Source organism: Sipha flava, unplaced genomic scaffold, assembly GCF_003268045.1.
Source record: "Sipha flava isolate LNK unplaced genomic scaffold, YSA_version1 41_pilon_pilon, whole genome shotgun sequence".
NCBI classification, from domain to species: Eukaryota; Metazoa; Arthropoda; class Insecta; order Hemiptera; family Aphididae; genus Sipha; species Sipha flava.
This window is the reverse complement of record NW_020273144.1, coordinates 966848-1036256: the sequence shown is the minus strand read 5'-3', so window position 1 is coordinate 1036256 and position 69409 is coordinate 966848. Positions and strand designations below refer to the sequence as shown.

Here is a 69409-nt window from a genome sequence, read left to right as displayed (position 1 = left end):
TCTTGTTTACAGTTTACTATTTTATAAGAAGTTAAAACTATTTCAAATTTATATTTCCCTTACAGTATGTTAGAATTCGTATATACAAATGGTGGTTGTATTTTCATATTAATCCGATAACTATAATTGAGTTTTAGGGTTATAATTATACTTGATAAATATACTTGATTGATAGATAATTCTATAACTTGTATTGGCCGTATAAACTATTATTCGACTTTTTTTTATTTGTTTTGTTCATCACTCACGGATAAACTCGGCACCAATAATAATGTGATACGAGCACTATATAATTAAAAAATGTTTATTAGTTAAGATCTCAGTTTTTTCGTACAAATAATTTAATAATATTAGTTGTAACATACAAACATCCGTCCCAACCAGCAACGCATATAGTTTAAAATCGAAGTCATAACCAACGTTATGTTATTATGGAAAACTGAAAACACAATCACCATTTTTCTACTTTTGATGAAGACTAGAACATTTGTTCTAAGACACAAACAAATAATTATGTACATTTGATCAAACTAATAATATTTTTAATATTTACTATAAAGATTAGAGGTTGTGCTAACTAAATTAACATAAAATATTAAATCAATATAATATTGTCAATTTTCACTACGATTGTAATTAAAATTAAAAAATTAATTGTGTACCTAAATGATAAATTAAAATAAAAAAATTTCTAATTTATTCTAACATAGTACTATAGTACGTAGGAATAGTGTTTTATTTCCTAATTATTTTTAATATAACAAACAATTACTGTTCAACAACATAATCTTTATAGTATTATAATATTTTTTTAATTGTGTCTATAGATAATATTCCATAGCGAGTTTTTGTTTGTTACTCTTAACTGGTTTTAAAATATATCAATAATTTTATGATAATCAGATCTTATTATGAATAAACATAAATTTGTAAGATAAGAAGTTCTGTGCCTAATTTACAATTATTATGACATGATTAAAATACCATGAATATTAGTTTTATAAATGAAAATAAGTCTTAAACATAAATAGCTTAAATTTAGGTAAAATTTTTAGAATATTTGAATAAACATAAATTTCACTATAACTGGAAGATATAAATGTATGGTTAATTTATGTTAATACATATTAATTCCGCATAATATACATAACTCCTCCGAATTAGAAAATTTTAATTTTAACATTGTACTAAAATCAGCATATTTTTATATACTTGTATATTTTTGTTAACAGGTAAACAAGTAACTATTAATTATTAGTTTATCAAAATAAAATCTGAGAAGTTCCAGTAAGATCATTTTTAAAATTGAAATTTTGATTCTATAAGCAATTTGAACATTGTTCGAAATTAGTATTGGTCTTAAAATGTACTGATATGAAATAATGGTTGATATTTGTCATTTAATTTAATACAATATAATATATATTGGTATATTACACCAATGATTTATTATCACTTTGGAGTCGTCAATACTAATATATAAAATAACTAGTTAGGTGTTTTTGTAAATACCATCATAAAATCATTTTTGAGAATTACAATTGATGAAAGTTTAGGAATGCCAATAATAATTTTATCTTAATCATTTTAATTGTATTAATGTATTATTACTTTTTAATGTTAACATAATAAAAGGGTCGCTCAAAATCTTGGTGAAATTATAAGGTCGTGGTCTGAAAAATACTGAGAACCGCTGAAATATATACAATGTATTCATAAAAAACATATTGTATTAGTGCAAATACAAATTATTGAAAAATATAAAAATGTAATAAACAATAATACATACAAAATTTATAATATTTAAAAATGTACACAGGTAGTAACAGGTATTTTGTATATCTGTTACTAATTTTATATAATTAGTATACATTTAAATTAACTACCTATTGTTCGAAAATGTATTTCATTAGTTCATTGTTAAGTTAAAAATAATATTTTACCTTACACTAGCAATGTTTATAATATACATAGGTATTTACATTTTTTTGTTTTTGAGTAAGTAAAATGATTGATCTACCTATTTATTATTCCAAATAAATCTATATTTAATACAAACATACATACATTAATATCTTTTAATTGGGATGTTATTTTGATAAATAATAAATATAAAATTATTAATATTTACTTTTAAAAACTAGAGTTTTTCAAATCACATATTACTTAGAAAGAAAAAATAACTTATCAAATTAAAATAATTATTTCTGTGATTGCCTTGAAACATATAAACATTCGATTTTTACTTTCAAATTGTGTCAATGATATATAAAAAAAAGAATAATAATAATAATATATGTATCACACGAACAACAACTTGGAGTTGGCTTATTAATACATTATATTTAGCTACTATATCCATTATTTACTATGAACCATAATGGTTTCGTGGAACACACCATTTACCAAAAAATCTGCATTGCCCGTACAACTATTGATTGTTCCTGCATGTTCACTTTTATAATACAATGTGCATATTAAACATGAACTGAATTTTTATACGTTAAGTAATCGTTATCCGTATATATCTGGTAAAATTTTTAAGTTTTTTTGTCAGAATTGAAGGAATTATATTCAACGACTATTCAGAAATAGGATAACTATCACAATTCTTAAAAAACTGCTTACGACGTTCTTCTAGACGGAGAATAGACTGATGTATCTAAACAATAATTTAATCTTTCAAAATCAAAACTTAAAATGGAAATAATCAACTTACAGAAAGTTGATTCTTTGTGAATGTACAGAAGAGCGTTAACTGAAGAAATCTGAGCTTAGGATGTCATTGACAAGTATCCAAACTGTAAGCAACTGGTAATCAACTTGGCTACGATTTTTGGTTTGGCACAAGCATTTGTGAGGTATCATTTTCAAAAATTAATTTTTTTAAAAACAAATATCGGACTAAATTAACAGACTTTCACCTTGTGGACACATAGTACATGAACTATTATCCACGACTTAAGATTTAAAAAGATTTAAAAAACTGGCAAAGGAAAAGATATGCAATTTGTCGCATTAAATTACTTGGTAAATTATTATTATTATACAAAATTATTATTTTTCCTAATATTGTAATTTTTTAATTTAAATTAGTTGTAAATCTAGTTTTATACTACTAATATTGTAATTTTTAATATAAATTAATTATAATAACTAGATAATTATTTATTTTTTATTTGTATACTACTATTTCTCAAATATAAAAAATTTGAAAAATATTTTTTCACTGGACCTCATTAATTTATTATTTTAATCTTTAAGACTAAAACATAAAAACGAATCCGGGGTATTTGTTTAAAATTTTTAATTTCTAATTCGAGGTACAAGATATTTCGTCAAATAAGTATAAAGATAAGCCCGAATGAGGGTCATCTCCATTATTCGACATCACAATATACCAATCATTTGCTAACCGATTCTCTCTGTTATCCTAGTACTCGATTATCGTTCATATGACTAACGGTTGTAGTTTTACATAACTAACAAAACGGATCACAACGACATACATAGGTGTCCTCGAGACGCTATGATTCCTGTGCTAATATTATATCTAATGCATTTATTTATAGTATACATTTAGCCAAATTAGCATTTCAAACGCTTAAGTTCACTTCGTGAATTATGAACTAAATTATTGAAATTGTTTACAGAAAATTGCATATTATGTAATGTAACAGATTTTATTAATAGGATATTGGCAAAAAAAAAAAAAATATAATTTTTACTTTTAAATAACATTTAAATACTAAAAACTTTTAAACACACCGTGCACGTACAACAGAAAAAATACGATGTTGTTATACGTATTGAATATGAATAGACAATAGCTACCGTTGAATACAAGTATATGAGTGTACGGATAGACAAAAATACTTATAGAGTATGTTTGGAAGTAAAATATATTAACATATCGTATATTACGAATTATTGATTCTTAATGGTTATAGAATTATTTTAAACATAAAATTAGCTTACTTTAAATATTTATAAACAGCTGTCAATAGTAAATATGTATTTTTAAAACATGAATAATAATTATAAGTATCCTATGCCATTGAAAAATTAACAAAAACTGAGAAATGAACAATGTAAAAGGAAAAAGATTCTGTACCGAGAATACGAGGTATCCAATTTATAGATTCAATAAAAAAAAATAAATATTAATAGGCACCACTCTTTGCGCTAAAATTTTTTATTTTTAAATCGTAGTATAAAATATTTCGTGGTATTTAATATATACTACAAAAGTAGTAGATAACTTTTTTTTATATATCCGTCAATTAAATTACTAAAATGTTGAACGCTTTGATTTTTCTAAGATTACGTCCGTCGATTATTGTTATGCCAATTTGAAATTTGGATCTGGGGAAGGACGCTGATTTTTTCAACTTTATCGTACAAACTGGTGCAAAAACCTTAAATACATCACTGCTGCACTGTGTTAGACAAATTACTAAAATATAGTCAGACCGCACTCATAAAAAAGATTTATAAAATCTTTCATTTGGCACCGAACGGCCGTTATGAAACGATGTAGAATTTTTTGTCTCTATATAAACGTATACCACGGTCGCTTGTCGAATTCCGCTAAATGGACTTATTCTTTTTAATATGCTGCGGACCTCATTCATACATACAAAATAATAATTATAATAAAATAGTACACAGTACTACAGTTGGAACACGATCATTTGTAAAAATTGAATAATGACGTAATAAACGATGTTGTACGGCCTTGTACAATTATATAATTACAGTGGTCGCCACTTAATGTAATCACTTTGGTACAGGACATAATTGATAAAAATATTATTATTTAATTTATTATTTATTAATAATATAATATTATTTGTTTAAAGTATGTATGTGGGATGGTCAGGGACGGCGCGAGGGGATGGACAATAGCGGTAGTTGCCCAGGGCCCCGCGCCTTAAATTATAATTAAGGCCCCGCGGTTTTGATTTAACTGAACTTAAAATATTTTATTAATATAAATTATAAGCCCCAACATTAATTTTACCCAGGACCTCGCAAATTCTAGCACCGTCACTGAGGACGGTACGTGTTTTCACGCTAAGTGACTGGTGGCAATCCTCGTGTTTCGCGCAGTACTGTCTTGTGCCATTGATAGTGTGCGGATTTGGGACCCGGTGACATGTTATTTTGTGTCACTTCCGTCCCTGTGACTTCACGGTACTGTGTATTTTCGTCGTCATAATTCGGTTCACGCGCGGTTTTCTGTGTTGTGTGGAACTCAATCATCTTTTTTGGAGAGCAGTATTGTCATTTGGTTATGAGGTTAACTTATATCTCGATCCACGTATTGATGTCGATACGATAAAGGTGTCATCGATCATACACGTACGTGGATCAAATTGATTTAATTATTTCTATCAATTATTATTTTATATATGTATAATTTTTCAATATTGTAATTGTATATTTACTCGATGTGATATAAATTATTAATTTCAATTTATTTTACTCCTTTTATATATATATATTGGGCGCTGTTGTCATTTATTGTAAACCTAATATTATCATTGTTTTCTAGAATTATAATTTTGTCCTTGGACTTTGTCACTAGCGTCTATTATATTGGTGCAGATATTATTTCATTTATATTATTATAATTAATATAAGTTGGTCACCTTTATCTAATACCTGCGAAAATTGCGGCAAATAATTGCATTTTCGTAAGATTTGCTGCAAAGCCATCAGTAGGTATTTTAGTTAATATTTTTTTCATCGATTTACAACCAATTTTCAAAAATCTGTCTATTTACTCCTTTTGGGTAGGTACCTTCTGCAACCTTCCATGTTTAAAAAAATTTCTTGTTGTATCATTTACTTGGTCCCAAGTCATTTTCATAAGATTTAACGCATCTAAGAGATTGGTTTGTTTTGATTTTTTTGATAGCGGACAATTTTTGATGATAATTTATATTTTCTATATTGTCTATTATTCTTGTCCGCATTTGTTTGTGATAATATGATTTAAAGTTTTCATTATTCCTTGATTACATGGTTGTATTAGCGATGAGGTATTTGGTGGTAAAATTTTAATTTTAATGTGTTTAAAAGATACTTTAACCACGTAGGACAGTTGTCAATAAGTAAAACGATTTTATTATTTAATTGTTGATCCCATTTTATTAACCATTCATTAAAAATAATTGATGTCACCCAAGAATTTGTGTTAACGTAATAATCAACTGATAAACATTTTATAGATTTAAAATAAAGGGGGCTCTTATTCTTCTCAAAAAAGTAAAAACCTAAAAAGTTAAGTGCCCAAAAGTTTTTATTTTTGCCTGCCATACTCGCACAACGTATGATAGTGATGCGCTCTTTTGATATTTTATAGCCTTTTGTGTTTTCATTTTTGAATAAATAAGTATGCTCGAATAAGGCTCGATAAAATTGTATAACCTCAAAATGATGACATTATGTTGCGTATTAGTTCAAATAACCGACCTAATTTACACTTATAAGTTTACCTCTGGACGGTACTTACACTTTAGCGGCAAACACTGTATACATAATTTTTAACGTCTGCTTGAATAATAATCTTTAATCTTGAAAAAGTTTGAATACTTTCAATTAAACCAGTGTTTATCAAGAACGACCAGCAATTGAAAAGTAAAATTGTAATTAATTTACGTTTAGACCCAGTGTCGGCCTGGCTCTAAAGAGCCCAGGCAGGATTAACCTAATCCAACCCCCATACTACAACATTTATTTATTACTTGTATATTGAAATTAAATATATCTTAAATATGTAAAATGGTCATTAAAATGTAATACATATAGATTCTATAGTTGTTATTTTAAATAAAAAAGAATAAATTTAAAAATTCTCTTAATCTAAATTTACTGTTAAGTATTCAACTTTTATAAAAAAAAAAAAAACTTTGCATGTATAAAATAAATACATTTAATAATATATATTATATCATATGAAAAGTCTTGTCGTTTCTTTTGACGATTTTTCTATGTCATATATTAGTTTTATTTTATTTAAATTTAAAGTAATATATTTTTCTATAGTCATAAGCATTAGTGGTTCTAAATGTTGCTGATCGAGTGACGATCTTAATTTTGTTTTTATTACTTTAAGCTTAGAAAATACTCTTTCACAACTGACTTGAGTTGATGGCAATAGCATTATGTATTTCAAAACCTGATTTAAATTGTTGTACATACCAGAATGACAAGATAGTTGGGTAATAATTTTAAAAGCACATGCTATACATTTCCAACAGGTATTACAATTTATCGAATCAAGTTCATCTTCTGAATCAGATGTCACTACTTCATCTATAATATAACCTTCACCATCATTATTGTTCATTATGCCATGTTTTTTTGGAATAATATTAAAATAATAAGAGGCAAATTGTTTCTATTTAAATAATACAGTATCTCTATTAACATCAGATCACTTTGTTACAGTTATTAAGATATCCATAGCATATTCTTCAAACTTTTTGATGTACCTATTCGTATATATTTGGATCTAACCATTTACATCCTTTAATATATTTTCATTTGGAATTAATCGTTCTTCAATACCATTTAATATCAAGATCATTCATCCATAATAATTATAATTTATATTTATCGAACTACAGCATAATTATAAAACCTGACTAAGATAATAAGAAGTACGATTTACTTATTCTAACTATATATTTAAAAATTAAAAGTTAAAATACCTTACGACCACGTGTTCCTTGTAATTATTATATCCAAACGTTTAATTACATTTAAATATACATATAAAAAAAATAAAAATAAAATACTTGGGCCCAGGCAGCGATTGCTGCCTATCTGTTTTGGTCAGGCCGACACTGTTTAGACCAGATAAGTATATAGATGATGATGATATATAGATACACAATGAGATATAGGTAGACTAAACGATTGTACGAAATTTATACCTGTACCAATTTCACCGATGTACACATTGCAGAAGTTGTAATAATAGATCTATATTAAAGCTAATATCCATTACAATTTTCAATAAGTTTATCTCTTTGAGATATTATCTATAGTAAAAATTATAAAATTGTTATTTAAAAACAGAAAGTTATTCCATTATTTTTGAAGGATTAAAAAAAAATATTGTAATCACAATTAAGAACGTAAACCAACAAGTATTTCTGTGTGTAAGGTCAGTTAACCAAGAAAATAAATATTGTGAAATTGCATTTCTTTAAGAACAATAAATGAATGAATGAACAATAATGAACATTGTACATATTTTTAAATAATTTAAAGTACAATTATTGAGCATGTGCTTATTTCTATTTTTTTTGTGCAATATAATCAATCTTTATATTTCGAATAATTATTGTTAATACTTTTAAATGTTGTTTCAATCATCAAAGCTGATTATGTTAGTAATTTTATTATTACTATTTTTATTTTTATTTTTATTTTTATTAACAATTATTAACTGTAAATATTTTTGATAAAAAATATTAAAATATAATAAAATAATTGAAAAAGCCAATTACGAGTATGTAGAGACATTAAAAATCATTTAAGCTTCTTACTTAAATATCAAGAAATGTCAAGTTTCAAAACCATTATAAATATTTTTCGCAATATTTAAAATATTAATAATAATAATATTTAAATCCTTAAATATCTAATAAAATAAACATTATTAACAAAAAAAAAAAACAAAATTGAACTAATAATTAAGAGACAAAAAGCTAGGTTATAAACAAAATATATTAACCTTGCTTCAGATAATGAAAGTTTTTTTCGATTCTAATAAAAGTTATGATAGAAATATACTTAAGTTATCTATTGTTTTTTAAGTATTATACAAGAATAACGTTTACACATATGTATTGGAATGAGAAAATAGCTTACAATTATGTTTTGCATAATCAAATGGTATTACAATATCATTGAGTTCATTTATATTGTTGAAAACCTAATTTTATGCAAAGCACTACAGTGACGTCTAGTGGTTGTATCCACATTGATGCATACAATTTTAACAATTAGATGTCATATGAATGAAATATGAAATAGAAACGCGGAATGAAGTTGTATATCTTTGACTCGCAGCATTGCGAGTTCTGTGACTTAAATTTGTTCGTTTAATTGCTGGCATTTTCAAAAACGAAAATTCAACTGTAAATTAAAGAAAAATATTGTATTCTTCTTAAAAAGAAAGTACATCACTTGTTATGTTAGTCTATCCAAACTTACAAAAACTCCATATTAAATTGAACAATTAATATTAGGCGTGATGGCTCTGAACTAATCGTGATGTACACTGAGAAATTCAATTATCTTACATAGATATATTAATAAGATATATTAATATATAATTAATTAATATATATTATATATTATTATATTATATTAGATTTATTATAATTATTAGTGTATATTAGATATATTTAGATATATTAATTATTTTACATGTATATTTTATCAATAAAATAACTCTGATTGAAATATTTGTTTAAACGATATTCAGTTTTTTTACATCCTATTTGATGATATTTGCAGCACGCATTCTGTCAATTCTATGTCAAATGTCAAGAGATTACATTAAAAAAGTTTATATTGTCTAAAGCGCTAAGGTTAGATTAGAAATAATTTTATATAGTGGTTAAATATTCTTAAATTTTCTAATTTTCCATGCAATTTTCTTAATTTTTCTTTCATAATAACGTTGTCCTGATATTAAATAACACACACACAAAAAAAAAAAAAAAATTAGCGAAATCGGTTCAGCTATTCACGCGTGATGGCGTGACTAAGGGAAATAGGGATTCATTTATATATATGTTACGCCGAATTTATGAAATTGCCGATTTCATGAAATCAGCAATGTTGTCACCGAATCGTAAAATCGGCAATTCAAAATACATAATACTGCCAATTGCGTGAAATCGGCAAGGCCCTTCTTAAAAAATTATAAAGCATAATTTAATTTAAATAAATATGTTAAACACTGGAAATATAATAAAATAATTTTTTGCTTTAATGTGTAAAAAAAGTAAACAAAAAAAAATGTTATTATATTTAAATATTTTGGCAATTATGGTCTGGGTTACACGCCGAATTACACATCATATTATTTTTTTTACATGTGCAATTTTTAGATGTACAATTCGTACGACAAGTACGTCAATGTATAGCCAATCAATAGCCTTGTCCGGTCTCAACTGACCCCAATCTAACAAGTTCCTGTAATGAATATTTATTTTGTTGAACGTCTGCAGTCGTCAGGAAACAGTACTTTGTAGTTGTCAAACTGTTCGGCTTCAGCCATGTGCTTAAAATTCCTTCTTTATTCCCAATACGAAATTTGCCATCTTTTTTTTCTATAGTAACTGCAAGGATTGGCTGCATCTCCTCGTCCTCGATCCACAGACGGGATTGACACCAGTACATCTTCACCAACTTTTAAAGGAGGGAGGACATTTTCAATTACTTCCATAAGCCACTATTTGTAATTATATCATAATAATGTGTTACCGAATTCGTGCAATCGGCAGAAAAAGGCTGCATAATTCATGAAATCGTAGCCAAATTACCGATTACACGTATTCGGCGACAACGTTGCTGCTTTCATGAAATCGGCAATTTCATAAATTCGGCGTAACATATATATATATATTATCATATCCAAGGTGGATTTATATTAATTTTTTTACTTTTGACAAATATTGTTCCGCTGTAGCGTAAGATTCACTATATGGTATTCGTCAATTGCACCGAATTTGGGACGCTACCTGTATAGTATACATCTTTGGCACCGATATAAAAAGGGTATATTTAAAAGGTATACATATATTGCGCCAGTATAACAATTATACAGTACAAGTAAAAATCATAATGGCTAAAAACAAATGTTAAAATTAAAATCAAACTTATCATCCTACATACTCTTGGTATTAACACTAATAGTATATTATATATATATTTACACAAATCCTACAAATTTTGAAAAGTTCTTAGATCTAATTAGTTATGTCTATTTTATTATTTATTTTTTTGTCATCAATTTAGAGTTTTGTCTATTTATGATAACTAAGATAACATATATTATGATTGTTGCGTTACATTATTTTTAAAACTTCATAAAAAACAAAAATATTTGGATGTTGTGAATAAAAATATTTCCCAAACAATGAGTGAAATGCCTCATAGGTATTGTTGTTCTTTCGCCTGATATGTTACACGATGACCAAATATACGGAGGAAAAGTTACATTTTCATCAATAAATGTATCAATGAGGTAATCGCAAAATGTATTAACTCGAATATCGATTGGTACAATAGATGTATACCTTTTTTCCATACCATAATTTTTCTTTATTTACTTGCGATTTTCGGCGCAATTAGTATAAAGTATCATTATATATAGCTATATTTAGACATGATCAGTGGCGTATATTCGATCTTGCTCTGGGGGAGGGGGGTTAACAAAAATAATTGTTATTTTTTTTTTTTCGTTGCACTGATAAATAAGATAAATTACTGCTATAAACAGATATTATTTTATACAAATTTTTTACCAATTTATAGTTTACTTTTACATTACAGTAAATTAATAGCTATTGGAATATAAAAACAATATAGTTAACAAAACTTTTCAAACACCTATCAATATAATTATTTAATTATCATAATATTTGTATAGTTGTATATTTTAAGTTCAAAGCGTAATAATGAAACTACGAATATATTACACGTCATCAATAATAAAACAATTTTCTTTTTTTTGGCCCTGGGGTGGGGGGTTGAATTCGGATATAATTATTATAATAACTATTTTAAGTATATTTTATGAGAAACTACACTTCACCCTGCTTAATAAATTAAAAATAAAACATAATTAAAGGATTTTAAATACTTAAAAATTTTCTAAAATGCAATCACATAAAATAATGATTGCAAATTTTCAAAATACAATAACATTTCTTAATAAGTCGTAGTGTTACTAATAATAGGATTGGAGGTGCTTAATATTCCTAACAAAGGCACCAAATACTCCATTTTGTTAGCACGTAAAGCAGTGTCAGCTGAAACTGGTTTCGATAGCTTATTCCTAAATACAGTTATATAATAAATTACGTCTTCACAATTCCTAATTTTACATATTAATACAAAATATACTGTAAAATGTATAGTGTACATATATTGTGTAAATAAAATAAAAGTATTGTGTTTCTAAAGGTATAATAGTTATGATAATACATTACAATAATATTTTATAGTAAATATCAGAGTGCATTTAAATTATACAATTCATTATCAATACAGACTGATTAATGAGTCATTAGTCAATTAGCTGACTGTTTGTAGCCTTATTGAATTATACTTGACTAAATATCCATTCGAATACAGAAAACGTTCATAAAAATGGCCTGTAATATGAATATTAATAAATAAAAAAATCAAATAATATTTTAGCTATTAGAGAGCTTTCTAAGTTGGAAATAAAATAACAGGATTTTATGTACTTCAAAATACAAATAAATGTTTTTTAAATTTTTATTCTCATCTCTATATTAATCATTATCAACAGTGTCATCATCAATCATGATTATAAACGTTAAACTGTAGGTGTACATCGTATAAACGTGTATGTGAGTGTGTATCCGCGCATATGTGTGTCTGTGTGTGTGTGTGTGTGTGTGTGTGTGTGTGTGTGTGTGGGTGTGTGTGTGTGTGTGTGTGTGTGTGTGTGTGGGTGTGTGAGTGTTCATGACTTTATGTAATACCACGTATCGTGATTTTTACTCTTGTTTACATTGACGAATATGTGTTTTAAATGTGTATTACTTATCATATATTATATATATATATATATTTAATATTTACATATATAGTATATCTTATGTTGTTGCTGTGTTTTAAATCCATACATGATCAACATATAATATTAAATTTCTATTTTAAATAAATAAATATTAAATAATTAATACGACTCGGTTTTTATAGGAACAATATGGGCTTATTATTTTCAGTGCTCGAAATAAAAATGATTCTGTACTGAAACGCTTTATATTCCTACTTCACAAAAATCGATTCGAATCGACATAATAGAGGAGTTGAAAGGGTTTTGTTTTTAAATTAGTTTCATTAATTTAACAAATTGTTTAAAGGAATAGCGTTTTAATTACAATTTTATTAAAAATAATTACAAAAGACAAACAATAATTGTAAATACTTTTTAAAATAGCTAAAAAGTAAATATTTGATTAAACATTTTATAATATATATTATAGGTACATTTCATTTGACATTAAATTAAATCTAATATTTTTGGGTTTTATGCATTATATCTTTACCTTATATATGTATATAATGTATAGAAAAAAATTAAAGGAAACACGATGTACTCATTTTTTTTTTAAATTTAAACTTTTTAATATTAAAACGATTTGAAACAATCGGAAAGATTAATGTGACAAACCGGAACAGCGTTCCAGAACGGATAAGTCCATCTCGAGCACTGATTATTCTGTCTTACTTAAAATATCAGTATCATCATATATGATCTATAAATATTTTTTAATTACAACACATTTGAACGAGACAGATAGAAAGAAAAAGAGCAAATCCGTGTCGTAACGCGTAACAATAAAACAATAGTATAACTAATTTAACAATTCAAAATTAATCTATAATATTAATAGTTATATATATATATAATAGGTATCATATGCGTACATACAAATTAAATATATTTATATTTATAATAATTATTATCATCATTTAATATTTTTATTGTCTGCTGCCAATTAAATTTATACAAGAAAAGAGCATTCGTCAGAGTGTGGCGGTGTTGGTATATATACGAGTATATGGATATATTATAATAATTAATTTTAATATTAAATTATAATATTATATTATAAAATAATATACATGTATACTATATATTCGAATATAATAATTTATATTTTGTACGCGTCTATATTTTATATTTGTTGACCAGCAGTCTTGTATTTTAGTTATAAAAAAATAACAATGAACATAATTAATTGTTTCTAATAATAATTTTTTAATTTTAATACCAACAAAGCCCCAACACATGAATAACTTGTAAGGTTATATAGATTTATAATAATTATTATACCGTATTATTATATTATTATCGTTTGTTGAATACACCCTGCACAGCTGATTATCTAATTTATTAGTAATTCAATCAAAAAAAAAAAAAAAAAAAGGAAAAAAAAAAGTAAATAAATAAATAAAATAAATAAATAATAATAATAAAACTTATCTAATAATATTATAATAGTACAGTTTAAAAATTACAAAATATAACAAATTTACAGCGGAAAGGAGAGGGACGATAAAGGCTGTGTGTACATAAATAATGTATACATGTTACACTAATAGCATTAAAATTATTTGTATTACATATTATCACAGCGGAAATAGTAAACAGCGATGGCAACGATTTCGAACGAGTATATTGAAATTAAAACCAAAAAAATATGAATAGGTACAACGCGACTACTTTATTGCGTTCAAGTACATTTGATTTGATTATTATTATTACTATCGTCACCAGCTTCATCATCATTATCAACATCGATATAATTTTAATAATTATAATACCGTGTCGTAGACTATTCAAATGTCATATAATATTATGTATATTCATGTTGCCGCTGGTGCCGTTTACAGTTTTTATTTTCTCTCGACCCGTCTGACACGTTCAACGCTCAAACATCAAACGCAATAAATAAAATCTACTTTTAAATTACAACAGTCTTTACAGCAGTTCTATCGCGGTGGTTATCGTTACAATTATTATCATTATTATTATTAATATTATTGTCTTCATTTTTACCATAAACGTCGTAATTATTACCGATAAAATTATCATTAGTTACTGTCGAAAGTTTTTCCGCTACTAGTAATGCCATTGGTTCGATGCCGATTGCTACCCGTATTCTGAGGCCTTCTCCTTTTCCGTCGTCTCGTCTTCCTCCACCACCAGTCTTTTTTGTTAAGATTATTATTATTATTATAATCGCGGTGTTCAACAACAGTAACATCGAAAGTGTCCCCGCCGTCGGCGACCACTTCAGCCTGTCTCCGATGCCGAACGCTCCGCTCATCAGCGTCTTCCCGTAGTGTCGTATCCTCGGCAGGCTCGCCTCCGCCACCGTCGCCGCCGCCGCCACCGCCGCCGCTGCTGATGGTGTCTTCGTTTGAAACACGACGAGGCTGATAAGTAGACACATCGTAGCCGACGTCTTCGTTCGTTGCATTATTGCTTGTTGCTCGGGCAATAGCACTTTTATTGCAGTGGTGCACGTTAAAAGAACAACATAGTACTCCGTCCTAAAAATAAACGTTATTTATTATACATAAACGACAAAGTGCAAGTCGGACGACGCCGCCGACAGACGCTCGTTATTTTGTCGTCGTCGTCGTAAAAATAAAAATATTATGTCGGCGGCAATTAAATGTAAATTATATATATAAAACTATATATATATATATATATATATATATATATGTGTGTATGTGTGTGTGTCCATGTGCACTTATACACACACACATATATGTATATTTTTAAAATACAAAAAAAAAATCTTGTGCTGTCTAGTAGAGTGCGCAAAAAGAGCATTAATTTAATTATATAATTATCAAACGCACTACAGTTTCTAATATATGTATGTCACCGGCAATATGGATAATTCAGGTATTTTGCAAAATGCCTAGGCATTATGCAAATTGCCAACCCATTTTAGGCAATGTAAATAAAGCATATGATTTTCAATATTATTTTACATATAACCTAGGTATTTTATAAAATGTGCCTAGGTATTACGCAAAATGCAAATTTTTTTTTTAGGCAAAGTACAAAACATTTTATCATATGTTATATTACATTAAGATTCTTATAATTATTATATATTATTACTCATATTACAGATAAAATTAAATTTTTATCTATTATTATATTATTACTATTGTATAAATATTTTAATGAAACTACTATATACCTATTTTTAAGGCAAATACCCTTATTATTGTGACACTGGACTTACAAGCACATTATAAAAATCCTTGGCCAATTCTTGTGGATTGAATTTTTATCAATTCGTTGTACTATTCATCAAATAAATAACTAGTATTGGTGGTCAAATTTTTAAAACAATTTTGCAGTTTGCTATAAAAATTTAACTTCGTATAAATCGTATCTATAGTTGTAACACCGTAACGAGACACGAAAATTATGAGAAAAATGACGATATTGTAATAAAATTATCAGTACGTTCAATATTATACCTCGGAATTATTATTATCAGTGGCGGATTAGGAGGCAGGCTAAAAGGCTTATAGCCTAGGGCGGGTTTTTTTTTATAGAATTAAGTGTTATTATTGATTTATTAGATATATTTATTTTAATATATTTTTTTTATACTTGTCATATAAACACGAATATATGTACATTGTATGATGCGTACTTATAGGCTATATTAAGAATATTACAATTATTATTACAATTTGAAAATATTTTATTTTAAATAAAATAATTACAGTTAGTTACTAGTTATTATTAATAACTTATTAGTACCTATGTGCTTATTGGGAACATCCGACTATCCGAGTATAGGTATTTTCATATCTGGCTATTTATATTTCCGTTTTAGACCAAATATTGTTGGTTCCTTAGTAGAGTGATAGGTGGATTGGACAGGGTGATTAAGCCTAGGGACGCCAAAACGCTAAATCCGCCACTTATTATTATAGTAGTAAAAGAATCTTTATTGCGTTAAATCACGCACGCACATTTATGATAAAGTCGTTGGTAATAGGCGATGCCCAATTTTGTTTGTTTTCATCATATTGCCTACTCCACGTTTAGCATTATATATAACACCTAGGCAAAGCTCGTATTATGTATATTGCCGAGTGATTTTTTGCATTTCGCAAAATACCAGATTATCCATATTGCCGGTAACGTATTTATGTTTATAATAATCGCAAAAGATATTATTCGTGACCTGCATTTTAATACAATCATGAAAGATCAATGATCAATACTTAATCATACATATACATATATATATATATTTTTTCAAATAAGATTCGACGAAAATACGGGAGCGAGCGAATGTGAGTGCATGCGCGTGCGTGGTTCTAATAGTGATATACGAGTGCAAGAGTTCAAACGAATCGTTTGAGTGTAAGAGTAAAACATACAACACAGAATCAACCGGGTAAAATCGTGCAAGTGTTAACATAAATATAAATTGGATGTGCATGCGTGGTGGTAACTGTGATGGTGGTGATGGCGATGGTGTATGCGCTGAAACGCCGAACATCGCGAACGGTACAGGTAGGTATACACTGACATCGAAAGAAATGATCGACGATGAACGACGGGCCGCGGGAGGAGTAAAAAAAAAAAAAAATCTATAAAAGCTGATAAACCGTATAAAAATATAATGTACAAATAGGATAAATGATAAATAAAATCGATGTAGTATACAGTATAGTAGCAGCACAGAAAGCCGAATTATATAAAGGTTATATTGGTTAAAAAAAAAGATGTGAGAGTTTACCGATGCACACAACACGCGATATTGCTCACCGATTGGGCGCAGTATGGCGGCACCTGAATGGAAACACACAAAACTTTTATTAACAACACACACACACAAACTGGTTATAATAAACAAAAAAAAAAATTTAAAAAAAATTAAAAAAGAGAGAGAGAGAGAGAGAGAGAGAGAGAGAGAGAGAGAGAAATGGATGATTAATTTTCTTGTAAATATTTCAACGGATTTGCATTGTTACGCGATGCAAGATACTATTATTACGTATTTTATCAATCCCCCCCTCCGGTAATACGTAATAATGATAATAATTCAAATTAGGTAAATCGTCCAGCCAGCGTTATTAACACACGCATACATTCGTATACATTATACGTAGGTAAACACACTATATATTATGCATGCACGACAAAGATACTGATTATGGTAGTTAAAAAATATTTAAATATTTATACGTATATACACATGTGTTATATACATATATATATATATATATATATATATAACAATTTTTAACAAATTTTTAAACGGCATCGGCCAACATGTATAATTACAATGTATATAAATCAATTGGGAATGAACTCTGTTCTTGTTTATAAAATAACTACATCATATTGTATAAAATAGCACATGGTCAGGAGCGGATTCAGACATTTTTCACGGGGGGGGGCATAGCCGTCTATAGCCATATATGTATAGTAAGTTATAGCTTTAGGAACAAAGTTAAATCTTATTAAGGGAATAAAATAACATAATATTATGGTATTACAAATTAATAGTATGCTTTATATTTATAATTCGAAATTAAGTTTTCGTTGTTTTTTTTCAGAAAATCTGTTAAATATATTTATTTTTGTTATTTTCTCTGTCAATTTTTTTACACTTATGAGTGTACATAAGAACCAACCCAGTCAATGTTTCTTTTCCCGTTCTCGTCCTTAACCAAGTCTTGAGCATCCTTAAAGAGGAATAGCATTTTTCTACTATTGCTATAGAAATTGGTAATGTAACTAAAATTTTAAGAAATTATGTATGTATTGGATAGCAATTTTGATCTAAATGATTTTATGTCTCAATAACTGAATTTCATATTTTTATACTCAGGATTTACTAATAAAGAATTATTGTTTCTTTTTCCCGGAAATAACTGGGACAACGTGTGACGCTCGACGGTTAATGATTTCCTGCAGTAACGAATATAACGTTTTAATCATTTTTACTATAATTGAGTGTATAATATTATCGAATGATAAAAGGTAGAACACGAATATTGATGTATGACTTGTATGTGCAAAAAATGATAACCGATTTTGTAAGATGTACATTCATTTTTGATGACCTCAACTATTTTTTGATGAGGACTGATTTATCTTAAATCAGTGAGAACGTATTATTGAGTATTCTTTAGTCTGCCCGGAGGATTTCATTTGGGATTAAACATACTATTAAAATTATATTATCCGCACAATGCGTATTATAATATACCAATGATCAAAAAATGACAATGATGTGTTCTATTTGATTTGATTTTTATTATTACATTACATATACGGTGTATGCATCGTAGGCAAGAATAGCATTCACAATTTGTGGAAGCTTAAGTAGTTGGTAGGTCTATACTAATAACGTAGCAAATAATCATCGTTTAGTTAAGAAAAAATATATAATTAAAATATCATTAGCAGGCTATGATAATAAGAATAATTAAATGTTTTATTTTATATTTTTTTATGTCTTAACATTCAAATTATTTTATAATTGAACAATTTTTGATAGGGATTATTTGCTATTCTGGAAGGACTAAGCCCTCAAAGCTCTCATCATTATTCGAGCCTAAAATACCACGTATTACGTTTTACACTTCTACGTCGCGGGGTTAAACTGTTGTTCTGTACAAATAGTGTACCCGCAGACGTTCATATATTTACGGTTATGACTATAGCGTTTGTTTTATTCATTATCTTTACCTTGCAATCGCACGAAGTGCACATGTCTCCTGGATCATCCCAACGAGCTCCCGACTGATAAGTACTTCCTTCATATAAACATGGTCTACCGCCTGCTGTCTGCGGCAAAGATTTGTTGCCGTTTTTGTCGTCGTCGCCGTCACCACTAACGCCGCCGCCGCTTCCATCGTGGTACTCGTCGAGTTCGGTACACGGATCGGTTGCCGTGGCCGCGGTCGAGGTGAGCGTGGCAGACGAAGACAACAACGAGACTTTTGAATCGCACCTCGGCGCGCAACAATCGGCCACCGGATTGTTGTAGTCTGCAAACGTTGACGCTGTGGAGTCCGCTGCGCATCCACCCACTCCCGAGGGCAGAACCGGTGGGCACTGCATAGGCCAGCAATCAACTTGGCCTAACTGTATAACAAAACCGATGATTGTAAGAAAGAGGTATAGTGAACACGAGGTGTCTGTTAGCATAATCATGCAATTAGCATGTGTTGAAATATTCACTGAAAGTGTAATAAGTCTTGGAAATACTTTGGAGATTTCAGATTTTGTTAAAAGTATCATTTTAATCCACCTAAACATTAAAAGGATTGAATTGTAATCGACGAGGAAAAAATTAATTTTTAATTGAAAATTTCACATTATTAATCTTTTTGCGTATCTATACAAATCTCTTTTATTGATATATTTGAATGTGAATGAAATCTATGCTGAGAACAAAATAAATGTATGACAGACATTTTGAACGTATCCATTTTGAAATTAAAAAGAACAAATGTACTACGAGGAATTTGACTGGTTAAAATATGAATCTTGGATTCATTTTCGAATTATTCAAGTGTTAGAAATCTGTTAGTATTTTTCGTACAATTTATAATGATTCGGATATTTTTAAATTTAACATATCGGTAATTTGATTAATGAACAAATCATGGAGTAATGATTTAGACAATATTTATTTTATTAACGTTCGAATACAAACCGGACTCTGAATAACAAATGATATGTAATTACGAGTGTACTGATAAAAATGAACTACACTTTTGTGACCAAGTATTCATTCCCCTATAGCTACTTGATATCAATAAAATATACGATTAGTATTAATTTAGATTACTAATGTCGGTGTCCATGTTGCAAGCAACGACCCTTTACAAACGATCCGTGCGAACCAGTTGTACGTAAAGACCGCGAAACCGATCGTGGTCAAGTACGAAATGAAAATCTAATGAGTATGATATTATTATGATTATCTGATGATTAATCTGATATTTAATGTTGTCAGATTTCGTCGATTCGTTCGTTTCCCCGACCACATTTCACTCGGTGCGACCGAGCGTTTAACGTTTGCAACGTGGTATAATAATTATACAATTTGGTTATCGATTATGGTGTACTCACCAAACATTCGCACGTCTGACACTGATAAATCCATTGTTGGCCACTGCGAAACCTCACGTTCGGCAGCTCTTGGTGAGCACACGACGCTTGTGCGTTGCAATGGGCGCAACAGACCGACTGCACGTGATCGTCGACCGCGCAATCACACTCGATGCGCGTGCACAACAAACGTCCACTGGTGCACGTGCAGTTAGTACACTCCTTGGGTACGAACCATCCACCGTCGTCCACTTCGGTGCTGACGTTTTTGCTATCCTTGTGCACGCAACCTTGAATGTGTCGGGGGAGCGGGGAAGGACGAAAAACATACATTAACAATAACAATTACGGAAACGACGACGAAAGCATATTCGAACCATCGTCATCGTCTTTGCGGAACGGTGATACTCACTCGATTTGCATTCTGACGAGGCGTTACCAGTGTTGGAAGACGAAATTTGCGTCGTGCATTTGCATTCATACGAGCCCACGGTGTTCACGCACGTAGCCGATGGGTGACAAGTGTGATTGTTTGTCGCGCATTCGTCGACATCTGAATAAAAAACGAACAAAAAACCGATGTGTGAAAGATCATTGGCCTGCGAACGGCGGGTGCCGGTTGTGCCTCCCCCAAATGTTGTAAATGGAGCCCTACAATTTAAGTCTAAGATTAAGGGGCCCATATTTTAAACAATGTTGCTCAGATTAACGTAATTTATTCTAAAAAATGTTATAATTGATAAAAACTAAATTTTATAAATTTTGCACAAAAACTTTTTCTAACGGCAATAAAAGTACAAATCATGAACAATTGAAGTTATCTAAGAAAAATATATGAAATTCAAGGGAAACATATTACGCATCGGGGCTAATTTACCACAGTATTAAATAAAAAATTAAAGTTATGTTTATCTAATTATTTATACATTATAATTTTTAAATAAACCTACACGTTTTGTTAAGAAAGGACTCAAAAGCATTGCACGCCTATGGTAACGATTATAATATTATACTTGTTGTCCGTATCGTTAAATAGTAGACGCACGTGGTGCTTTCCCCCTCCCCTGCGTACAATCAACATAGAGAAAAACGGTTGAAATACCACCTTGTTACAATACAACTCACCTTGGCACGTCGTGCCCAGCGAAGGCGACCACGTGGGTACCAGGACGTTCAAGTCGTTGGCGGGCGCGGCCGTGGTGGCCACGGCGGCCGACGAAGCTGGATACGTCATGATGACGCTCTGGTAGCCGGGGCTGCACGCGCAATAGTACCATCCGGCCATGTTGACACAGCGGGACGACGGGCCGAGACACCCGTGCGCGCCGGTCGCGCATTCGTCCACGTCCAGCTCGCAGGCCGGTCCCTCGAACGCGTTCGGGCACGAACACTCGCCGGGGCGCGCGCACACGCCGCCGTTCAGACATTTCTGTTGGCACACGGCTGCACGCGTCGGCATAAAAAAATAAAAAAAAATAAAACGCACTTTGTTATTTCAGAACATTAGGTCAACATTGCCGGTGCTCGAGTCGGACGTTTTACTCGACTGTTTTGACTACGTTTTACAACAGTATCATACGTACAATTGTACAATTTCCGTATCTGTTCCGTATGAAATGAAAATGATTTTTTTTTTTTTAACAAAACTCTACGCATTCAACTGACAATTCTAATCGTACGTTACAATTAAAACTTGTAACCGATCGTTATTTACACGTGCCGCGTGGTTTCTATACGATGATTATGGCCAGGCGGCGGACGCGTATTCGGAGGGTGCGACGTTACGGCGAGATAAAATAAAAGTTGGTCCACGCGTAGTGAAAATCGATCGAGTTGAAATTTGAAAATGGTTTAATTGAGATTTTCCGATTTTGAGCACTGGCGTTTAAAGCCTAACATCGCTGTTGCTTAGGTACTCACGTCTGCAGGTATATCCGTCACCTTCGTAACCGTCCAAGCACTTGCAACTGTAACTTCCGGGCGAATTCGTGCACGTGGCGTGCACGTGGCACGGCGGCTCCTCGTCGCTGCTGCACTCGTCGATGTCAGCGCATTCGAACCGATTCAGTCGCGCGTATCCGGCGTTACACCTGCACGTGTACGAGCCGGGCGTGTTCACGCAGATCGTCGTGTTCGCGTCGCAATGATGACCGTTTTGACCGCCGATGCTCAAGCATTCATCGACGTCTGCGGAGGGAATTGTACGATTCTCGTTAAACATGATTTCGTGAATACGTTTGTGACGGTTATCGATAAGCTAACGACAATACACGAACACTTGTCTACGGCGAAAAAAGTTTTTTCAGGGAAAACATTTTTATGAATTCCAACTAAGGGAGTACAACTCCATCGTAAACCCTTTGGCCTCACGTTTCTTTGAAAACTTTTGGTCTGATGTTGAGTCGTCTCACTCTAGTTAAGTTGACCGATATTAAACTCGCTGTTCACTTGACTAAACGCCCGTTCACTCATCTTTCATTCTCAGAATCTGCAAACGCAAATTCTCCCTTTGTTCGTTACTTAAAAACTACCAATGACGATCCCTCAATCGATACTTCATGTGTATTGAATAAGTAATTTCACAAAATATTGATAGATATCGTATTAGTTTCGTTCTTCGTCTACCTATCTGCAAGCGCAAACTCTCTCTTTGTACATTACTTAAAAATTACCAATAACGATCCCTCTATCGATACTAAATGTGTATTGAATAAATAATTTCACGAAATATTGATAGATATCGTTTTATTTTTGAGCTCCACCTACCCATTGTAAATGTAAAATTAAAAAAATTAATAAATTAACTGACTAAAAAAATATTTGTGAAAGGAAAGCGTCGTATGATATATGGTAAACATTAAAGTTTTGAATACAATCGCAACGAATTTTATGGTATTTTGATATTATTAAAACTTTATTTTTGGTAAAATATTCAAAAACATGGTATTGTCGTTAGTGTGTCGGTTATATAAATTGTGTTTTTTAAATTAATTATAATGCATTCAATAGATTAATAAGCAAAAACGTATTAATACGGTTAGTAGTTACCATCACACTGTAAACCGGAGCCAGCATAGCCAACAGCGCAAGCACACTTGTGTGTGGTTTTTAGATTGATACAAGTAGCATTCGGATGACACGAGTCACGTCCACCTCGAGCGCAATAATCGACGCCTGCATAAGCGTTATCAAACACGCGCACACACAGAAATACAAAATTACAATATTATATTAACAAAATATTAGGTTAAAATTATACGCGGGACTTTGAAAGTATCTTATTCGATTTGGGTCATTTTCCTCCCCACCGTCCAATTATTAGCTATTTTATTACTCGTTTTCGAGCAAAAAACGATTTTCCTAAACCCAATTTTTTTTTAATATGTTAATTACGATGACGTTAACAACGTCGGACCTTCTGGATTAAATCCAAAGCCACTGTGTCATCATTAATAATAATTTAAATTAAATTGACTTAAAAAAAGATTTAATAAAAAAATATTTTTTTTAAATATTAACGACGTGGCAGTTATTCACATTTGCTAATAACATGCTAATTTTTGTGCTTATAACATTGCTAATAAATTGTAAGAAAATGTATTTTCAACCTAAAATTAGACGAAAATTGTAATAAACACTATATTCGTGGTAAAATCTATAAATATATAATTTATAATCCAGTTATAGCGTGTGTTTTTCTATTTTCACACATGATTAACGTTAATCATTCAGAATTTGGAGCAACAATATTTTATATAATAGCAAGAATATCAAATATCATAGGATCAATGAAATAATAACACCTAGTATAAACCTTTTGACCTTTGCTATTTATCTTATCAAACAGATTACAGGGAATTGAAACAAACACAGTTGGAGTGAAAAAATGTCAAAACTTGGGGTGATCAATAGGATTGATTTTTAAGGTAGCGATGTTATGTGAGTGTAAGTTTAAAAACAACCAAATTTATCTTAGCATATTTAAGATGAATATTTGGTGTAAATTGATTATATAAAATGTTTAATTCATTTTTCATTAATACTTAAAATTTTTTAAAATACTATTACAACTGAAAGATATAGGTAAAAACGCATACGTTAATATATTTCTCTCTCCATTGAAAATATCATATTTAAAACAAAAATTAATTTTTATCGATTAAAATATGGTTGGGATAAATGTAGTGAATATTAACATAAATATATCCATTTATTAAATAATGAATCTATGTCACCAAATATTTTTTAAAGAAATAGAAGATTAATTTCTAAATTATTAATCGATATTCATGAAATCGCACTTAAATAATAAATATATGCAGTGGTGTAACTAAAAGGGGTTAATGGGTCCTGTTAACCTCCCCCAAAAATATTGTTCTAGGTACGCTTTTCAATACATGTAATCATTTTTTTCTTTTTTTTTTATATTTTTAAGTTTTATGATATATATATATATATATTTAATATCATAAATATTATTTAATTTAAAAATCTGAAATGGAATACTATACGAAAATGATTTTATATGAATACCAAATAAATTATTTATTATTATTTAGAGTAACTAGTTTCAACGAGTGATTTAATATGGGTATGTTACGTTATTTATTTCCTAACCACTAATAATTTAGCAATAGAATGGATAACACATGTTCAAGATTAACTGTTTTTGAAACACATGTGACTAAGAAGGCAATATGTAACCCATATGATGTATCTTATTTCGTTGTCAACTGACTTTCGTATGTTGATAGTAATATAGCCTTCTGTCGGAACGATAAATTTAATTTTCACCAATATATAAATAAATTAAACTTATGTTCATACTTTAAATCCCATTGAGTTTCTATTTTAAAACATAAAAAACTTCATTTCTCAAGTATTAAACTTTTAATTTTTTTAAAAAAATTGTAGATATAATTATAAAATAAAATAAAAAAAAATCGAATTATGTGGTGTGCTTAGGAGAGTATTGTTTTAGAAATTGCCCCCAACACTTCGGAATTAATTATTCATATAGGTATTTATTATTTTATTTCATAGTTTTTAAATTAGATTAGCGTTTCAAATTTATTTAATATTTTATGTCTTACGAGAACGTATAATTAATTTTAACAAGTATTTGTTAAATCAATTAATGAATGTTATAGATCAAGTTCAATTAAGGTGAGTTGCAACGTATTCTTCTAGCAAAAATAATGAAAAAAAATTATAGCTGATTAAGTTACAATCAGTTTATAAGAAATATTATTTTAAAATAACACTTAAACTTGTATACAATGACAGTATTTTTTTGTAAATCATTTGTAATGATAGTTTAACAATTAACTTTTTGTTTTTCTTTGCTCAGTTACAATAACATATTCTTTATATTACCTAATATATAGTGTAAGTTTTTTAATTATACTAATTGTACTATTGCATTTCTTGTTTTTTATTTGTCTTAAAGAATATTCATAGCAATATTAGTTGGAGGAAGTAAAGTTTAAGGTTCGGGTGTAAGAAAAAAAACTATGTTAATTTACGGTTTAACGATAATCAATGTGGTTCGAATCTAGTTAAATTTTTAATTACCTGGGCAAAATTTACAACACTGATCGGGAACAGAGAACTGTTCAGACACGTCACACTCCAAGACTGGACACTGAGTTTTCGCATCGACTTTATCACATTTCAGTACACCATTGAGACAGTTACAACTCAAACACGGCTCGTAATTAATAGTGTCGCCGTGTTCTACTACGACATCGCCTTTTGCTCTGCATGGCTCTGAAAATCATCGTTACATTATACAATGGCAATCTCAATGAAATAGTCATGTAATAATGTAAAATTAATGATATCACTTACTCTGACAGGTCTCGCAGCATTCACCAGGTTTCCGCGTGGGGAACTTGCAATCGACCGGCGGACATCTGATGGGCGAACATTCGACCCGACCGCGCTGAGGAAACGAAAAATATTCGAATATTTTGATTTGAATGTTTCCCTATAATATTATATGAAGCCACCGAGGTGATGAAAACCACGGTTATACTTACCATACATGTGCACATATCGCACTCGTGTTGCCACACCGACCCGTCGATCTTTACCATGGTGTTGTTCCGTTCGTCAATCTGCAAACACGGTTTACGACATTCGCACGTTTCTAGCTCGGCAATTCTCGTTTCAGCCGCTTCGAGCTGTGCACATGGAAGTGAAAAAATAAACATATACATTTCGATTAACACGGCTTATTCATACTATTGACCACAGATTTATTAAAAAAAAACTAGATAGGTTAAGTTATGCTGGTATTCGTGTTTAACTTGGACAATTTTTACTCATAGGTTAATATTCTGTGGCATGGAGTAAATAGTAAAACACATTTTGGGAATAGTATTACTAGGGCAGTGTTGTTACCATGATATAAATTATCAATTCGACATTGAGACGGTATGAAAATGATAAGAATTTGCAAACATTGTCTAAGAGACAAATGATTTCATAATTGTATACGTCGTTGAATAATATTATAGATTCGGCGATCTAGTTGTACGAATCCGTATTCTCGATACCATATTACGCACCTTATTGCTCAACAAGTGCACGATTTTATTCAAGTTTTCCATCGTTTTTTGCATGGCGATGAACTGACCGCATGTCGGACACGATGTGTCCAGGCTAGGGCACTGCACGCGCTGTCCGTCCGCTCCTCTGATCAACCGCACGTCTTGCATGAGGCCCTGTGCACAACATACAGGCACGGTTAAAATCGCGTTCGGTCTACGGTTTTTTTTTTTTTTTAATGTTTTTAATTAATTTTTTTTTTTTTTTTGTGAAATATAAATAACTAGACGATTTCTTCTCTCCGAACGGCTGCACGTCACTCGGAGAGCGGAAATACCGCCGTACGAACGGCAACTCCATCTTATCGTGAAGCCCATCACGTTTGAACGATCCACGGTTACACATTCGTTATGCGATACCTACCTTGAAAATTGAATGCACTCCTCTGTTGCGCTGGCCCACGTACAAGTCCGGCGATCCCGCGAAACTGGTATCGGCCGGACCAGCAGGCAACGTGCGCGTGTACACGAGCCGGCAGTCGATGAACAGACGGGCCTGGGCGCCGCTCAGCGTAACGGCCACGGCGTGCCAGTTGCCGTCGGCCAGGGCGTACGCGAACACCTCGGTGTGGACGCGACGACCGCCTTGGGACACGTAATGCAATCTCACCTCGTCCTTGCGCCCGCTCGACTCCAGTTCCAAATATCTACGCGCAAATGACAATCGATTACTTCATATAGTCCGTAACTTTTCGATAGCATCGATATCACCATCATCGTCTTGGCGACGCGCGCATACCTGTTGGAGTCCAGCGAAAACGACACTATGGATCCAGTGTTGGCACGTTCTTGCCGCACGACCGCCGCTATCGTCAGCTCGTCGGCGTCCCTGAGTAACTGAACAGCACGCTTGTACACGATGTCGGGAACTTTTAGCTGTCTCGACGTACCTACAGTTCGTTGGAATGTTATTACGTTTGCATCGAAAAGATTATTTCTTGATATTATTTTTAATTTATTTAATTTATTTTTTCTCAAATGCTAATCGGTCTTGTCTAATGTCATATTTATTATGCGTGTACCTTGCATGCTGTACGCTGGCCTCAAACGGTTTGGCGGAAACACGTCCGAATTCGAAAATTCGTCGTCCGATATGGCCACGAGTACCACTCCCATCGTGAAACTAGTCGTGGAATCATTTTTAGTTGTACTACCGCTGTAATGATTATGATAACTGTGGTATATTTGCATAGTAGCTTCGAGTAAATCCAAAACGGCCAATGGTGAGTTAGCTTCGTTTACGGGGAAATAATTAATATTAATCTGAGAATGTGATGACGCTAAAAAACAAAACGAAAAAAAAAACAAATTAATTATCAAGTACAAACATTCAAATGTTTAATTTAATACTTCCATCCGATCTGTGAATATAATTTCTGAAGTATTCTGATCGTTTGAATGTTGAAAAATCATTCAAAATTAATACGGAAACGTAATTTTTTTATTTAAATTTGCACAAAAGTACTTTTTATTTTATTTTATTTTACCGCTTTGATTCGTTTTACCATATATTTATGACTGATATAATTTATTTACCTATAGCATATTATGTAAAAATGTATTTTTTAGCTATGTATATTTAAAAATATTATATTTCGTATGTTTTAAACAAATGATTGAATGACCGAAATTATAAAAACTAAATACAAAACCCGAATTCCCATTTTTATTGTAAATGTTAAAGCAATGCTCTACTAAACAAAATAAACTGCAACAATTGGGGGTAACAGCAAGACGAAATAATAATTATTTATTATAGATCAACAAAAAAAATTGTTTTAGTAAGATACTAAGAACTATTAATGATATCTGTATCTTGCATAATCGTATGAAAAAATTAGATAATATATCTTCAATGCATTTAAAGACACAAGATATATCGATTGAATAATAATTATATTATGTATTCATTTTAAAGATATATGAACTTTTTTTTTTAAAAAATAATGATTATAATATATAGTAAATATCAATATATTTTTAAAAAAAACGTACAGTGTTTGAAAACTATTGTTTGATATTAATTTTAAAAAACTTGTTAGTTATAACCACAGAATTATATAACCCATGGCGAAAATAAGTATCAAATTACTACGGTTTTTGGCTTATTTAGAAAATTAATAAAACTAAAAATCTTGTTATAAATAAATTCACCATAAGCACAAATATTCAATTTAGGTGTACATTTACTATTAATTTTACTATATTAGGACGAAAAAACTGGAAGGTTATTTACTTTATATAATAAACGATTCATGATAGTAATTTTATAGTATATTAAGTTTCCCTATACAAACATTTTTTAATATACAATATAAAACATGAATACACATTCATATTGTAATAAAAGTATATTACCTACATGAAACTTTAAAAGTATAATTACTACACTAAAAAGTGTTTAAGAACCCATGACTTAAATACCAATAACTTTCATTTTTCGCTCAAAGACAGAAACTTTTAAATGTGTATAATCTTTTAATTTTTCCACCACATTATTCTACTTTATAATGTAACCGCAGTAGTTTATAGGTAAAGTTAGAAAATTTCGTATGATTTATAGAAAACTATATAATGCACTTTAATGCCAAAAAGATTTGGAAAAAATGTTTTATTTTATATATTGTGAATATAAAAAAAAAAATGCCCTTTTAAGTCATTAATAATAAAAGTATCGTAACGATAAATTGAATGTATGCATTTGTATTTTAATTGTGGTTGAATATTGAAATATATGATAAGCCACATATATTATTATTGTACAATAAATAGCATTATTCCTGAATGAATATATCTATTGTTTATTATTAAATAAAATACAACATACAATGGTATTAGATTGTAACGTTTAAATACAGTTTACAGTGCAATATTAATAAAAATAATTTGATATATAAAGAAAAATGACGATAAATTGATGAAAAATAATTGAAACAAATTTGAGAAAATTATAAAATCAACTAAGACTGAAACAGTCTTTATTTTAGTAATAATGTTTCTTGTTTTAAAAAAATAAAAATAATTTTTTTAATAAAATACTAAGCAGTCGTATTTTAAGATGTTGTACTTAAAAATTCGACTAACGGACGATTACCTCATCGTTTATTTTTAAGAATATAGAAATTATAAACTCGAAACTAACGATTAATTATCGAATAACCTCAATTAAATTTAGATGTCCACTTTATGTAACATAATATTACCATTATATGAATGGTACAATGTATATAATACGTTTAATTATTGCTAATAATTAATAAATATCAATCATTATTTTCCAAATATTAAACTTTGTAATTTGCATCACAATGAAAGCATTTAAGTATCGAGATCGTGTAAATTGTATGTTTAAGATTTTTTGCAATGTGAATAATGATTTTTTTTTCAATTAAATTGTGATATTGAAAGTATGTCACACTGTTTTATTTGCTATTTGTATCCAACATATTTGTCGTCAAATATAGTAATTTAATTCAACATGTCTTACAAAGAAATATATTTGCAAACGAATTACGCTACAGAAACAAATAAAACATTATCGTGATATTTTTATTTTGATAAATAATATAAAAATTAAAATAGAAAACATAACTGTTTCTGTATTATACGTGTATAATGCTTGGAGTACAGAAATATATATACTTAATATTCTCAAAGATAACAGTACTGTCGGCACTTAGTTGACATAAAAATGATTACATTAAATTTACATGTAGACTTAAAACAAAACGTAATAAGCAGATGCTGTTTATTCTTGTGTACGTTATCTTCTGCTATGGTTCTTATAAATTAATTTCGTTGATCTTTCGTTTAACAGTTATCAGCTTACAATTTTTAAGACTATAAATATAATTATTCACCATAAAGATAAACTTATCAATAATAAAATTGTTTTCCATATTCTTCCTAAATCTTACCACAGTATATGTTAATAATATAACATAATATTGGACTTCTAACAATATTTAGTACAACAATCATAAAATATTTAATCTCTATCACTGATATAGCTTATAAATATTGTTCGGTCACATTAAGACCAAAAAAAATTAATAGAATTTTTATCACGTTAAGACTAATAAATAAAAATTGACTTTTGGTTCAAAAGAAAACTTATAAGTTATAACAGTTAATATTGATTAATTTTATATGCATCAGCTATAATGAATAAAACAAAATAAATCCAAGCGTATAAATCCACCACACAAGTTTATTGCTGAATGTAAAATTCTTAAAAGCACTAAAGCTATATTTATAGGGCTGGAGATTTGTTAGTAATGCAAATGTAGAAGATTACCGTAGCACCACCGCTGTACTATAAACGTAAATAATTGTTACATGTGGTGTGCTAAACCATAATATATTTTAAAGCTATAGTGGATTATTAAATTTTGTTAGTACATGAAGCATATAACAGTAATAGCCAATAGGTAATTAATTTGATTTAAATAAACATTTATACAACGTATATACACATATATATTTACTTATTTATCATAATATTATACACTATAATAATAAATAAATATGACGAATTAAATTTACCTACTTGTACAATGTATAAACATTACAGATTTATAGTTACACACACACACACACACACACACACACTTCGAAAGTAATATTTGTAATATGGTTCATCATTATTGTGTATAAATAATAGTACTGCAGTACACTAATTAAAATGTTAAATGTTCATATCTGAGTGCGAGGGAAAAAGTTATTTACCACGCTTTTTATTTCGAATCAAGATCAATTTTTTTTTAACACCACACTATTGGTAATGATCATTATTCAATATTCAATCCTATTTGTATCCAATTAAGTCCAAAGAAGAATATTAAAAAAAAAAAAAAACTTTACTTTAAATTCAAGAACAGATATAGCATATATCTGCATATAGCATTATAAAATCGATTGCGAAATGCTGTGGAGAAAGAAATAGCTACTTCATATCAAATAGATACGTAAACCAATAAATGTAGATCATAATTTTACGCTTTCTTTGAATGTATAAAACACGAGTAACATTATTAGTATTGTCGGGAACTATAAAATAAATCGTTAACAGTCATGAGTATCATAAAATGTATAATTTGCGACGTATCGCGACTGTACGTCTGTACGTAACACCGAAACGTCTTGTTCGTGTAACAGACGCATTGAAAGCTGAAACTCCGCCAAGTCGTGACCGAGGTCCGGAAACCGGAGTGTATAGCATTTTTGGCGATATCACCATTATATATTTTTATAAATATAATATATGTATATATATTAATTATATTTATATTTATTAATTTGATATATTTTCGTCTAAAAATCAGATAATGTTTCTCACCATTGAACGTAAAATAGTTTAAATAGTATAAAACGTACGTTTTGGTTATTGTAAATATATTAACCGCCCACACATGGATTATAAATTTTAAAATTTATTTAGGTGCACTTGATAATAATAATAGGTTCTATGAAGGTGTGAAGTACGTAAACTTATTAATTGATCCGATGACTAAGAAATAACTAACATAAAAATTCTATTATTACGCGATTTTGCACTCTTTCTGTTTTACATTTTAATTTTAACAGTATAATCAATGGCAAAAAATAAATACCACCGATATAAGAGTAGTCTGATGATTTTAAAACAGATTTTCTAAAGAAATCAAATATCGACAATCTTAATTTTTTACGTCAAACTAATATTTTTTTAGTTAAATTTCGCAAGAAGGGAAGTTGAAAAATATTTCATAACACAACTTTTACTGACAGAATAATATGAAAAACTCAATATCTATGATGTTTTTTACATTTTAGTACGATAAATAACTTAAAAGTGTAGTTTTATCGGCTATATTACAGTAATTGTAAATTTAACACAGAATATGTCAGTCTGCGTTTGTTGAAAATCTTACATAAGCCCAATTTAATAAAATTTTAATTTTAATTTTGTAAATAATATTCACTAAAAAGCATTAGCTTTGAAAGTGAAAATTACATTAGTTTAATTATAAAAGAAAGATAAAATAAATTAACGGTCGTTGAAAAAAGCCATGCGATGTGTAAAAACTCCAACTTAAAAAAAAAAAAAAAAAAAATGAGAAAAAACGGACTGCAAAATGGATTATAACCCATCACATAATATAGGTATATACCTACTTACATAAAAACCTAATGGATGAATAATTTTTCTTAGTGAATAAAAGCTTGAATTTTAAATATATTACCATTATGACAATATAAATGCATATCTTTGATTAAATTGATATACATTTTTCATTTAGAATATTAGCCAAAAACAGACACAAAAGACTAATGGTTATTTAACCCCATGGAAAGGAACAGAAAATCTCCTTTTATTCAACACGAGGTAATTATTCCAAAGTAAAAAAAAAAAAAAAACATCAAAATAAATAAAGAAAACGGAGAGATAAATATAAAATTTAAAGCTCACAATAACATATAATACCGCATACAAATATAACCTTTGTTTACGGTTTGAAAATTGAGGTTGCATCGCGAAAATATGTATAACTAAAGAAGACTTCAAGGGAGAAATATTATTAATCGTAATTGTAATCGTGTTAATATGTATATTGATCGCAGATCAAAACCATTACTGCCACGTTTTTTTATTTCGACTCTGAGGCGAAGATTATTATAGGATTTTTATTATAGGATTTATTATTATGCGCAATGTTAATTGTTTTTTAGAACGATTTTTTTTTTTCAATGCAAATTGAGACGACATTACTACTCATTTCCTATTTAATCTCTGACTGTGGTTAATAAATTATATGATTAAGTACTAACTTTCATGTTATGTACATACTTTGAGTTATTCAAAACGTTGAATAATTGGGAACGTTTATTACAACATCATGGAAAGTTTTTCCCATCCGACCATCGATTCGAATTGTTAAGGTTTTGACTTATTATGGTTTACTTAACAATCAACTTTTAAAACTTCGATTATCAACTAATATGTATCGCCAATAAGATCGTAACGATACACGCGAGAACATATAACATCATCAGTAATACGCGTAAAACTCAGATAACCCTGCATGTCATATCTTCACTACACTTTAATGGTCATATAATAATTTATTGGCCATCAGATATAAAATATCGTACCATTCGGTACCATCATTGTCGCGTAATAACTTTGACGATTTTAGCTATTAATCAATTCCTTCGCCCTTATATAACTCTTCAAATGCGCCCCCTTTTTTTTCTTTTGTTTGGTTATTATTTTATTTTTATTTCGTTTGTGTTACATTATTGTCTCGGTGAGAAATCAATTTTTCGTCGCGTGGTATATTGTATATGCAGGATACAAACAGATGTATCAGTAAGACACTTAAATTTACAATTACAGAAATAGTTTCAATCACAGTACATTTTGTGAATAATAATAATAATAATAGTAATAATAATTGAGAATCACGCACGTGTATAACATCATATGTTGTCACTATGTATAAAAGTTTATCGAACTCGTGATGAGCTATGCAAATTTTTTTATTAGGATTGAATAATTCGCAGTATTATCCTATAGTGAAAAAAATAGCAGTCGATTATTCATTTATACGTGTTTTCGAGGAACGAATGTCGTCATCGGTAGTATTTAGCCCGGTCAAAATCGCAGCATTTGTAAATATTACAAAAACGGCGTGTGTCTCGTTTCTTAGGCTCTCACCTTTTCTCACACCAATTTTAATATGACAAAGATATTACGTAATAAACGTATCATGTTTGACATGTAAGTGGTGTTTAATTGAAATCAACCTAATTTTAATAAACGATGTATACAACGATATAATAATATACAAAACGCGTGCGCATTAAATAATATTACGTATACGCGTAAGCGTGGATGACCGACGAAATACTCAATCGAACGTGCAATATTTATAACAAAACTATCATCGTAATGCTCATAACATATGTACATATTAACGTGTTGATAATTAATCAATATTTTTGAACAGTAGATTAGGCCTGCTTTAAACATTCGTCAAACCTACTTAGTATTATTGCACATCGGTGCAATAGTAATTTAAACACGGTATTTTTACTTCAACGAAAACGTCCGTTTAAATATTGATTCCGAAAAGGTAATCGCGCGACACAACGATGTTGAAGTCTATTCAACACTTTTGCGACATTGAAGAACACGTACTCTGCTAATGGATTTCGAGAGCACTCGCAGAACACGTATACAGATCTATAGTTGAGTACTCCGTGTACGATATGTAGATGTGTTGGACTATACCCGTGTACAGGTACGGCTCTACTAGTCTCAGCAGATCGTTCGAGTACAGTTTTCGTACGCGAATTTAATTAAAATGTTCCAGGCGAATCTCGAAACGAATACCGTTCGAGCGCGTAAGACGATCGAAATCGTATGTTTAATTGTGCGCGGCGCGAGTTCACGTCGTATTCTATGCATTGATGTGCACGCGGACGGGTTAATAGATTAGACATTGTGTGGGCCATTCATCGTCGAACTCGTAACGCCGACGACAACTGCGACGATTTCAGCGGTGGCGTCGAGTTACGGCCAAAACGTGTACACACGTATAGCCGCTAAACTGAAAATAGTTTGTTGTCCGTTTAAACAAAAATACGTATTTCCACGTCTATCGTTCGCGTGCCACATGTACGCCGCGCGTAACACAACTGTTGGTGTACATAATAACGAGACGACATATGTAGTGCTCGGGTATAATGACAATTAATGAGACTTCAGACGCTGCATTAGACGCTGCACGCGCACACGCACACGTACATTCGTATCGCGTTACCGAAAAACCGGCAAAGAATAACGTTGAGCGCGCGTGTACTTTTGGGGGGTTTCACACGGTCGACCAACGTTGACAGCGCACGTGTCTTTAATTATTATTGCCGTCAAGTGGCGTGGAAGAAACGGGCCTGCGAGCGTGGCGGCGTAGAGGTGTATTGCGGAGAAAATAAGGCGACCCCCGTGTGCGGTCATGTGCACTGAGATGTGATGCGTCGATGGTGCGCGAAGGGACACGGTAAATTAACAGCTGGTCACTCGGTGGTGGTGACACACGATAGCCGCATATAGTAGCCGCCGTGTAATGTTATAGCGGTGCGTTCGTACGCGCGTAATGAGACGATCGGCAATGGCAACGCACCAAATGCTTCGACCGCCAATATTAAGATATTAAAGTAATTTTTTAGATCTTAAACGTTATATTTTATTTATGGAAGCCGTTGCCGACCACAAGGATGTTTATAAACGACGTTTCTATTTCGATCACTCGGTTGTACACGCACACGTCAACGTTGTAATACGTCTAACGGTGCATTTATCTTTTTCTTTTTAAAAAAAAAAAAAAAAAACATTTCAGTTTTTCGGTTTGTTTCAAGTTAAAAATATAAAGAACAGAAAAACACAAGCACAATAATCTTCTGTTCTTTTTACTGCGGGCGGCAGTGGTGACGGATGTTACATTACATTTAATATTATTACGGTGGCAGACGATGCTAATATGCTATAATACATGTATACCATTCCGTAGTTTCGTGTCAGCGGTTATATTATTCACTGCCATCGCTCGTGCTCATAGTAAAAATTATATTACAGACGTAGCAGTAATAATTGTTAGTATCAGACGGGTCATCTCGGCCGGGTAAAATGGATATGAATTCCCGCTAACCTGTAGGTAAACCGCAGTTGTTCACTAGTTAGCCAATGGTCCGGGGGAAAAAATAATATTCGCCATAAGTAAACGTAAACGTTTTACGATTTTATTGAGTAAATAGTGTGCGAGTAAAAATATATGGTACGTGAGCATATGGTATTTTTTTCTTATTATTAAATAAAAAAAAAATGACACGTATAGGGGTGGTTAGAGGGGCGGCTTAGGGGCTACCTACGACGAACTAAAAAAAAAAAAAAAAAAAAAAAAAATAATATAATGGTACAAAGAGACATCGATGAAATATGTTTTTAGATGAATACAGAAACAGAAATCCCAAATCCCATGAACATATATTAGCCAGCACATGCGACGGTGACGGGTAGAATAGTTTATTTGTATACAAAAATGGTGTTAGGGCATTGTGTGTATATTTACTCACAGTATGTGTAAAACCACTGTATGAAAAATATACATTTATATCTCGAGTGCGTCTATTAATTTCAGGGTCGTGTGTGAAGACGACGAGGTGGGATTGCTAACGTAGACTTATTGAGACATTTACGATATAATATATGTGTATATATATGTATATACACGTGACCAGACGAACGTGACACATGAGTTTAGTAATAATTTTGATTTTCCGTTCAAACCACACATGTTTAGTAACATAATATATATATATACGTAACAATTACTGGACGCGTTTATTTATTTTTAACAAATGTGTTTCATCAGCGTTCACAACTATGATGTATGCGAGTAGCGTTTTCTGTGTAACGGACGTCGGATCGACCGGAGTCGATTGGACAACGCACACGTCGGCGGCAGCTGCGAGTCGACAACGACTCGATTTTGTGCCGCCCCGACGGCAGCGTAGTAAAATTATTTTAATCATACGTCGTATATCGTTATTATAATTATTATTATTGCTATTATATTGTTTCGCGATATCGTAAGCCGCTCGTAAACAGCGAATGTGTATTACTAAAAAAAAGGTTGCGTTACCTGAAGAAGCCTGAAGTGCGCTCTTCGCCGGTGCCGTTCGCTGTTGTTTCAACTGCTGTGCCGTCGACACGCCTGTTAGTATTATCGTGACCGCCAACAACACAGCCACTGCTGTAGTAGGCCGCCGTCGCCACTGCACCTGACTGCAGGTATATAGCATAATATCGCAGCGACCGCAAAATGTTGCTGTTCCGTCTGGTATTGCTGTGCTAACGATCAATCATTGATTGACAGCGATGGCCGCTACCACACTGCTGAACGTTCGTCTCCCGGACAGCTCCTATATGCTATATGTGCCGCGAAATAGACAAAAAAAAAAAAAAAAAAAAAAAACACGAAACCGCATTAGTTTATAGAGTAGGTATATACAGGTGCAAAGTAGGTGTGCGATACGCGACATACGAGTTCCCTAAGTCGTTGCCGTGTCCTCGTATCGCATCGCGTACGCGTCGTATTGTATTTTTACTAAATTTACACGGTTGACCGTTGAAGACCACCGATTTTTAGATAATCGCACCGCGGTATAATATGATGATTTACGCTCACATCGATTCGCGGTGGTTAGCCGCCGCTGCCGCCTCTGTAACCGGGCGGCCGACCGACATCACATCTGCATCCCTTACCCCGTTATACCCGAAACGGTTTGATACACAAAACTGATTTCGCTGACGTTTAAAAAAATTGTTCGTATACCGGCTACGTCTAGACGTTTAGATGGTTACGTCCAGATTGATAACGAGTGGTGTTTCGAGATTGTGGTTTCCCATTATTTTGTTAATTAACGTTCAAATCGTTATTGAAATAATTTTACTGCTCAACGAAATATTATCGGTTTACGAGTTCACAACGTGCACGATACAGTTAATTTGAAATAAATACCTAATGCACAATTTATGTTTTTGTCGCGTGCTCAAGTCTCATCGGTATACGGTTATACGGTTTTCGAAAACCGAAATAAATATATTTTGTTAGGAAATTGATGCTTTAAAAACGTTGAAGAGTATTTGAATTCCATCAATAATGTGATATTTGAATACATTTGTGCATAAATATTTTGAAATAGAAACATTATTTTTTTTGTTTAAAAAAATTTTTAAACTATGGTGAAACAAATTAATACCAAACTAAATACACGCCAACCAACTTCCAAAGAGGACGTTGTTGCCCCACCCATCCATTCATTTAAACGACCACATTTTGTCACGGGATGGTATAATACATTAGTTTAGTGTAAAACCAATGGAAATGATACAAAAATCAATAATCAAAAACTTGATACTAGTAAATACCGATCGTAAATAACATAATAAATATTTTACGGTTAGCTCAAATATAAATAAAAAATACTGTAGCGTGTGGAATAGAAATATATCTATATTATTCTAACACTGGTCGGTAATGTTGTAGCTTAAAAAAACCACAAAAGTCAATAATAACTAGAGCCCGGAGTTATATGCATTAAAAAAGTGTCAAATATGGTGCAAATATGCAAAGAAAAAGTGTCTAAATATGCAATTATATGCACTATGTTACACTTTATAAAATGTGGTTTTTTTTTTTAAAACCAAACTTTTATACCAAATAAAATTCTAAATATTTTATCAAAAACAAAAAAAAAATGATAATATCCACTGCTTTAAATGTCAAATCATTTAAATCAATTTAAAACTTTTAGGAAACTTAAAAATGAGAATACAAAAAAAAAAAAAAACTGAAAATAAATATTTTTGATTATTTGAAGTTACCTAGTCTCAAAAAACGAGTATAAAACTTTAAAAAAAAAAACCAAAAATTTTAATTTATTAAAAACCCATTTAATATGCATGTTTTAATATGTATTTATGAACAAATATGCAATATAAAATTTGGTGTTTAAATTTGGTATGATATGAATCGTGGACATTTTAAACCTCCATAGACGTACATACACTTAGTACAAACATGCAAATGCATATAAATCCGGGCTCTAATAATAACTAATTAAGCAATTCACTAAATAAAACATCGTAGCATATACAATTAGGTCGAGTACGTGAATCGGAGAGCGCGAAAATAACAAAATCTAATATGTTTCCGTAAAAAACGAAATCGACATAAAAAAAAAATCTTATAACGACTATGAAAGCAGATAAATTTGAACGATACGATTTGTGATGAAAATCACTGGCGTCTGTTAAATCAGCGGTGCGCAACCTTTTTTGATCCACGACCCTCAAATGAATTTATTTCGACTTGGTGACCCCTATTCCCATCAACAATATGTAAGTGTATGATATATACATTTTATCCATATAGACGAAACCGTTTATTTTAGGCGATATCCAAAACATAAAAAATGCAAAATTAGAGTTTTATATGAAATATAAAATCATATAAAACAATATACGTAATATATAAAGTTTTCAATCGGCGTTAACCGTTGGCCAACCCCAGGTTGCGTACGACTGCGCTAAAAGATGAACAAAATATTGATACGCGAATCATATAATTCCTGACCCTACGATCGCTCCTCCGTTGCAGTAATATTCCAACTGGTACAGCAGCGTGGAGTTGCAGCGAACGCTGATAGGTACGCGTTCTACGTACGTGTGTGAACTCGCACTTATTATATTATCAGGCAATGGAATTATCAGCAATATAATGCACGTTGGCAAAGGGATGTGTGCACGTATATATATATACACGTGAAACGTGTAACGACGACGCGGTGACGTTGCGACGAGTATTGCAACCAGTCCCTAAAATATCAAAATTTTCGTACTTCCCACAGTCTCAAATCAGTCAAATCTAAATTAAAAATCAATGCTCTATAAACTATTACCGGATACTTATGGTCTTCTTAAACCAATAACGCATAATATAAATTAAATAAAAGCATGTATAATTAATATATGAATTCATTACTGTAAACGAAATTGAATTATTATTAATTCATTTATACATAAATTTACTCTAATATACCATCAACATATTATTATTATACATTACATTTTAACCTTTTAGTTAGGTATAAAGCAATAGTTTTAAAATAGTGCCGTAATATTTTACCAATATAAAGGAACTTCAAGAACAAATCTTTTTAAATATTAACTTCTGATAAATTATGGTTTCTTTGACGTTTAGCGTCGGGAAAAACACTTTCAAAGTATTTTTGTTGTGTGTCCTTAGTGTATTTTTTGATATGTCTATCTTTTTTGTTCAACCATAATAATACAGCTGGTTCTGGATTAAAATTATTGACAGTTACCATATTAATTCGAATATAAAGAGAATCTTTAATGGTTTCTGGTGTTAAAGAAATTATTCTTGAGGTTTTCATAATGTTGTAACAGGAAATTAACCTTTCTACATAAACGAACTTATTTTATTTGCTAATTTTTGATTTTGTTAAGATATGCATTTGTCTATTGGAACAATTTTTTTAATTTTATCTGTGTTTGATTTTGATTATTGAAATACTTAAACACATTCAACATGCTCAACTGACTGGAGATGGTTTTTAAAACCTCTTTACGTGAAGCAGTACCTAGTTCACTACATATAGCTGGAATATGATTTTTTTGCTTGATATGCATGAATAATGTATGTTAATGGCGATAGCATATACTACACCTTACCATTTTTTTACCTTTAACACATTCTAGTTTTTCAAAAACGTTATCAAGGATTAAACTTTATTTTTTTTTTAATAGCTACACTAGTGCAACTTGCGATATTAACATTAGAGTTACCAGTTAAATCAGTTTTTTTGAAGCAATATCTAAATGTTGAGAAGAATTATTAGAAGTTACTAAAAAAAAAAAATGATTGACCTATAATGTTGATTAACAATTGTATATTAAAATATTATTATATTATATATTATATATTATATTATTATTATTTATAAAATTATAAATATATGGCAAACATTTTTAAATTTGTTGCAGAAAAATAACTCAAAATTAATTCGTTAAATGGAAACGATTTTGAAGGATAAATGTTTGATTCCATAAAATATTTTATTATATAGTTTCGTTAAATTTAAATTTATTTTGTTAAAGAGTGATAACGCTATATTTGAGCTTACAATAAGGTAGTACTTACCATTTCCTTTTATTAAAAATGTATGTATTGATGGAAATATGTAGAAATAAAACTATTACGAACAACTAAACGCCGTAAGAAACATGACGTGACCGTATAGACGTAGAAAACTATGAAGAAGTATAAAAACCCTATTACTAAAATATGTCTACTGTAGACTGCAGTACTGTCTAACGTCTGCAGTGTGTCTAGTTATTGGTTATATTGGTAAAATATTAAGTTTAAACAATAATACTATCAGCGGATTATTTCTCGATAAACATCACTAAGCTGATAAAATTAAAAATAGCTACTCTCAATAACAATGAATAATAACAACTATAATATGAGTATGAGAAATAACAACAAAAAATATTGTTCACTGCGTGTCCGTGTAAAACGTAGATAATAATTAAAATATGGTTTGTCAAAAAATCATTAAGGTATAAAAAAAAAAAATTGGCGAAGTTATGTTACTATAAAATTGTACATAATATTATCATAAAGGTTTGATTTGAATTAAAATTAATTACACTGTTAAATTTCGTACTGCACACTGCACTTTTCGTACTACACAAAGTGTGTCGTGCTGGACACGATTTTAGGGACTGTTATGCACTACAGTCGCGACGCTATTACTCTATATTGGATTATACGTGCGCGCGAATTAGCGATCGCGCGATTCGCGTGCACGTCTAGCTGTTTTATCGCATAGGTGCACAATATTTCGTTGTACAAAAAACGGTATACGAACGGTACAACAGACGTACGATTTTAATAATAACAATATTGTTGCGGTGCAGGTACACGCGACATTGTACCCGTACGTACGAGTACACGTTACGCGGCACATACCGATGTTACACCGCGCTCCGGCCACCGGCGGCCGGCGTTCGTTAATTCAATCACGAAAAGCGTAATACGATCAATCGGCCGTAATGATTACCTGGTGCTCGCGGTTGTTGTGCTGTCGTCCGGTGTGTTAGCAGCAACACGATAACGAACGGCGGTACATCTGGCGGTGTCGCTGGTGCAGGCGCATTTTTATCACCACCGTAACTATCGATCCGGAAGACACCACGTGCTGCCACTGCCGTCTCAACCGTCCGACCGTACCGAAGTAGTCCACGCGTATCACCATAATACTCGTTGCGATATCGCACTGCAGCGGCGGTCAGTTGTCGGACCACGCGATGATCGGTTTACCCTTTGCGTTGGTATACCGCTGCCGGACCGTTGGGTTGCACCGTGAAACCGTGCTGAAGGGCAGCACAACAGTGGCCAATAGTGGTGTTACAACGACCACAAGACCGAGCGGTGGTAGGAAAACGGGGGAAAAAAAAAAAAAAAAAAAATCTATAACGTACGAACGAAGTGAAATTCGAGATGTCACACGGAGTCGTCTTTTCGTGGATTGCGACGACCGCACACGCGCGTCTATGTTATAGTATTCGACGATCCGTTCAATTAGCGACGCGGCGCCGGTGTGGGATTAATTAATGCACGGGCGCGAGCGCGCGCTCGCCGTATCGAATCGCGCGTATATTGAATTTAAAAATATAACGATTATCGTTATATGGGAGGGAAACGTCGAAACAACAACAATTGGAAAACAATCGAAAAACCTAACCGTCCGAACGATATTTTTACGATGAACAACGGCCGTGGCGCGTTGAACGGTGCGCGCTAATAACGACGTCGGTCTTGTCACCCCGGTGGCGGACTGTCGGTGGTGTCGTCGTCGTCGTCGTCGTGCGGTCGACCGGACTGAGAGACTGACTGGAAAAAACGAGTGCGTGTGCGTGTTCGCGCGTAAGTGCGTGTGACGAGTGTGGCACGCGCGCGACGTCTGTGTTATTCTGCCGCGGTGGTGCTGGCCGCGCGCGACGTGGACTGCTGTGTGCCGCGTGGAAATGACGGGGGGGAAAAAAAAAACCAAATACGCTTACGCGGCTCGTTTTATTATTATTATTATTATTTTTTTTTAAAATTTTTTTTCCTCGACTCCGATGTCTATGTGCGCGCACGCCCGCCCGCCCGCGCGCGCGTGTGTGTGTGTGTGTGTGCGTCTGCGTGTACGTGTATGTGTACGTGTGTGTATGTGCGCGCGCGACCGTCGCGTGTTGTCGCCGGTGTGCCGGTAGGATATCGCCGCCACCGCGGTCGTCGTCGTCGTTTCGCTACTACCGTCGTCGTCGGACTACTCAACTCGGTTCGCGTGTACCGGCGGCGTGTGCCAAAAAAAAAAAAAAAAAAAAAAAAAAAAAAAAATAAATAAAAATAAAAAATGAAATAAAATAAAATAGACAAAAAAAAAAGAAAAAGAAAAGGAAACAAAAAGAAAGAAATAGAAAGAAAAAAAACCGAAACGATTATTGTGCGGCGGGGATCCCTTTTCCCTCCATCACCAGTGACGTCGCCGCCGCCCACCGATCGCGCATCCCTTCCCCGCATCGCGCTTACGAAGTCGGCGGCGGCGGCGGCGGCGGTCGTCGCGCACAGCTGTACGTACGCGCGCACCCGTTCGGCGGCTGCCAACGACGACGGCGATGGCGACAGGGGGCGGCTAGGTTACGCCGCCGTGATAGGGGGGTGAGGGATGGTAAAATATAATCCCTCGGCTCTGCCACCGCCACCGCCGTCACGGACCGTCGACACCGCGCCACCACCACCGCCGCCGTCACCACCGCCGAAACCCATGACCGTCCCTCGTCCGCCGCCGCACACTTTCTCGCTGAAAACGTTCACCGCACACAGCGCGTACCCGCTCGCTCTTGCCGTTAGCGCGCGACACCTACTCCACCATTCCCCCCAAATCGTTACAAAACACATGCGCGCCCCGCAGCAGGGACCACGGTACGTACACACACGCTCGCGCGCACACACGCACACTCTCACGAGCGGCGGCGCGCCCGCGCGCCAGCGCGCTCTCACACACGCTCGTACACGTTCGTGAACTTACACGTCCGTACGGCGTACACGTTCGTACGCTTACACGCACACACACGTGCACCAACGCGGTAGAGCGCGCGCGCACACCGCACGTTTTCCGCGTAGGAAACGACGGCGGTGGCGACTCGTCTCCGTACGTTATCGGAGACCCATCGCATGCGCCTGCCGTACGCGAACGGTATCGGAACGAGCGGCGAAACGGTCACCGCCGCCGTCGTGTGCGCGCCTACAACACTGCGTACGCGTAAATAAATACGTGCGTACGGCGGCATCGTGGTGCACGCGAAACGCGATTTATCGAAAAACGTAGTACGCGCGGCACCGTTACGATGGATCGCGGCCGATGCGTGCGCGTGACACGGATAAAATATAATGTATCTATTGTTGTTGTACCGCGTCCGCGCGCCCACGTACACGGCGCGTGTGCGATCTCCGAAAAATCAAACGCGCCACAATATTATTTGTTCGTAGACATAACACATGACAGAAACGTGTGTACGTAAATATATGCGTTTCCGATTTCGATAATGTTTACACGTCGACCGGCAACGAGCGAGGGGGAGTAGGGGGGAAACAGCGGTGCTCGGAGATGACGTTCGGTGGGCAGCGCCGGCCGACACGCATGCACTGTCCGTTACAGAGCTGAGCAGTGTTATGAAACGATTCTTTAGACGATTCGCCGACAAAACGACCACAATAAGCATTGCCATTGTAATGCGGTTATCACCGAGGCGCACCGTTTTATGTGCGCTCCCGTCGTGTCCCGATGCACGGTTCGAAGGGTTACACGAGGTCTAAGAGTTATATTTTTTATATTTTTTTTTTTTTTGTAACTAACGCGTATAACGTCGAGTTACTCGGAAAACCATGAAACACAGTACGGACTATATTCCGATCGGAACTATTAATATTGTTTTAATTTTTTTTTTTTTTTTTTATGTCTGTTGCGAAAATCGTTTTCGTTATCTAATGTCATCAAATATTTAATACATAAGATCTCGATTCATGCGATTATAAGACGAACGATTTCCACGGAACGAATATTGTAATCGGCATTCATTCGACGAACAACAATTACCGTTATGAATAATAATCAATTCATAATCGACATAAATCCACCCCGGAATATACCGCAATAAATACAATACTCGGCATTCAGAAATTTATAAAAGTATAGTTCGCCGGCGGCATCGGCGTGATTGCTCGTGTGTGCTGCGAATGTCACGATTTTCAGACGGGGACTCTATAATGTTTTAAGCCTTTCTCCTCTTCTCCATCGTGTAAAACTTATTTAAATTCTTACACTTGCACAGTTACCTTCCGGTGTCGAATAAATTGTATTTTAATCGAAAAATATTTTATTCAAATTAATTTGTTCTTGAATGATATTTAATCGAGACGATTGAAAATCCAAGTCATGACCGTCAAAAGAGTAAAAATACACTGTTTTTTGACGTTATCTACATTTTTACATTTGTTGAGACCGTCCGTTGTTTCCGAATATACAATTTCCTTTTTTTTTTTTTTTTTTTGAGTAACTGCTGTATTGAACTAACACATCGGCAAATCTAGGCAAATCTAATCCTATTTCAAACTTAGTACAGTACAAGTATTCGAATAGTTGTAAATCTGTTTTAGTGGCGTGTATGTATACGTTACATACTAAAAACCACTATATTATAGTGGTGTTGTATACATGATCAGTGAGACCCACCCTACATGACCTACCTCTATACCGTACATCAGTGCAATGATTAAGTGTATATAATATGAAATATATGTCTCGTGGAATAACGGAATTATCGTATATAAATATAATTTATAGTACGTATAACTTATATATTATATTGGTCGAAAATTCTTGAAACCAGCTATAAATTAAACTTTTATTCTCTTTATAAAAAATTCCGTACACGTATTAAAGTGTATATCACATAATGTATAATGCATATCGCATAATATTATTTTAACTATACCTTGAATAAATTCTTTTTAAATTTTTTTTGTAAGATTTGCTAACCTATCCCGCACATGACCCGTTCATCATATTATTCTAAACCACATTAAGTTTATAATTTACGCGTTACACAACACCTCGAGTATTATACATTTAGGATGTACACAGTGGTGGCTCTAGCCACCGCGAGGCCCTTACTACTGTATTGGGGGTTTTTTTTAATTAGGTGCAAAATTATGCATTTTTAATGCTTTTTAGAGCAGATTTTCATCATTACCGCTGTTTAACAACTGTAGATTGCATATACAACCTATAGTACATTATGGTTTTTTTTTCGTGTATATAATTAATTAATTTAAATAAAATACCTGTTGGGATGTTTGAACAGTCTATAAATAAAACAAAAAGTTTAAATAGATTAAGAATAAAATATAATATTAGCACAAGGTACAGTATCAAGGACGCCTACAGGAAAATTCTCAAGGGAAAGACAATATTTTAATTTATCAATCTATTCATAATAGGAATGATCCACGGTATAGGAAGCAGGCCCATAGTCACTGGGAGGGGGGGGGTGCAAAAGGGGGCATTGCCCCCCTAGACCTGATTGTTGCCCCCCCAACAAAAGTTAATAATGTCATGATATTTGGTAGTTAGTATGACTGTAGATAGTAGGTTTTTACTATCTACAGCCGTGGTAGTTAGATATAATATAATTTATTAAAAAAAATGATGAACTCATTAAAGCTATTTCTATTATATACAAATTGAATTACGATAGTTTTAAAATATTTAAAGATCTTAATATTAATATTCCTTCAAAAGAAGAAACAATTTGTGTAAAAAATTATATAAAAGAAAATGATATATCTAATAAGGACATTTTATTTGAGCTTTATCTACAACGTAAAGCATTTAAAGCTACTTATGAAATGATAGCAGCAGTTGAAGTATTTGGATGTAGCTCAGCAGTTTGTGAATCAACATTTTCCTGTATAACCCGACTTGAAAATCCTCAAAAGCAATCGATGAAACATAAACGGCTATCCAATTTAGCTTTATTGGCGTTTGAGTCCAAACGGACTGAAAATTTAAATTTGGATGTATTATTAATAGAATTCAACAAGCAAAAAGATGGAAAATTACAACTGTTTTAGTTTAAAAAAAACTGGTAAATTCAAAAAATAATATATTATAAAAATATTCAAAATTTAATTATGTTCACTTTATTCTAATTCTTATTATTTTAATTTAAAGTACCTATTATAAAAATTACAGTAGTATTAATAAATTAAAAATAGCATTAATATTGATTTTTTTCTAATGCCCCTCTACAATTTTGTTTGCCCCACCTGAAAATTTAACCTGGCTACGGGCCTGATAGGAAGGGCCTTATAATTTTACATTATACTATTACATTATATATATATTATTATCATAGTAAACAATTTTCCAAGATTGTTGACATTTTCCAGAGGGGGACATATCCCTCCCTTGCCCCCTCCCCCCGATATGGGTGTCCTTGTACAATATAAATCTATATTTTCATTACAGTTATGGTTGATATGCTTTCAAAAATAAATTCTTCTACTTTTTTTCTGACTGAAGTCTTCAATCAAATGCTCAAACGATGTAACAAAAGCGTTATCACCTTATAATACAAATAAAAATTACCATTTTTTTTAATTTCTTATCAATAAAAAATGTTTGGTTTAAGAATTATTTAAAAAATTATGACTTAGTGTTCTCAAGCAGTACAAATTCATTATAAAAATATTTTAAATTCTGAGTGAAGCAAAGAATCTAAGGTTTTACAATTATGTTAATTATTTTTTTTCTGTAAACAATTCATTACGCGCTATCGGCGTAATGTTTAATCAGTATCTAGCATGTCCAAGATTATGACTACTTCATGGTAAAATTTAATTTGAAGTATTTGACAATAATAAACGGTTTTCGGGTTCATACTAGTAAATTTTACTCCGGGGCCCCGATTTTTCATATTAAATTTTGAATTAACTATTGATTTTTGCTCGACTTATTGTTAACTGTGGTGTCCCAGGAAGCGCGGGGCCCTGTGCGATCACACAGCTCACACACCCCTAGCTCTGCCATTAGATGTACATATGACATTTGAAAGTGTTTAAAGGTAGGCAAAGCGATACTCGTTTATCGAATGTGTGACATTACAGTAATGCTGAGATTGTGTACTAAATGTACTTCAAAATTATTGTTTAAATTAGATTTTAAATTGTTCAACAAGATTATTCAATAATAGAGGCACGTATTTACGTTTATGGTACCCTAGGGCCTCGGTATTATACCACCCTCGAAAACGAACCCTCTTTTAATAAAACCACATGTTTAATGTGACTGGTTTCGCGAGCTCACGAGGAATTTAATACTCAGATTCATGTACACAAATTTGTATTTCTCGTGTACACACACACAAACACACACACACACACACACACATACACATATTTATGCACTAAATATACGTTTAATATAAATGTATTTTTTTCGTTTATCCATCGTTAATATATTGTAATACGTGTTCGCCGTTCTTCGTATGCGCGTGTATATTTGTAAAAGTATATTTTTAAGTGGGTTACGTTAAACTTTAACTTAAGTAGCATTATTTTAAAATACGTCTATTGAAATCATAACATTATACAGATGCGTTTAAAACGTTTACGTACTATGTACGGAAAACACTGCAGAATGTGCTTTACGCCGTATCTTATTCGTTAATTTTCTCGGAATAATTTTTTATCTGAACGTTTGGTGGCACGAATCACAATTGCATCGTGTACGAACATATAGGTAACACTGTCAAGTAATTCAGCAACATAAACACATATTATATAATAATGGCAAACCAACTGCGTTGCCCACTCGTCGCAGTATTATGCCGTTCGTAATCAACATTATCATTTTACCGTTTTGATGATTTTTTCGTCGTGCAACAACAATAGTATTTTTTACGACGGTTTAATATTAACCACTGCAACAGATAGGTACTTAACGTGTGGACACTGTCGTGGAAAATTATTAATTTTGCACATTTATACATTCTCGTTTATATAACGACATATGTTTTACGTGAGTATAAAAAAATAACGAATATAATAATTATAGTAATGTATAGCGTATGTTTTAATCCTTCGAGTTGATTTTGGCTATATAATATGATATTTTCTATTTTTTTTTTTTTAGGTATCTGTGTACATTAGCAACCGGCTACATATATAGTCAATAATATTTTTACGATGGTTTGTTGTCACCTGCTGTTGTTTTTTACGTTCTGTAACGATTCAGTAAACACAAAGTATTATTAGAAGGGAGTGAAAACATAATTCAGTACATACGTATACAATGCGTTCGAACTCTACAACCAGATATCGTATTTTACTACAGACCAATAAATTATTTTGATTGTATTTTTTGACTATCAGACGATGTATGATGTAATTTGTTATGTGTATTTTAATTTTGACGTACATACTGTCATAGTTCGTTTTTAAACAACTCAACGCATTCATAGAGAACTTCCACCGTAAATTAATAATAAATTATTATTATCATTTTAGTAATGGCAGACACGATAATACGAGCGTAATATACTTTACCTATTACAATTATATTTTTATACATCATATATTGTAAATGAATCATAGAAAACGAATTTCCGTGTCATGTAATAAATTACACTAGGCTTAACTTAAATTTATAATTTCTAATATGTTTAAAATAAATGCGTCTGTTTTTAAAACAATCGTCATTGATCTCGTTATCGCTCCAAACGATGTAAATTAAAGGTACTGACTATAGTCGAAATAATATATATATATATTAATTATGTTGCTCGTGCTAAAACTTTATCTATAACTCAAAAGCAACGTCAAATTTCTTATGGGTGATTATTGCGATTTTAGTCACTTTAATTTAAATATATAACAACCGTCCAACTTCCCTACAGCACGATTTTTTTTTTTTTTTTTTTTTAATCATTTATTATGTAAAATTTAATTTTTCAATAAGGTACACTTAAGTGTACATAGTTTTTAATTATTTATACGTTTGATATTTTTAAGTATTAAGTTTTCAAAACTTGAACAAGTTTACATTTCTATTATTGTTTTCGTCGTCTTTAGATTAGAGCTCTTTATAAGGTTCAGCATAATAGTGCTGAAATATATTCGTACATAAGTGATTTGATATCGTGTATCGTGATGATACAAGTATGAGTACGATTTGTACGATTAATTATTGGAATCCCGCCTACGAGTTGTTTGAGTAAATGCCAAAGCATGTGCGCGTACCTATACCACACATTGGTGGTCTAACACATATATACATTCAATTCGCCTTTTGATCAATAATAGCCAGAACAATTATAGTCGTCTGAACTGTAGCAATCTTGCTTCGTGGCCGTACGACCGTAGAACCCCATGAGTAGATTCGGCAATATCATCAAAACAGTATAATTTATATTCTTATTTGCCCGGGCTCTGGCGAATTGGTGTATCAACATCTAAAGTTTCCAAAGTTACGAGCTTCTAAACATTCTGTCGTTGAAGTGATAATTATTTAAAAAAAAACAAAAAATCAACACGTTATATTACTTTTACCATTCAATTGATTTCAAACCGTACTATATATGCACAGTTGTTTACAGGGTCGAGAAATACGCAGTCAATAAATAATTAAAATCGAATTAGTCGTTACGTACGCCTGCAAATGCAGTGAGGTTTAATATGCCATTATAGTATATTAGTCTGACGCTGCACGCTTAGTATTCTGCTGTGGCGCCACCCCGCAAATGCCGCATTTTGTAATGCGTCATTTTTTATTAGTCCGCATACGATTTGTCCACTGAGACGTCAAAGAATGTCATAATCCTTTACAAAATAATCTATAATATTATATTATCTGTTACATGTAATTAAACCAGTGGTTTCCAACCGAGGGTGAATTCCCCCCCTCAGGGAGGAATTTAGATACTGCGCGGGAGGAATAAAATGATGACGAAATAACGAGAATTTTTCAATTAAAATAATTATAGGATATTACATTCAATAAAATTGAAAACGATAAATTAATTCGATAACTATTTTATAAGTTTATTAATGATTGACTTCTTCGCAGGTAATTTAAAACAGATAAGTAATCTGTTTAAACATTAATGATCAACTCTTATTCAAAATTGACAGAAAAATCCCTCCATGCATTATTCTAATTGCTAAATACTTATTTTTGTGAGTCTTGGTTTTCCATACCTTTTTAAATAAAAAACAAATAAAGAAATCGGTTAGAAATGGAAAATGATATGCGTTACGCGTTAATAAAAATACCCTATGAATTATAGACTTAGTAAAAAAAAAAAAAATCCCAAATTTCTCATTAAATTTATTAATTTATTATTATTTTTTATTTATTTATTTATTAATTATTAATATTCAATATAATAATGTATACAATTGTATTTAAAAATATAAAAATAATATTAAGTTGATTTGTATTTCATAATTTTTTTTTTTATAATTATGAACAAATATACGAGTATATCACTATGATTATTTTTATAATATATGGTTATTTTTTTATCATAAAAACGAAAAAAAGTTTTTTTTTATAGGGGAGTGAGATTTTTGAAAATTTATAAGGGGGCATAGAATAAAAAATATTGGGAACCACTAAATTAATCGATGAGTTTACAGTAAATGTTTCGATACAGCGTTTCACGTCGATACGAATATGCGCGATACGTTTCTCTTAATGGTGAAAAAAGGTTTTCGAAGGTTTTTGAGCGATGACTAACCAAGCGATATTTAAAAAATCTTCGTAGATCACTTATGCTTTATTGCTACTTTAACTTCGATGACACAACAAAATATATATGACCGAGCAGACGGGCCGAGAGTGGACATTATATTGATTTCGCTACGACATGCATCATATTATACTATGTTGTGCGTATATATAACATATATATTAATTTATAAAAATATTTAATTGACTAAAGAAGAAATTGTTTTTACAAAAATTAATGAAATTGCTTAATGTGCACGATTTAACACGGTTTCCGAGTTATATTTCATCGTTTTTTTTATTTTTTTTTATCTGTAATACTATTGGGAAAATCAAAAAAATTACAAAAATATTTGCATGCTTATGCATCTGAATGTGCACGTTTTATGTGTGTGTTTACATACAAATTCTGGTGTTAATAATTGCAATAAGAATTATCGATTTCAGTTATGCTCTATATTTATAATTTTAAATCATCCGAAAAAATAAATTATACAGACAATTAGAAAAACAATAATTATACTAAATTTGCTTTTAAACGTCACAAAAGACTACAAATTTATAAAAATTAAAACAGTAATATAAGGTGCCTCAAAAAGAATGCAGGATTTAAATCTGCTATAAATTACATTTATTTTTTTTTTAAAAAAACATAACAAATATATCATTCTCTTTATGAGAAGTTAAGGTTTAACAATGAAAAACAATATCGAGCATAGGATCCTCCCTACTAGCCCTAGAACAAAGAAATTGTGTTCTTATCAAAACAAAGTTCGAAATGTCTTGGAACTTAAGCAGGAAATTCATCGTGTCCTCAACGAACCTAATGGGGCAATGCGTTATCCAGTGATGGTAAATTTTATTGAAATAATAATCACTTGTAGGGCTAAACCTATAGGGAGAGTCATATGTAAATATAATCACATATAATATTGATTTTCACTGTTAAACCTTAACTTTTCCTGAAAATAATGATATATTTGTTATGTTTTTTTTTAAAAGAAATAAATTTAATTTATAGCAGATTTAAATTCTACGTTCTTTTTGAAGCATCCTATAAGAATGCCATCCACGATCCCGTCCTAATAAAAGAAACGAGTATCGTGCACAAAATATGAACACAATGAACGCGCATGCGTAAACGCATATTTTTCACCGTATTATGATTTTTATAAAAATAAAAAAAATGCCATTTCATTCAAATGATTAATGTCGCAACAACCGACGGATACATACAGTTTTTCCCGCACATTTTATATTTTAAAAATTGCAAGAATATAATAAATGGTTTAACAAAATGATAAGTGTAAACGTTCTAAACTCGTATATGATAGTATAGGTATTCAATACCCACGAAGTATAAGAAAAAGTCTGCACCTGAGGTAAATGTAAGATTCATTTTTTTTTTTAATTCATGTTAGGATGTTGGTAACCAAAAAAATAGAAAACATTAATGTTAACCATTAATCTTGTAATATTCCTTTGATATTCATCGAATCGTGCATTCATTTCACAAATGCGCAAATATAACAAACTTGTTACTTTGAATTAATATCATATTTGTAGTAAATTATTTACGAAATATTACACTACGACTACTAATATGTCAACTGAATCACAACTTCATAAATCATAACTCATAACTTCATAACTCATACAGGACAAAACTTATCGAACTTTTATTTCTTATAAATTATTACAAAATGTACTACTGATGGCATTGTGATGCTTATCGACATCGTTATGAAGTTGTTTACGTCCATTTGAATGAATTGGTATCGGGAAATAATATTTAAGTCATCTTAATCTAGTTTCTGTAGTAGGCCAACTTTTTACTTTTTTTTTTTTTCAAATAAAATTATATAAAATAATTTTATTAATATTCTCATAAACGAGGTTTGCGGAACACATTTTAGGAAACGGAGGTTCGAATAACTACGTGAACCTAATATCCCTGATTGGCCTCAGAATAATGTCTGTGAAATAGTCTATGTTGATGTAGCGTACTCGGTGCTGGCCACCATCTCGTCCGCGTCAATGGCCGTCAACGAAATCGGGTCGAATAACAGGACGTGGCGCACGTGGTCCGGGTAATGTGCCCTGTGCCCTTGCCGTCGTCGACCTCCAGCAGAGCGCGGAACCGCTTATGTTGGTCCTAGTCTTCGGCTAACCAATAACGGCATCCGTCCACTGGTCGTAGTCGATTTGGTCACGGCTGTCCTCGTCGAACGCCACAGTGATTTTGTCCGCATCCACCGCATTTATGTCTATTGTCTGCAACACGTGGAGCAGACTCCATTCGCCGTCACTGAACATCGCATACGCTCAGAGGTGTGTCCAGGATTAAAATGTAGGGTAAGCCCAGTTATAATGTAGTTCAAAGACTCATATTTCGCCCCATTGCCCGAAACCAAGGAGAGAGAAAGAAGCGTGTACGAGTGCGAGTCAACAGCTCATCAAATAAGATCCTGTCCAAATCGACCGAAACGGAATGAAAACGAAAAAAATACATTTTTTAATGAACAATTTAATTGTTTAAAGACAATTAGTTTAATGAACATCGATGTAATAGGAACAATAGCCCTCTGAACGAATATCCGATGCCGTACGAAGTGCAAAGCTAGTTAAATTTGCCTGTGGAGAAAACTGAGTAGTGTTATGTCACGTTCAATGCCATGGTCAAAGCAAGAAGATGGATCAGTCTGTTAAAAAGTGAGTTTGTTTTTAATAACAATTTTATTATTAATTCAGTAGATGGTTGTAATTTTTCGGAAATAAACGGTTTCTATAGTTCGTGACCTCCATTGTGCACGTTATAGCCAGTACCATTGTTAAAGTTATATATCTATAACCATAGTCAGTACTATTATCTTTCATAATATATTATTGTTATTAATATTTTCATTAGTGTTATTAAAATTGTTATCACTGTTCATTATTAAACATTTCTATAAGGGTAACAGCCTCCTTATCACCCCTCTTGGGAACGCGCCTGGTGGGTTAGTGAATTGTATGAAAACTGGAAATGTCGCTACTATATTTACTATTACCTATTATGTTTTCTAGCAAATTCTAGCCGAGTTAGATTTTGTTCCGATAGTCCCATGTTAGCCTGATTCCGTCGATGCTGAATTTCTTTTAAGTCAAAATCATACTGATACCGCTTTACTATTTCATTATCATTATTATTAATAACACTGCCGCTATCAGTAAACGTGATTTCACACATGTTTGCAGTGGTGTAGCTACACACTTTTTTTTTGGGTAGGCCCAATATTTTAATGTAAGGATTACCAATGAATATTTTTATAAAATAAAAAAGTATCATAATACCGCATGTTATACATTTATTATAGGCATATTACATGGATTTGTTTTATGTTTTAAAACTAATAGTATAAAATTAAATTAATAAAAAAGATATAACTTTATTAAAATATTTTTAAATTGAAAATTCAAATTTTTTCTTTTTTCATGGATGCAAACTCGTCAATTACAGCATATGGATTTTCTATGAATTTTCCACTTATTTCTCTCTCAATAGATAGCAAAGTTAAATTATAAAGTCTGCTACTTGTCATCATTGACCTTAGATATGTTTTTACACTTTTTATTGCCGAGAAACTCCTTTCTATACGTGAACACAAACTCGCATCACAATTTTCACTATTGAATTTTTCTTTTCTTTGTTTTCGATTTTCTCGTAGTCCAATATTTTGCCATGCACAATATAAAACACACTTTATTACACTTGTTAAAATAACTCGATTTTTTATAACTTACTCCTTGACTTGTTTATTTATTGAGTCGAAACTGATCCAGTTTTTTTGATTGATAGCCATGCGCCATATTTAGCTATTGCATTTTTATATGAAGTAGTATTATCATGTTTTTTAGTCATGTTACTTATATTTTTCTAATTAGAATATCTACCAATAATTAAAAACATTTTTTTCAATTTGCGAATGAGAAGGGAAATGAAGACGATAATAACAACAAAATACGGCATTCATCTTAATTGAGTATTCCTTTATAGCTTTCAAAGCAGTTGGTACAATAAGTATTGTACCAACTGCTTTGAAAGCTACGCTGCTTCCCAAATATAAAAGTACGAGGAAAACTGATGACAGGTTGTATAGCGGTATCCTCACAAGCTACACTAATATAAAAAATGTTTAAATTCAACTGTTTATTTGTATCTGATATTGTACGCGCACTTGATCTAGGGTCATTAGGCTCAGAAACCGAAACATTTGAAACAGCAGTTGATTTTAAATTACCTGATGTGATTAAAAAACGTTTAATTTTTCGAAATTGAGCGACACGACGGACTAAGTAAAAATAAAAGCGAAATGTAATCACTACGTTGACGTTAACTAAAGGCGTTCACAGTGACGCAGTGCGATTAGTATTAATTAGTATTAGTATTAAACTAATCGACAATAGCAAGCCTATCTATCCGACTACAACTAATACAGTATCATTATTTTTGGAAATAATCGTTAATTGAATGGATAAGATTAATATCTATCATATTGATAATTATAGTTGATAATATTCAAGTAACGGGCAATATGGGATGTCGGGCTATAATAGTATATTATACACTGGCTTTGATGCACTATAAATTTCGTCAGATGCCGATTAACAGGAATTGATCGGTTATTAAACCACAACACTCAAAATAAAAGACGTGTCATTGACTGATTTGCAGAACCGATTAAAAACCATCGGGATTTAATTTTGTTAATTAAAACCGTATTTACAATAAATTAATTATATTATTTTAAATACATATTATAGTCATATACACTACACATTTAATAGGATAAAAAAATATTTTTTTTTTTTTTGGAAAAAAGTGGGTAGGCCCAGGTTTACCAGGCCTACCCGCTGGCTACGCCACTGCATGTTTGGTAGGGAAAAGTTTACAGTTTGTGTTCTACAAGAAGATGGTAATTTTAAGAAATGCTGAATCCCATATACCATATATAAATAAACGAATAATAGTTTTAGTTTTTGTGTAATGTAATAGATATTTTTCACAATAGAACATTGGTTATACTGATTGTACGTATCATGGACATGATTTAAAACACAATAGGTGTATTCTGCTAGAAAATGTGTTTCAAGTACCTACACATCTTTTCATAAATATAATAACTTTCCTGTGTGCAAGATAGGGTATAGTTAATATTTTCATCAATAATAAAGTAATGTCACATTAGACGGTAGTAGTGGTAGTTTCTTTTCTTACCAGTTTCTCACATGTCAAAGGTGAAAGTTTCCGGGGGCCTTATATTTTAAAGTTCCTCAAATGACCCGATTCCAGGAGACCATATATATTTTTTGCTTTTTTTTCCAACATGCAGTGTAATAAATCAACCGTAGACATTTAATGAAGTAATGACAATGTAACGATAGGCTGAAATCACTATGTGTATTTAGTATTCTCAAACTATAATATTATTAATATCGTAAATCGAAAAAATTAATTTGTGTCTAATAATTTATTACTTTGTCGTTTAATCAAAGTTATTAGTATTATACTATTTATATTTGTGTTACAATTAAAATTGCAAATTTTTTTAAATTTTATTTTAATTGTTTTGGCAAAGGGTTTCTTGGAAATAATACAATACACTTGATCCTTCATTAACCCTTATTATAATGTATTTTTATTTATTTATTTATAACACCCAAAGGTCATCTTCTAAAGTGATTCATTAACGTTCGTTACCTTTTACAGCCTCCTTTCACATTATCTCCATTCATCACTGTCTCAATTCAATGTTTTCAGATCAACATATTTTACTTATCCGGCATCAAAAATTACTATTTATTATGAACGCTTTGTGATGAAATCCGTCCTCTATATCTATTTTGTCTTCAATGTTGTGCTTAATAGTTTCGCGGTGTAGCTCGTCGCTGCGTTCAATGGTGTGGCCAATCATTCCATTATTATAAGATACCATACATTATACCTCAAATAAAACCTATATGCAGCTATAAAATCGTGTTTAATGGTGTTTGTGTATCTAGCATAATAAATACACCCCTGGACAACGGCATTGATAATATTACTATCTTCTCGTATAAGACCGGGTAAGTATTATTTGACACGTATTTTAAACGTTTCCTCCCCGACCAATTTTATGAACGTATAGTGAACGAAAAACTAGTATATCAAAAATAGCACGTGTATAGAAATAACTATAAGGCTCACAACAATATTGTTTTTCTGATACGACGATTTATCATCATTTCTGTCAATAATAATACAACGTGTTGTTGGCTTAACCGAAGCGCTCAGCGAAACGAAACGATATAGTGTTTTCCGCAGCACCTGTCTTTATATATATGTATACCTTCCGCTTTTCTTAAAAATATATTGTACTTTTATTTATTTCCGGGAAATGAGTTTTTATTTATTAGCTGTATTGCAAATAACAAGGTATACTGTTTAAACTATTATTGATTAAATAGCAATATTGTGTTTTTTTTTTGAAGAATATATATATATATATAATATATCCGTAAACACGACGATCAATATAACAGCTGAGTGGAAAAATGAATATATTTTATTTCCGATGGAGTATGAATTTGGTGCAAGGGGGATAAACGTTGAAAACATTTATATTAAAATACAATGAAGCAAAGAAGCGTATATTAGTCTTAATCTGTTTTAGGTTTGTAAATTGTACGTACAGGTTTAAGTGCCTTGTTCAAAATATTATAATAATAGTAACCAAGTGAGAAATTCGTCATAAAACGTACTTTATAAACATCTCGTTTTCACAATGGTCTCCATGAGCGTAAAAGGACAAAATTCAATGGCAGTTAGTCACTTAGTCAGTGCTAACGGTCAAGGGGTTGAAGTATGCTGGCAGGTCAATTTTTTTTCTCCATATTATCATTCGGTACCTATTTTTAATTTCAACCATTTTCAAACAGCCTGGTAAAAACAAACCCAATAATATCAGGTATATTATTAAAATTACAGCATTAATATAATTACAAACGGTGGGCATAATTCGAGAATCTTAATATAATGATTACATACAAATTTTTTTAATAATAACATTTTTGTTATAAATATTCTAATAATTTATTTTATACCTATCCATGTGCGCACTTTAAATAAAGATGGTAAGCCTCTGACTTAATTTTCGATTAATCAAAACGAACGAGAGAGAAAAAAGTTTTTATAGGCATTTAGAAATTGAATATCAGTACCTTAAAATATATTTTGTTTCATTATTTTTTACTTAGTTCCCTAAAAATTTTATTCTGAAATAAAGGTAGGTAATCATTGTTAAGTTGAAAAATATATACTTAAACGTAAACCAGTAAGTTTTTTTAGCGGTTTAAGTAAAATCAATTTGCATAAGACTGCATATCAAGAGCTATCATATTATTTTTTATTAAGTTTTTTGATTTGTTGTTATTGTAAATATATTCAAACTACTGAGCAAACTCAACCTTCGATAAAAAGAAACCTGACCATCTGGTGAAGCAACATAGATTTGAAAAAAAAATCAATAAAAGTATAAGTACTCATGTCCGTGAAAACCTATATTGACCTCTCCTGTAACGTATTAAGTTTACTGATATAAAATTTAAAATATGATTTTGCGGTAGGTATATATTTGAGAACTTTCTGATGAAAAGTTCTGATTAAATTTACTCCGATACATGGAAAAAGTTGTGTCCACAAATATTTTTCAGTTGTTTTAAATATGACAACTTTATACATTTACTATACATAATTACATAATTTATTATTGGTTTTATATTTTGAAATTAATATTTATATTATAATATAGGCTAAAATGAATGTTACGCGTTAAAATGATTTAACAATTTGTGCTGACGGGAGGAGAAATCATAATAAATACTATTGTAAACTAGGAAACATTCAATATCGTTTTAATACAGTTTAGTTTTTCGTTTCTTTCAAAACATTTAAATATTAAAATTTGTTTAAAGTGAATTTCACATTCATTGTCATATACCCAACGAATAAGAATGATTAACTGCACTGAAGTATTATTTGACGCATTATATGAGTTTAATATTTCAATTTCAATACGATTAAATCTTTGTTCTGATTAAAAAAACAATGAACATGATTACCGTGAATCGCAAATTATAAAGCTCAACTATTATTATTTTGTTATCAAACTCCAATGTTATTAATGAAAATCTAATATCCTTAATCCTAGATCTATGCCTGTCATAACCGATAACAATAAGACTACAGTACGTGGAATTTAACTAACTATAATTCTATTAACCATTCATTAATTATAATAAAATATTATATTTTGTGATAGTTATCTGTTTGTTGAGTTTTAATCGCATTACTTTCAATTTATTCATAAACAACTGCAAACGTTTATATTTGTGCAATCTAATTATAATTAAATATGTTCACTGTCTGGGTAAGAAGATAATAACGTGAATAAGAGATGATATTACAAATTATAAACAGTAGTGTTAGAATATGCACGAGTAAAAATCTAAATGCCTTAATAAAATTAATTAAAATTAAAAAAAAATTAAAATCGTATTGGTTACCAAAATTTGAGTGAAAAAAAAATTTCAAATAATTTGTAACACTCGAGCGTATCGAGAGAGATTAGCGAATTTTGAGTAAAATAAAATACTTACAAATTCCTGTAATTCGTCTTCGTGTGCTGATTCCGCAGTTCAACCAATTCTTGGGTGGGCCAACTTTAAATCGTCAAAAGCGTATACTTCACGGTGGTTATCGGAAGATTTGTATAAATTTATATCAGACCCATGTATTATTTACATATCTGTAGTGGTTTGAAACGCTTATACCTGCTATGATAAACATGTGTGGTTTGTTAGTGTGTTCATATAATGCTGGAGCATTGTATAAAATGTGCAACTAGTATGCTGTGTCTAAATCGTATATAGTTTGCCCATAGTTTTGAAGAATATTTATATTATAATTTATTATTTTTATTTTTTATGTTCTAAATTTATTATGGTACAGTAAAATATAATAAAAGAATCTTTATTTTGAATACATGCATGTACTGTTGTAATAGATAAGGACAAAATCCATTCAAGGTTTCTTTTTATTCGGTTCTGTTATATAGTTTTAAAGGATCCCCAATCTCAATTGACTACTTTATTTGTCGGAAATTATTTTTTAAATAAGTAACATATATAAATACATATACATATTTAAAAATATTTTATTTTTTTGGGTATTGGTGCTGGAGTCTATGTGAAAAAAACTATTTTTATTTTGAACGGTAAACAATTATTTTCTCTATGTGAAAATGTTAAACACACAGTGGTATAGCCATATAATATTATTATGTTAAATAATCGTTTAAATTATTAAACATGTTGGGTAGTTTAGACCAATTTAAAATAATTTCGAGAGACCGTGATAAATATGTTTTTATTCCCATTCGTCCTACGCAAATAGTTGGTTATATGGGATTCGTATCAGAAGAAATAAATAATTTATTTGTACGTAAATTATACATGCGCATAACAGAGTATACATGAGCAATGTATCAGATTTGAATATGTATTAATTCGCGATTCATCGTTCGCTCGTACAGCCGATTACTTTCAAACACCAGTCAACGGCGTGTCCAACCCAAAATATTTGATTAGGGCCGTTCTGATCTGCACCCGTAGTCGGTTCAGTATATTACCCAGAGAATGTTTGGCGGGGAGTTAATTTTTCAACCTTCTATCTATAAGCCATGACCTGTGTCTGATCATGTATTTTAATGAATTCGTTTTGCATGTGATTAAAAAAAAAAAAAAACCTAATAGGTTAAATACAAACTGTGCAGGCCCGTTCCTATTGACGGTCTATTCTGTTAACACGCCATTGATGCACATTCATAAAAGTGTTAACTCATAAACGATATGTTGCCACAAAAAAGATTATAAATCATTTTTCTTTATACTGTTTTTCTTCATATACCTTTGAGCTTTTTGCGTGACACTAGTGGTACGCTCAATAGAAGCTGAGAAATTCTGTTCTAAACAATAAATATATGTTGGGTCAGATTACTGTTTGCGATGAGTTAGCTAATACTAGAGTTAAATAATACTGTTTTTCTGGAATAATAACAAAATACATTTTTTATATTATAGTAACTTAAAAATTTTGTTTTCATGATATTAAAAAAAATCTTAATTAGATATTTGTTATTTCATTATTTGCTTGATATTTTTGTTTGTAAAATTAATAAATTTTGAATCTGTTATAAATTTTATGAAAGGATTTTCAACATCAATTACATTAAATGTTGTGAATTTTTTTAATTTTTTGATCGCCACTATTATAAAACAAAAATGAAGTATTATAAATAGTTCTTTACCTCTTAAAAAAAAAATATAAATATATACCTAATGGACTAATATCTAACATAGCATATATATATATATATACAAGATAAAAAATATGTATTGAAGGAATTCATTATATATATATATATATATATTATACTTTCAATAAAAAAAAGTCGTAATTAACAAACTGAACTTACCAAATATAATAGAACATGTAATTAATGTATAAAAAACTTTCTTACTTCTTATTCTTTTGTAGTTATATTGTTCCAATAATTTATTTTTGAAAATAACACTCATAATTGTTCATACAGTGCTTAGTAATGTGTTTCGCTAGTGTTTTTTAATTTCTTCAACCATCACAAAAATATAAGTTTATCTTTTTCATGTGAAAATACATTTATGAATAAAAATAAACCATTTTAGCTATGAATTTATTATTTGAAATACTATATTCAAAAGCTTATAAGTTTCCTCAGTTTCAAATGGTAAACAATTATTAAGCTCTGTTTGGAATGTATCTTCACAATGTATTCTACTTAATTTAAATTATTTAACAGCATACCTTGTATATTAATAATTTTATCAGACAACATGTAAAAGTCATACTTGTAGTAAAATATTAATATACATATTTGATTATTGTTCTTCTTTTCTTCGGATAGATAAAAATCTAGTTGTTTGTTTTTATAAGTATATATCAGCATATCGGGAGAGAAAATAGGATAATTTCCGTTTGCTAACAAAAATAATTTTTTTTCTAACTAATAGAGATAGTAAAAAAAATAATATTCTAGTGATTTAAATATTATGGCAATCAAAACATTTTGACGGAAATATTTTTTTTTAGAAACACTGTGTACCACGGACCAATACAAATGGGAGTATTCAATTTGTACAAAATTGTTTAATATATCAAAAGAATACGATTTTAAGACGTTTTTTTTTTTAATATTTATTATTATTTTTTATATATATTTCTTAAATACGTGTACAAAGAAAACACAATCGTGCAATATGTATTCACGCAGTGGAATGATTATGAATTATTACGATAAAAAAATTATCGTTTATCTTAATTATACCGTATGTGTACGAGTATTTTTTCTTATTTAATATGCCTGTTAAATATTATTTACTGTAATTACAATCACATTCATCCGCAAAGCAGTACAAAGAAACCACAATCAATAATAATTCGTTATTATCACCGGACAATCACATGATATTATTAAAGTTTCAATGTTATTCTAGAAATTCGGAACGATTAAAAAGTAACAAACAACTGTGTAGGTTTCGAAATAAATGTAGAGAAAAAAAAATTACTCGCACAGTTAAATATTATTGTATTTTTATTAACAAATACAAACGATTTTCATTATGAGTATAGGTACTTCCATTGTGTAGGCAATATATAAACATCTTTATTCCGGCGCTATGTTGTGGCAAACGTGTAAGTTCTATATAACAAGGATGACCAATTATTATACATTTGTGATCGAGCTCTGAGTTTTTCTACAATGGACCAAAAAATAAAAGAAAAAAAGATTGTCACTGAACAAAATTAAAATTTATATATTTATGCATATTGTATTTTCTTTGTCTTCTATTTAAAATATTAATAAGTTATACTCGTAGTAACTTTAATTTTACAATTTTACATAACACATATTTTAATATATTTATTTATCACTGTTAGATTACGTAAAATATACCTGCATATTTATTATTATATGTTGCCTTTATAAATTGTTAAAAGTCTAATTTTTATACTCGTAGATTAAACAAAGGTATAAACATTTATAAAAAATAATTTATTTGTTTTCTGAAACAGTTCAAAAATTAATAAAAGGGAATCGCGATCGTCCCAAGCTCATGTTACGACCGACCTGTTGGCCACACCTGCTATACAACAGCTATTGACGATATAGCATTAGACTTTTAAGTCATAATTGTTATCATGATGACTTTTCTTTTTTTCTACATTCATCGTTTCTTCTCGATAAGCACTCTTCTATAACAGTGGCATAATTTGAGTTTTTTTTCCATTGTAGGCTATGCTCTTATTAAATTGCCGACTCGGCGGCTCATTTTATTAAAGTGCCGATTAACACGGGGGGTACGAGGACCAATCAAAAAATACCAAAAATACCATTCCAAAAATTTGATGATTTGTACTTTATACATAAGTACTCGAATAGTACACGTCTCATTTTTCTGATTTTCAATGGCTTTATAAAAGACGTATTTATATTTTTTATGATGTACCAACTTTGAAATAGTTAACTCTAGACTGCGGTAAATACATGAGTTGCCACTCCCTCCCCTAAATCATGTCACTTTCCTATACCTGAAAAGTGTTTCATATAGCATCATGAATTCGAACGACTAAAGTTTTGAATTTTCAAGTAGTTTTAAGAAAAACGCATTGCAGTTGAGCTGATCGTGACTTTCTAAAGTAAAATCAGTCGACAAACTTCATACTCGGAACTTTAATCAAATCATTTCTCGTAGACCAAAAACTATCATATTCACTGTTGTTGTAAAATATTGTAATTATTTCAACAATTTCAAGCGCATTTTTTTCGAATTTTTTTTTATTGTTTCAAAATTATAACTGTTCTATTATGCTCACTTTTTCGTACATGAGTTAGACGTCAATATACGTTCCCTAATTATCACACGGATTTTTTAACACAAATTTATCTACACAACACAAATAAAATATAATATTTTAATAAACTTTTCGAAAGTGTTCGGATATCATATTATTGTTCTATTGTATCGATTTACGATTTATTGCATCCAATGCACACACACATATTATGCATTATAACAATTAACATAAATCTTGTAACGTTTGCAACTGTAATTACATATTAAATGCGAATCGCGTATAATACTCAAATGGGTGAACTATATAATCAAAGCCCCGGTATAATATTGTTTGGCGGCCGTACAGATGCGTGCGTGTATAGACGTTTTAATGGAATTGAATAAAATATTAACGTTCCGGGATAAGAGTTGTGAATAAACTTATTCGAGTTATCACTGTTCCCAGTCAGTATTCTGTATAATGATAAAATCAAAGTTCTAAACGTATCTTGTATTCGATTTAAGAACGCTTCAAACAAATAGTAATTGTTCGAGCGAGATAAATACGGGGGACAACAAATCGGTATTTGTATTATATACTGTTGTACGCCATTATATTTTTATCAATATTACTGCATGAGAATGTATTATAATGAAATTAATACTAAGTATATTAATTGTGTAAAATTAATATTGAGCCGAATCGTATTAAAAATTAGATTTTTTTTATTATATCCGGAGGCATATAGAAACGACGAATGTAGGCGTTCTCCTTCGATTGAAAATTTTTTTTTTTTTTGAACCGTCTTATTTTAACACGACGGGCCGAATATAATGTTTTCGACGAAATTAATTTCTGTAGAAAATCGCTATAACGGACTATTTTACAACCAAAGGCTGGAATTTTCGATTTGACCGATTTCCAACAACCACAATTGGAAAAAACTTTTATTTAGTTAACCACTATTGCTATTTTAATAATAAACGTTTTTATCATTAATAACCATTCAGACGATTAATTTAATTTAATAAAGTTGTGAAAAAATTATTTAAATAGTCTTCTACAATAAATGATGTGCGTTGCATATTAAAAAAAAATGTGTCTTTATATTGATTTTACCATGACATTTTTGAAAACACTTTTACTTGTGGGTAAATTACTGCACCAAAAGTGACGTATAATAAATCATCATATAGATCGGAAATGGGGTTCAGAAAGTACTTGAAAACATATCTATTTTCCATTTTCTAAGTGGTTGTCCTAGAAAACTTTGAAAATATTCCAAGCAAATGTGGTTTTATTTAAGTTTAAGATCATTGAAGAAGATAAAAATTCGGATATTCTTCTCGATGAATTTAATTTTTTTCATATCAACGCATTATATTTGAACTATAACGATACAATTGTATTAAAATGTATGCGTTTATTTTTTCAAATTAAAATTGAGAAATTTATTTTTGGATAAGAAAATGAAATTCTTACTAATTCGTATGCGTTTTTGAATTATTATTATAAATTACGACTGAATTTTTATAACAAGCACGTTTGACGATTTTATAGAGATCGTTAATTATTTTATATTTTCGATTAGAATTTATTGAAAATATTGTTATTTTCAAAAAAAACAGTTGATTGTAATTTTTAATTCATGATTTACTATTATTTTACTAAGATTATTATTATTAACAAGGGGCAATACATTTTGGTCTTACATGAATTACAGGTATCTTTTCTGCAACATAACTGTTGTTAAACCGAAACACATTACGCTAATTCGATCAAATTTAACACGACCCTAGCTCCATGTATGGGATTATAATGTATTATAATGCGTTGCAATATTATCAATTATAATATATTGGCGGTATTACTGCTGTACGCGTAAGCGCGATTAGGCGAGAACTAGATCACCATTTACAAACACCGAAGTAGCTTCCTCTTCCTCTACCCAATTTTATTTACGTGTAATACAAACATATTCATCACAATTTGTAAAACAGGTCACTGTTACGTGTGATATTCACAATGTTTTAATCCTTAAATTTATATAGACCTGTATATATATATATGTCTTATAACTAGGGTTATCTTAAAAATTTGTGCGACAACGAGAGCGTTACCATTACTATACTACTATAAATTATAAAATTATGAAAATTTAAGTGTAAAATGCCAGTGCATTTACAATATTCAATTTACATGGATCCAAAAACTGGGTAAATAATGTCTCTGTGTCATAACTATAATATAATAAGCTTCACAACTGAAATATATATATGTATTTCTATGTATGTTATTACCAATGCCGTAATAAGAGGGTAGGTGACCTAAGAAATCGCCTAAAACCTCGCACTTGAAATAAATTTGGAGGCCTCGCAATTTATCAGGTTAAAATAGTTAGATATATTTAGGTATAAGTAAATTGTATTTCTTTTGTCTAGGGCCTTGCAAATGCTTGTGATGTCACTGGTTATTACATTTTATAGTGATGGTGGGGGTTGTATCCTATTTTCGAGTAAGTCATTGAATCGGGAATTCTTTTCAAACATTGTTAGAAGTTTAACTATAGTTACATAACTAAAGTATGAGAAGACGAAAAAATCCGGCCAAAGAGGAACGACTCATCCATCATCCATTCTCGCGGCCGGTTACCACCACTGCGGTATGTCGCATCGCTTACATAATAATAATATACGTTGTTCCATTGAATTCCGATGGAACGCAAAAGAAAGACGAAGAATTGTCAAGGACTTTGTCGATTTTCAGTTACGACTCTTTTCTTTCCTATTGAATATGTCGTTGATGACAGTAATACATATTTCCTACAATCGTACAGTCTTATAATAACATTTTTGTTTAGTAATAATTTGTAATATATAAATATATTTTATTTATTTATTTATTTTTGATACTCAAAACTGCATAATTATACGTTAATCGTATAAATGTAAAATAATTATTTTTAAAAATATATACTTATTTGACTATTTTTCGATAAATCTATATTTGTGTCGAATTAATAGAATCAATGATCACTATTTAATTTTCAAAAAATAGTTAACTATTGATGACTTATGAATTTAAATCTATTAAATTTGAACATTTGAAAATAAAACACTGAATTTTTAATAATATAAGGTTACCTATTACTAAGTGATGACGTAAAATATTAATATATAAAAAAAAACAGTAAATCAACGTAATATATTTTAATATTTATTTAAAAAATGTAATATTATTATTTATAAAAAAAAGTATCTCATGTTAATTTACTAATATTTCTAACCACCATGGCAAAAAACTACATTTACTTTATTATTAATAAATATAACTGTTTTAGTAAAAAATTAAAAAATAATTCTACATGGCTATTTTTTTAATAATTGAACATTAAGATTCGCTTATTTTTATGAAAACGTTGATAGTTAAATTTAATTAGCATTTCAACATTTAAGATTT

The 69409-nt window shown here is 31.0% G+C and overlaps 1 protein-coding gene across 4 annotated transcripts; it reads right to left on the bottom strand.

The window, feature by feature from the left end:
- Nucleotides 1-14281: 14281 nt before the first annotated feature.
- LOC112688955 (protein kinase C-binding protein NELL1-like) lies at nucleotides 14282-44276 on the bottom strand. 4 transcript variants are annotated; one of them, XM_025562402.1, is made up of 17 exons: nucleotides 43222-44276; nucleotides 38211-38497; nucleotides 28551-28808; nucleotides 28268-28418; nucleotides 27893-28175; nucleotides 27490-27645; nucleotides 26959-27102; nucleotides 26768-26861; nucleotides 26492-26686; nucleotides 23966-24091; nucleotides 22838-23104; nucleotides 22043-22360; nucleotides 21330-21470; nucleotides 20939-21207; nucleotides 19547-19945; nucleotides 17586-17638; nucleotides 14282-15351 (listed from the first exon to the last, which is right to left on the bottom strand). In XM_025562402.1, exons 2-17 carry the CDS (start codon nucleotides 38368-38370, stop codon nucleotides 14760-14762), a joined length of 3606 nt encoding a protein of 1201 aa, XP_025418187.1. In that variant the 5' UTR covers nucleotides 38371-38497; nucleotides 43222-44276; the 3' UTR covers nucleotides 14282-14759. The 4 variants fall into 4 exon arrangements, with proteins under 4 accessions (XP_025418187.1, XP_025418188.1, XP_025418189.1 ...); XM_025562403.1 differs by lacking the exon at nucleotides 23966-24091; XM_025562404.1 differs by lacking the exon at nucleotides 43222-44276 and having other exon boundaries at nucleotides 14792-15351; nucleotides 17615-17638; nucleotides 38211-38370.
- Nucleotides 44277-69409: the final 25133 nt, after the last annotated feature.

What these genes read in the sequence shown, in the direction of transcription:
- LOC112688955 (XM_025562402.1), bottom strand. Translation starts at nt 38,370, where the DNA reads ATGCTATATACCTGCAGTCAGGTGCAGTGGCGACGGCGGCCTACTACA. An exon ending in CGCACTTCAGGCTTCTTCAG is followed by an intron (nt 28,809 to 38,210) that starts GTAACGCAACCT and finishes TTTGTTTTTTAG; the next exon opens with CGTCATCACATTCTCAGATT. An exon ending in CTCCGGTTTACAGTGTGATG is followed by an intron (nt 23,105 to 23,965) that starts GTAACTACTAAC and finishes TTCCCTCCGCAG; the next exon opens with ACGTCGATGAATGCTTGAGC.